At 35.6% G+C, this 72089-nt stretch overlaps 2 protein-coding genes across 2 annotated transcripts; one reads left to right on the forward strand and one right to left on the reverse strand.

The window, feature by feature from the left end:
• The first annotated feature begins 30859 nt into the window (after positions 1-30859).
• Positions 30860-42150, forward strand: LOC113874239 (putative UDP-glucuronate:xylan alpha-glucuronosyltransferase 3). Its single transcript, XM_027512470.1, has 4 exons — positions 30860-30918; positions 39412-39618; positions 39988-40625; positions 41120-42150. Exons 1-4 carry the CDS (start codon positions 30860-30862, stop codon positions 42148-42150), a joined length of 1935 nt encoding a protein of 644 aa, XP_027368271.1.
• Positions 42151-63862: 21712 nt separating this feature from the next.
• LOC113874240 lies at positions 63863-64614 on the reverse strand. Its single transcript, XM_027512471.1, has 2 exons — positions 64306-64614; positions 63863-64204 (listed from the first exon to the last, which is right to left on the reverse strand). Exons 1-2 carry the CDS (start codon positions 64612-64614, stop codon positions 63863-63865), a joined length of 651 nt encoding a protein of 216 aa, XP_027368272.1.
• Positions 64615-72089: the final 7475 nt, after the last annotated feature.

Here is a 72089-nt window from a genome sequence, read left to right on the forward strand (position 1 = left end):
CTCACATGATTGTCACACTTATCAATTTCAAAATGAGGTAGTCTTGCCATTCTGTGCATTCAATTATGAAAAAGTAGATTGTGAGCCTGATTGTTTAATATTTTCACTTTAATTCCTTGGTGAGACTTGAGCCTCATGCATGACATTTCTTGATGTGTGAAATGGATCTCATATTTTGCTGCACCTCTAGAACTTGCATTGTTCTTGATTGAATTTATAATATGTTACAGTCACATATATGATGGAGGCCTTCCTTGTGTATGCTTAGAGCCTAAATAAACCTCCCTTATGCTGAAAATCCTAGTTCACCCTTTTTGAGCCTTTAACCTGTCTTTTGATAAACTTCAATTCAAGCCCTACTGAAAAACCATGACACCTTTCCAAATAAGAAAGAGGCAATTTAAGTTTAACCAAAAATGATTTTCAGAATTAAGTTTGGGGTGGCATGTTGTGATATTGTATGACATTGCTTGAGGACAAGCAAAGTTTTAAGTTTGGGGTGAGTAACAGCAAAGTATGAGTCATTTAAAAAGAATGATTGAATGAAAAAGCAAAGTATTGAAAAGAAGAAATAGGAAAAGTGAAAAACAGAAAAGAAATTCATGCATAAATGCATAAACTGATATATGAAAAACACTTGAAATATTTCAAAAAATTCAAAAAATGCTGTGCAGAAATTTAATGGAAGAAAAGAGAATGCAATCTCATGCTAAATTCTGAATATCATCTACTTGAATTTCATCTTTTCTGTTTGGCATAACCTGTATTGTTTCCCAAATTGATTGAACACCTACCTATCCTTTAACCTTAATTTCACCTGAAAAGTCCTCTTGATATGTGATTTGTTACATTTTTTTAGAGGAGATTGAGAATTTATGCAAGCCTATGGTAGAGTGTAGTAAAAATGATGATTTTGAGAGCAAATACTGAGCCTAAACACTAATTGAGTGATGAGGGAAACACTACTTATGAGTTGTGAACATATTTTTCAATTTTGCTCATATGAAACTTTGCTGAATTGCATGAATTCAAATGGCATGTTTTTGTTGATTAGGTGGTTAAAACAGTGTAATGATCATGTTGATCAATGGATGAATAACTTGATTTGGATGAGAAATCAGAAAGATACAGAATTGGGAATTATAAGTGTTGAAAAATCAGTTTGATGATAGAATTCTTGTCAATTGGATTATTCTCTTTCCCTTTTGTTTGATTTGATTTGCTTGAGGACAAGCAAATAAGTTTGGGGTGGTGATAAATCTATATTTTACCATGATTTTAGCATAGTTTTTGGTTAATAATTAGGAAAATAGTTCTAAAATAAACTTGAAAAGATCACAAAAATACAACAATTAGTATAAATTGTTGTTTTGTTGAAATATTAAAAATTGTTTAGATTTTTGTAGGAGTTCATGCAAAAAGATGGAAAGTTGTTGAAAGTGCTTAAAGGAAGGAGTAAAAGCTGAAATTGAAGAAGAATATTCAAAGAATCAACCTTGAAGAAATCCTAAGAGCTGGGCGTTACAACTCCAAGTGATTGGCGTTTGAACATGGAAAGAACAAAATACAACACTGGGTCTTCGTGGCTACTCTGAGTGATGCACGTTAACACTCCAACAACTAAAACTGGATAACTGCCATTGCGTTGAAATGCACATCACCTGGCGCTTTTGCACGCAATAAAGCGTGGAAACGCATAGCAGATGGCATAGCAACGCAGAGCTAAACACATAGAAGAAGCATTCATTGAAGTGTTGTGCGTCGAAACGCACATCACTTGAAGCGTTGTGCGTCGAAACGCACATCACTTGAAGCGTTGGCACGCAAGAGCGCGTTGTAACTCATAGTGTAGGACGTGACAACGTACATCAGTTGAAGCCTTGGCACTAAGAGCGTGGGAACGCAAATCACATGTAGCCAAGGCACGCAATCGCGCACCTTCACTTTAGCTACTGCGCGTTTTGGCGCAAAATTCTGCAACTTTATAACTTCTTCTTGCTAATTTTTGGACGTTTGAAGCTTCTGTATCACTTTTAGAAGATTCCAGAACACCTGGGGATAACTAACTATCAGAATTTCAAGGGTTAAGTCGAAGAATTAGGGGAACTCTATAAATAGGAATTAGAAACTTAGAAAATAAGCTTTTTGTCATTTTTAGTTTTTGGTATTCATTTTGTAATGATGAATCCATATTTTATAGTATTTTACAATAGTTTTTAGTGCAATTAATAAAAATGTTGCATGTCACTTTTAAACATAGTTATTTTAAAATTCATTGATTTTCTATGTAAAAAGTGACATTTCAAGTATGCTTTTGTAGGGAATTCTGAGCTAAGTTCATGAGGATTGGATGATCAAAGGAAAAATAGAAGAAAAGTAGCAAAAATTGGACGAAAGAAGTTGATAATTGAAGAACAGCCTCTGAGTGATCACTTTCGCTGGTGAAAGTGATCACTCCAGAACCATAAAATGAAGAAGAGCTTCTGTGTAATCACTTTTGCTGGAAAAAGTGATCGTTCCAAAGAGGTTGCAATGAGAAGAGCTTCTATGTAATCTTTTTTTCTGGAAAAAGTGAGCGTTCCAGAGAGTCCTCCAAGAAGAGTAGCTGTGCATGTTCACTTTTATCCACAAAAGTGAACATGCGCAAGAAGGTAGCTTTTGTGTGTTCACTATTTCTAGCAAAAGTGAACACGCGCATGACATTAGTAAGGGAAGCTTCTGCGTGGCTACTATTTTCAACAAAAGTGAACACTTTGAAGTGCGCGTGGCTACTATCACCAGCAAAAGTGAACACGCGCAAGTGGAAATGAAGAATTAGCCTCTGCGTGATTACTATTGCTGGAAAAAGTGATCACGCCAACAAAGCGGGAATTCTATAAAAGGCAGTTAGCTTAGTAATTTAGAGAGTTTTTGTTCATTTTTCATTTTCCATTTGTTTTTTTTGTTGAGAGAGTCAGAGAGGGAGATTGAGGACGAATACAAAGCTTCATTTCTTGAGGGATCAGATTGGAGATGGGCTTGAAGATGTTTCTTCTTTGTTTATTCTCTTCTCCTCTTCTCTTCTCTTCTCTTTTTGTAATGTTTGCTTAAACTCTTTGTGGCTAGGAACTGTGAATCTGAAATGGAAATGTTGAATTGATTTTGGATCTGAACTTTGAGTTTTGGATTGGATTGGGTGATTGATTCTGCTGTTAAAGTAGTGATTGAATGGAAATTTGATCAACTAATCATAGAGGAACTCTTATCAATGAGAATTAAATTTGTTTCTCAGATATGAATTAATTGCCAAGGTTATTGGTTTCTTAGGGATAAGATATCTTAATCTTGCAATCTTTTGGTTTCTCAAACTTAATGCAACATTTGATTGGATTAGATCTAAGGGATTAGAGTGATTTGATTAGATGTTAGATTCATTAAGGCAAGGGATTGTCCTTTGATTAATATAACGTGAAACTGATTGTCATTCCATCTAAATGCTTGAAAGTTCAGAACTTTATTAATTCAATGTTGAAGTTTTGGTGAAACAATTTCCTAACTACTTTTTCTACATCTATTTACTATATACTTTTGTACTAACCGTTCTGTTTTACTTTCTAATTTTGTTTTTGATACATTCATACCAAATCCATCTAAAATTTGTAAAGCTCAACTAATTGTGATCTTGTGAAGTTGTAATTGAGAACTTTATTCCCTGAGGACGATACTTAGAACTCAATTTGATTCTAATATTTTTTATAACTTGCTACAACAATACTAGTACACTTGCTAGTTAGTTTACTTTCAGTACAACAGCAGTTGTAAAAGTAACATGTAACCATTTTAACTTCCAAGGGAAGTCAAAGGGAGAAGGGAGGGGCGACTTTTGTTCTTCTTTGCTAGAGGAATCTGGGGGAAGGCAAAGTTATGGAGATGGCTCTCTGCTTTTCATCTTCTTTTCTTTCGTCTTCTCTCCATTTCATTGTAATGTGTTTCTAACTCTTTTTGTTAGGGATTTATAGATCTAGAATTGACATATTGATTTCGTTTTGACTCTAAACTTTGAGTATTTGATTTGATTGAGGGATTAATTCTGTATTTAATTGATCTTTGAATGGAAATTCAATTGATTAATCAAAGAGTAACCTTCACTAATGGAAATTGGGTTTGTTGCTTGGATCTGAATTAATCACCAAAACTATTGATTTTTTTAGGGATAAGTAGTCTTAGTTTTGCAATCTTTTGGTTCTAATTCGTAATGCAATATTGAACTAAATTTGGCCTAAGGAATTAGGGAGATTTGGTTGAATATTCGGACCAATGAGTTGAGGAATCAATCTTTGGTTATTGTAAAGAGAAATCGATTATCAATCAATCAACTGCTTGAATGTTCAGAGGCAGAACTGAATTGATATTGATATTCTAGTGAAATAAATTCCTAACTTTCATCCATTCGTAATTTATTCTAATAGTACAAGTTAACATTCTGTTTTTAACAATTTCTCATTTCTTTAATTTTGAATTTGACTTTCTTGCATATTGAAATCTGTTCAATGAATTGTTTGGTGCAAATGGTTATTATCTTGTGAATTGATAATTAAAAATAAGTTCTTAGAGGATGACACTTGGGACTCAATCTGATCTCCACATTTTATAACGTGTATCACTTGCCTGGTTTCTTGATTGAATATGCAAATTATAGTTTTCACATATATGATGGAGGCCATGTTTGATTATGACTAATCAGCTTAAATGCCTTCCTTTATGATTGAATGTCTTAGTTCACCCCTTTGAACTTAATATCCCTTTTCTTGAAATTACCTCATTATAAGCCTTGCTGAAAAACCAATTTTACCATTCACATGAAATGAGGCATAGAGAGTTTAATCAAGGATGAGTTTTAAAACTAAGTTTGGGGTGACATCCACATTTTAATTGCTTAGGGACAAGAAATGTTCTAAGTTTGGGGTGGGAATAGCAAGCTATATAGTTTTTAAGTTCAAAAAGATAGGAAGAAATAGCAAAAAGCTGCAGAAAAATGAAAAATATGCAGCAAAGTCGTGAAAAGAGAAAAAGGTGAATTCAAAAGAAAGAATTACAATAAAATGCTGCAGAAAAAGAAAAAGAAATTTAATAAAAAGGAAAATAGTGAATGAAAGCAAGAAAAGAAAGAAAGGAAAAGTAGAATTACTGCACGAATGAATCTATGTGCTGCATAATTGAGAGAATTCGTGAGAAATAGTGCAGACCCATGCTAGTTTTAAAGTCATTCACTCAAAATGTCTCTGATCTTTTGAAAATGCATGAATTGTTTTCCATTTTGTTCTATACCTACCTTGACCTTAGCCCTGTTATAACCTGCAAAAAGTCCTTTGGTTGTGTGATTGACTATATTAAGCTGAGGAAATTGAGAATATGGGCAAGCATATAGTAGAGTGAAAGTGATCACTATTGTGGAATGCAAACTAGGTGTGATCACTATTGGGGCAAGAAGAGTAGCAATTCTGGACTCAAAGCACAAGAATTATGGAATGCAAACTGGGTGTGATCACTATTGTCAGTGAAAGTGATCACTCTAGACATCAAAGAGGAATAAACACTGGGCGTGATCACTATTGTCAGTAAAAGTGATAGTTCTAGAGCTTAAAAGAAGAAGGGAGTCTGGGCGTGGTCACTCTTACCAGCGAAAGTGAGTGTTCCAGAGAAGGTAAAATTTCAGCAAGCTCTGTGTTAACACTCTTGCTGGCGAAAGTGAGTGTTCCACAGAAGGCAAAATTTCAGCGAGCTCTGCGTTACCACACTTGCCAACGAAAGTGGATGTTCTAGAGAGGAGTGAATCAAGGCAAGTTGTGCGTGATCACTCTTGCTCTCAAAAGTGATCACGCGCAACCATTCGACCTCCTGCGTTGCAACTCTTAGCAGCGAAAGTGATAGTTCCAGTTTCTAGAAACTACATGAGCTTCTGCGTGGCCACCCTTATCAACAACAGTGATAACGCACAGAATCGGGATTTCTATAAATACCTATTTTAAGCTCAGAACTCAGGGTCTTTTGTGCATTTTCTGTTTTTTTTTTTTTTAGATTCTCGTTGGGAGAGAGTGAGATAGAGGATTGGGGTTGAACCTCGAAGCTTCAAGAAGAGGCATTGGATTGAAGCTCGTGGCTATGGCTTTTCTGAGTTTCTTCTCTTCTTCTCCTTCTTTCTCTTTCCCCGTTACAATGTCTGCTTAATTCTTCGTAGTTAGGAGTTTATGGAACTTGAATTGATGTATTGATTCAACGTTTGCTTCTGAAATTTGTGTTCTTGGATTAATTGAATAGTTAATTCTACTATTATTGCACTCTGTGAATGGAAATTCGTATGGTTAATCAAAGAGGAACATTTACTAATAGAAGATGGATTTGCTTCTTTGATATGAGTTAGCAATCAGAATTGGGGATTTCTTAGGGATAAGGAGACCTAATACTGCAATCTTATGGTTCTAAGTCTTAATGCAACTTGAAATTGAACTTCACCTAAGGGATTAGGGGGGTTTAGTTGCTTGTTAGGGTCAATGATTTAAGGAATTAAACTTTGACTATTAATAAGAGAAACTGATTGGCAATTAACCAATTTCTTGAATGTTTAGAGGCATAATTGAATTGATATTGACATTCTTGTGAAATAAATTCCTAACCATTCTTTATTCATTTTTAGTCACAACTTTCATACTCTGTTTTTACTGCAAGTTTCTTATCTTTTGATTGTTCATGTTCTTGACTTCTGATTGTTACAAATCTTCCAATTTCGTATGGCTCAAATGGTTATAGTTTTGTGAAGTGATAATTGATTTCCTAATTCCTTGTGGAGACGATATTCTGATCTTAAAATATACTCATTACTTGCTGCAATTCCTAGTGCACTTGCTAGTGTTTAGAATTGTCGACAACAGGGCACACTGCTAATGTGTGCTGGACTGCTAAGAAGTGTGACAGTGCGAGTACAGCCTAGGGGCCTGAGTCGAGAGGAAGCACGGGACCGAAGCCGAGCATCCCTGGAAGGGTGTTCACTATGAGCAGAGCAGAGGCTTCAATATTTGAGGAGTTGATAAGAGGTAAATGTATTATTAAAGGTAGACTGCTGAATGTGTTGTTTGACTTGGGTGCTCGTACTTTTTCATTTCTATGGACTATGTGAAGTGTTTGTGTCTGCATGTGACTGAATTACCTTGCAATGTTGTGGTTACTACCCCTACGGGTAAACCGGTTGTGACGTCGTGGGTGTGTTTAGGATGTGCAATAATGGTGCATGGTAGGGACTTCGAAGTGGACTTGATCTGTTTGCCTTTTTCCTAATTGGACGTGATTTTGGGAATGGATTGACTAGCTGCCAACTATATTCTACTGGACTGCAGAGAGAAAATGTTAATTTTTGGTGCGTCAATGTGATACACAATTTGAGAACTAACTAGCAAGTATACTAGGTAGTTGTAGCAAGTAATAAAATTTGGAAATCAATGTGAGTCCCAAGTATCGTCCTCAGGGATTAAGTCTATCAATTACCACTTCACAAATCAATAACTAGTTGAGCCAAACGAATTTGGAGTGTTTTGAATCATTTAACAAACAAGAACAATAAAGTGCAGAAATCTGAAAAATACAACAAAATAAAGGTACAAATTTAGAAATGAAATGATATATAAATGAAGTTAGGATTGATTTCATCTCTTTATCAATTGCCAAACTGAAGTAGATCTGAACTCTAAGTTCCTTAATTGATTGATAATCAATTTCACTAGATTAATCAAAGGACAATTCCTTGCTTCATTGATCCTAATATCTAACTAAACTACCCTAATTCCTTAGGTGTAATTCAATCAAACATTGCATTAGACATTAGAAATTAAGAGATCACAAGATCACAAATTCTTATCCCTAAGATATCCATAACCTTGACATTTAATTCAGATATGAGAAATAAACTCAATTTCCATTGATGAAGATTTCTCTAAGTTCAATTGAATGAAGGATTAATTCACAATTGCATTAAGAACAGAATTAAACGTTCAATACAATCAAGATCTTAAAATCCAGATCCACAATCAATTTACAATATCAAAATCGGATCCATCAATCCATAACAAAAAGAAATCAGAACAAGTTCCTAAAAGAAAAAGAGAAAGAAAGAGTAGGAGAAGAGGAGCAGTAGAATTTCTTCATAAATCCAATCCCCAGCCTGATTTCTCAAGGTCCAGAGCTTGGAAGTTTTCCCCCCTCCAATCTCCCTCTCTAACTCTCCTAAGGTGTGGAAATGAAAAGAAACCAAAAAAATGGCAAAAGACCCCTTTTCTAAGTTCCTAATTCCTATTTATAAAGCTCCTCTAATTCTTTGACTTGACCCTTGAAATTCTGATAGTTAGTTGTTCTCAGGTGTTTTGGAATCTTCTAAAAGTGATATAGAAGCTCCAAAAACATCCAGAATTGTCAGAAAGAAGAAGTTGCAAAGTTGCAAAAATTTGCGCCAAAATGCACAGTGGCTGGAGTGAAGGCGCGCAGTTGCGCGCCGAGGCTTCAAGTGATGTGAGTTGCAACTCTCTATTGTGCGCCAAGGCTTCAAGTGATGTGCATTTCAACGCAATGATAGTTATCCAGTTACAGTTGTTGGAGTGTTAACGCACATCACTCAGAGTAGCCACGCAGACCCAATGCTGTATTTTCTTCTTTCCATGTTCAAACACCAATCACTTGAAGTTGTAACACCCAGCTCTTAGGATTTCTTCAAGCTTGATTCTTTGACTTTTCTTCTTTAAATTTAGCTTTTAATCCTTCCTTTAAGCACTTTCAACAACTTTCTATCTTTTGCATGAACTCCTACAAAAAATCTAAACAATTTTTAATATTTCAACAAAACAACAATTTATACTAATTATTTAATTTTTTGATCTTTTCAAGTTTATTTTAGAAATATTTTCCTAATTATTAACCAAAAACTATGCTAAAAACATGGTAAAATATGGATTTATCACAATGTCAGAAATTTCAAGGATTTTGAGTCAAGGTGCGTGGGAGAACACAGTGAATACTAAAGCCTATATGGTCTGTTCTCGCTAGAGGTTGAAAGTATAGTGGACCCAGAGTACATCCCAGTGATGAGAGACTTCTTAGAAGTATTTCCTGAGGACATTTCAGAATTGCCGCCTGAAAGGGAGATAGAGCTCGCTATTGACCTCATTTCGAGAGCAAGTCCAATTTCTATGGTATCATATAGGATGTCACTAGTGGAGTAGGCAAAGGTCAAGAAGCAAGTGGAGAATTTGTTGCAGAAACGGTTTGTAAGGCCAAGTGTGTCACCAAGGGGAGCACCAGTTGTAACATCCTCGTTTTTCCTAAACAGTTAATTTGTTAATATAGTTATAATTTAGATTATAATTCTTCAATTTTTGGAAAAAAAAAATGCTCGTTTATACCGGTTAAAATTGCTCTATGAGGATAAAAATAGCATTTTAATCTAGAAGAATTATTTTAAATAATAAAAATTTATATTTTAATTAGAAATAATATTTGGAGTGTAAAAATAATTATTTTGGTAATTATTGCTTATTTTTGAATTTTTGGTTAATACTGTTTTATGTGTTCACAGGAACTGTGTGATTATTTTTTTTTCCTTTCCTTTTTATTTTTAAGTGATAACCAAAGAGATATTGATGTCAAAAATTATGTTATAATTATTTTAATTGTTTGGCATAAATTATTTTTATTTTTGAGTTTTATTCATAATTATTTTATTTAATTACATTAAAATAGTAAAATAATTGATTATTATATTATTATTTCTTTATCTATTTGACTAAATTGACCATTTTCTTACGTAAATCTTCTTCTTCTCCAAGTCCATAACCCCTTCTTCTCCCTTTCACCATTTTCATTTTCTTCCACTCATTTAAGCTTGTTTTAAGGTATGTTTTTAATATATATCCTTAATTAAGCTTAATTAGTTGTTAATTATCATTTCATCCGATTAAAATTTTAAATTTTTTCTATTTTTGGTTGTCATGAACAGTAAAAATGGGTCTTACTTTACTTCAAAATTATTGGTTTTTAAACTTACTTTCTTTTGTACTATATGTAGACTATGCATGGCTTATATTGTTTACATAATTAGTTTTTCAAAAATGTGATTAAAAAGCACTAAACCCTCACAAGGGTTGGCTGCCATGTAGTTTTAGAGAAGGTGAAGTAAGTGTTTTTCAATTCCATTTTATTCTTTTATATTAGTTAGATCATAGAAACTAATTTTGTGTTAATCGGACTTTTATAGCAAAAGTTAGAAAATTTCAATTTTTACATATACATATAAGAGTATAAAATTAGCATCTCCTTAGTATTAATTATGTTTAGGCATGATTAATTGATTAGGTTGATCGTTTCGAAGATTGGATTGTTCGAGTTTTCTAAAGAATCAGAAAAAAAAATTCATCCATATCTTCATCAAAGAATATCCGTAAGGTAAGGGGTGGGATAATTTTATTTCAATAGGTGGCATTAAGAACATAAGGGAATGATTCTCTATTGTTCTAATCAAATAAAATGAATTTGGGTTGTTTTAGAGCTATCCCATAATTTTTAGAAGATTTTGTTATAGCACTTGACATGTGTGAAAGGTTGCCTTAGACCAGGAAATTGATTGAGCAAGGACTCTCCCTTATATGTAAGGTCTTTTGTGTATTTAAATTAATGTATTGGAATGATTTATGGTTGAAGTGCTGTATTGAAATATTTCTTTATAATTGGTTGAATTCTCATTATGTGCTTGTGTAGATATTCTTGTTGGTAGGAATGCCATATAATAGTAAAGATTGGAAGTAATATAGTTTCATGTGGTGTGAGCATATAGATTGATATAATCTAAATGTCCATTAAGACTTGTTGGAAAGAAGAAAATATGTTTTTAAGGTATATATATATATATATATATAATTAAGTATTTTATATATAGTACAAGTATCTTTTGACTTCTTTTGAAAATAGATTTAATAAAAATAAATAAATAAATTATATTACTGAGAAAGTAGTATTGGATATTTGGAAGGCTTGAGTCATTTTTAAAAATGATTAAGTTTTAAATTTTTAAGCATAAAAACCAATTTAAAGAAAGAGGGGAAGATACGATTTCCACGGATTTTGAGATGATGGAGGTGGAATTTAATGAATTAGAAGTATTCTGGATTTTTCTGGTTGTTTTACAGGAAGAAGAAAATTTTGGAATATCTGATTTACAGAGGAGACTCTGTCGAATTTTATTGAGAAAAGAAAAAGTTAAGGATTGTACTTAACAGAAAAGAAAAATTAAAGTTTTTCTCTAATTACATTAATTAGGAGTGAAGACATGCATCATGAACATGTGATAGTGTGATGAGTAGACAGGGAAGTATAAGAAATCTAGGGGCGGCTCCAGGGTAGTCTTGGGGATAGTGACGTGTGATTGAATCTGACAGTGGCCAAGGCTCGCCATCTTGTGCTGTAGACTCTCACTGCAAAACTTTACTATCCTGACTGGTCCCGAGAGATTCTTGTATTAGTAGAGCTGTTACTGTATTATGAGATGAACAAAGTTGGCAGATAAGTAACAGTGAAACTCCTGATCCTTCCCTGAGTAAAAGAAACATATTGATGGTTTTGGGCCCACATGCATGTGTCAAAATGTACTAAGTTATAATAATGGACTTGCATCACTTCTCATTCATGGCATATGCATTTGCTTGGTAGATTATGGGTGTTGATAATTAATTGTGTGATTGAAACCATTATATGTCTTTTGCTGCTGGAGATTGAATTAAATTGTCTCACCCTTTTATTGCTATGTGTGTTCTGTGTGAATATGTTTATTAGGTGAGAACATTGATGGCTCGACCACCGTACCAATTCAGCGTCTCGATCAGATATGATCCTGAGGGAACATGGGTGCACGACTGGGAGCAACAACGATTCACCCACACTGGCTCTATTACCTTTTTGTTAGATAGAAATGGCCCAGGCCCACGAGCTTACCCTATCCCCATCCGATTACCCATGAGACTTACTTTTCCATTTCCTCCAGATGTACAATTTGTGAGACCCCCTACCCCACCTCCTGTTCTTGTATTATCACCCCCGGTATTACCCCCAGGTTTTCTTAGACCTTTACGTCCTTCTATACCATATTTACCACCTGTGCAACGGACTAATTTAGTTGACACACTTTTAGCAAGACCTATCTCTATCTCATCCACTTCCTCTTCGTCTTTCTCTAGTTCTTCAGACTCTCCTGATTCTTCTCACTGTTCAAACACCTCTACTGCTATCGGAAGGAAGAGGACTGCTTCTCAAGCAGGACTCCTTCCTAATTTTGCCCCCTCTGAGTAGAAATCTAGTGAAAAATGAGAGTAGGTTAGAGTCGAGTAAGGGATAATCTATATATATACGTAGGTGTAAGTACTTTTGACTGAAAAGAAAAAAGGGTATATAGGAAGCCTAACCTTACCGTTGTTGAATTTTGGAAGGAAATGGGCACTTTGGTGATCAGGGATCCAGGGGAAAGCTCGTGAGGTCTTCGTTTTGGGTTGTCGTCTCTGATATCGTGACCCCACTTTAGTTTGTATGTAATTCAGTTATGTATATATTTAGATAACTAGATGATTGTATAAATTAACAGATGATGTGTATATATGAAATGAATACTTCTAGTAATGGTAGTGTATTTAATTTCACTATATCTGAATAGATATAGACCCATGCATGTGATGTTCTTACTGCTTGGTTATTTTATGATTGTATTTATATTTATTGCTTAGTAAGTAGTAAGGGTGTCACACCAGTGCTCCTGGTGAAGAAGAAAGACGGGAGTATGAGGATGTATGTGAACTACAAGCAATTGAATAAAGTAACAGTAAAGAACAAGTATCCACTTCCCAGAATCAACAACTTGATGGACCATGCACTATTATTGCACATCCTAAACTTGAGATCGGGGTACCATCAGATCAGAGTGAAGGATGAGGATGTACCTAAGACGACATTCAGGACGCGTTATGGTCACTATGAGTATTTGGTGATGCCGTTTGGAGTGACCAATGCGCCTGCTATGTTCATGGACTATATGAACTGGATCTTCCATGAGTTTTTGGATAAATTCGTGGTGGTATTCATTGATGACATCCTAATTTATTCGAAGACTCAGGAAGAGCATGCAGAGCACTTAAAGATAGTTTTGCAGATTTTAAGGGAGAGGCAATTGTATGCCAAATTCTCCAAGTGTGAGTTTTGACTATCACAGATTCAGTTTTTGGGGCATGTGGTGTCTAAAGATAAAATTATGGTGGATCATGCGAAGGTGGAAGCGGTGGCCCGATAGCCGAGACTGACGAATGTAACGGAGATCCGTAGTTTTCTAGGACTAGCAAGCTATTATAGAAAGTTCATTGAAGGATTTTCTAAGGTAGATTTACCCATAACAAAGCTGACTCGCAAAGAGAAGGAATTTAAATGGACCAGAGGGTGTGAAGCTAGTTTCCTAGAGCTGAAGGTGAAGTTGACTTTAGCACCTGTGTTGGTTTTTCCTGACCTGTGGAAGTTTGATGTGTATTGTGATGTGTTTGGGCATGGACTTGGGTGTGTTTTGATGCAAGATGGGCGCGTGGTCACCTATGTCTCGAGGCAATTGCGTCCTTATGAAGTGAACTACCTGACACATGATTTGGAGTTAGCTACGGTGGTTTTTTCTCTTAAGGTGTGGAGGCACTACCTTTATGGAGCAAGGTTTGAAGTATTCAGTGATCACAAGAGTTTGAAGTACTTGTTCGATCAGAGGAAACTAAACATGCGGCAGAGGAGGCGGATGAAATTCCTCAAAAATTATGATTTCACATTGTCTTACCATCCTGGCAAGGCAAATGTAGTGGTCGACGCTTTGAGCAGAAAGTCATTACATGTGGCAGCAATAATGGTAAAAGAAATGGAGCTGATTGAGGAGTTTCGGGACATGAATCTGGCTATGGAGGTAAAGCTTGGGAGATTGTATCTCGGGACGATGATGATTCACAACAACATCTTGGTATACATCTGAGATGCTTAGCAGGGAGATGCTTTCCTCCAAGATATAATGAGGCAAAAGAGTGAGGGAAAAGGCTTAAAGTTTCATTGTGATGAGAACAGGGTGATCAAGTTTCAAGAACGAGTGTGTATTTCCCAAGTGGATGAGTTGAAGCAAATGATACTTGAGGAAGCATATAAGAATGATGCTTTCCTCCATTCTTATTTTGAATCACTTCATTGAACTATGTATTGGGAACTGTTGAATGAAAAATTTTATTATTCCCAATTTTATGAAATTTATTTATTTAAAAATTAAATTAAGGTGTTACATCCCACTCCAACTCATTCTTGGGATATTGCATTTTACTAAACTTGTCTCCCATTTGAATTGGAACCACCCCTGATGAGCACTTTTCCATTTTGAATCTCTCTAAGACTTTGTTTATATAGCCTTTTTGAGACAATCCCAATAATCCTTGTGATCTATTACAAAATATTTCTGTTTTAATCACATAAGAGGCCTCACTCATATCTTTCATCTCAAAGTTCTTAGAAATAAATTTTTTTACATCATGTAACAACCCAACATCATTAGTAGCAAGAAGAATGTAATCAATATACAAGACTAAAATGATGAACTTGCTCCCACTAACTTTCATGTAGATACACTGGTCAACGGTGTTCTCTACAAAACTATATGACGTGATGGTATTATTAAACTTAAGATACCATTGTCTGGAAGCCTGTTTCAACCCATATATTTATTTCTTTAACTTACACACCAAACTTTCTTTACCTGTGGTTAAGAAGCTATTTGGCTAATCCATTTAAACTTCCTCTTCTAAGTCACCATTCAGAAAAATGGTCTTTACATCCATTTGTTGAAGCTTTAAGTCATAATAAGCCACCAAAGCCATAACAATTCTTAAAGAGTCCTTCTTAGAAACTGGAGAGAAAGTCTCTTTATAGTCTATGGCATCCTTTTGAGTGTATCCTTTGGCAACAAGTTTCACCTTGTATGTCTCAACGTTGCCTTTTGAGTCACGTTTGGTCTTAAAGACACATTTGCAATCGACTCGTTTTGAACCTTTAGGAAACTTGACTAGATCCCATATCTTGTTGTCACTCATTGATTTTAACTATTCTTTCATTGCATTCAACCATTTTCAGAATTGTTACATTTCATGGGTTGCTTAAATAAGACTAGATCCTCATCAATACTCAAGTCATATTTATGCTCAAGTGAGTAAACCACATAATTATTTGAAATAGCAGGTCTTTTCTGTCTTGCAGATTGTCACAAAGCTAAGATAACACTAACTAGCAAGTGTACTAGGTAGTTGTAGTAAGTAATAAAATTTGGAATTCAGTTTGAGTCTCAAGTATCGTCTTTAGGGATTAGTTCTATCAATTACCACTTCACAAATCAATAACTAGTTGAGACGAACGAATATTGGAGATGTTTTGAGCATTTGTAAATAAAAGCAATAAAGTGTAGAAATAAGAAATCACAACAAAACAGAGCTATGAATTTTAGTAATAAAATTATATGTGAATGAAGTTATGACTGATTTCACTTCTTTATCAATTGCAAAACTAAATGAGATATGAACTCTAAGTTCCTTAATTGATTAATGATCAATTTCACTTATTTAATTAAAGGATAATCCCTTGCCTCAATGATCCTAATATTCAATTAACTATCCTAATTCATTAGGTGTAAATCAATCAAACATTGCATTAAGTATGAGAAATTAAGAGATCACAAGATCACGAATTTTTATCCCTAGGATATCCATAACCTTGACATTCAATTCAGATATGAGAAATTAACTCAACTTCCATTGATGAAAATCCTCTAGGTTCAATTTAATTGAATAGCTAATTCAAGAATTCCATTAAGGAAAGAATTAAACATTCAATACAATCAAAGTCTTAAAATCTAAATCCACAATCAATTTACAATAAAATTGGATCCATAAATCTATAACAAAAAGAAATCAGAACATGTTCCTAAAAGAAAAAGAGAGAGAAAGAGTAGAAGAAGAGGACCTACAGAATTTCTTCATAAATCCAATCCCCAGCTTAATTCCTCAAGGTCCAGAGCTTAAAAGTCGCCCCCAATCTCCCTCTTTAACTCTCCTAAGGTGTGAAAATGAAAAAAATGAGAAAAAGATCCCTAGTTTCTGAGCTAATCTCATATCTATAGATTTCCTGCTTTTCTGGCGTGGTTACTTCTATAACATAAAGTAATAACGCAGAAGGCTTTCTGGTAGTCTTCACATCTGGAACAACCACTTTTGTTGACAATAGTAGCAATGCGCAGCTTGTTTTGCTATTTGATTATGCGCGTGATCACTTTTATTCACAATAGGAGTAACGCACAACTTATTTTGTTGGAAAGTTATCTGGAACAATCACTATTATTTGAAATAGTGATAACGCGCAGCTTGTTTTGCCTTTAGATTATGCACGTGATCACTTTACTCAGAAATAGTGATCACGCCGAACTTATTGCCTCTATTTAGACTTGCGCGTGTTCCCTTTACTTAAAATAATGATCATGCGCAACTTGTTCCTCTCACCCTAGCTCTGGAACAATCACTATTATTAGAAATAGTGATAACACATAATCTCTCTTCATGGGCATGGTTACTATTGTTGGTAAAAGTGTTAACGCACAAGTTAACTTCTGAACTTAAGTTCTGGAGTGATCACTTTCCTCAGAAATAGTGATAACGCACAGGTTAGCTTCCGGACTTAAGCTATAGAATGATCACTTTCCTCAGAAATAGTGATAACGCCCAACACTTAGCTTCATTATTCTTTGCTTTTGTCTCCAAAATTACTACTTTCTTCTACTTTCTTTTCTTCAATCCTTATCCTCAAGACTCTTAGCTTAGAATCTCCTGCAAAACTAACAAAATTACATCAGAATTCTATCAAATTCACATAATTTGAATTACTAAAGACAATAATTTACTTTATTGAACATTTATATATTTTTGTGCAGTTTTCACTTTCCAAATTACATTCTCTATAAAAAAAAACCTAGAAAACTACATAAAAACCTAGTAAAATCTACATTCATCACAAACCTCCTTAATGTTATCTCTTATGGTTCACCTTCCTCCTGTTCATTTGTGACTGGTGCATTGTTAGCTGGTTCATCCTCTATATGTTGTTCTTGTGAGTGTGGAACATTAACTTGTTGTCTCCTTATGTTGTGTGATTGTGATACAACAAGTGAGACAACAACTTGAGAAGAGACACCAACTACAGGAGTTTTCGCATATGTCTCTTTAATTTTCACCTTCCGTGTTTCATCACTCCCACTAAACTGACCATTTTCAATGAACTTTACATTTCCAGACTCAACTATTCTCATACTATGATTAGGACAGTAGAATCTATACCCCTTTGATTTCTTAGGATAGTCGACGAAATAACCACTGATGGTTCTAGTATCAGGCTTCTTTTTATGTGGATTATACACTCTTACTTCTGTTGGACAACCCTAGACATGAAGATTTCTTAAACTGGATTTCTTTCCTGTCTACAGTTCATAAGGAGTCTTTGGAACTGCCTTATTTGGAACTCTATTAAGCAGATATGTAGCTGTCTTTAATGCATACATCCACATACTCCTAACCATTTCTATGATAGTATGATTCTACCTTTCAGTCACATCATTTTGTTGTGATGTATCAGGCATAGTATACTGTGCATATATGCCTCGACTCTCCAGAAGTTTTGTAAATGGACCTGGACATTGTCCACTTTCATCAGATTTTCCATAATATTCATCACCCTTATCTGACCTTACAACCTTTAACTTTCTATCTAGTTGCCTTTCCACCTCATTAATGAACATCTCTAAGACATCTACTGATTGAGACTTTTTATGCAACACATATAGATAACAATAACATGAGTAGTCATCAATAAAGGTAATGAAATATCTTTCACCACCCCAAGATGCGATGTTAAATGGATTATAAATATCAATTAGTATAAACTCTAAGAGTTGACTACTTCTTATAATTGGATTCTTTGATGTGCGTTTGACTTATTTTCCTTTTATACAATCTACACATACATCCTAGTCATCAAAATCTAACTGAGGTAAAATTTCACTTTTCATTAACCTCATCATCCTTTCTTTGGATATCTGACCTAACCTTTGATGCCACAAGAAAGTAAAGCATTTTAACAACATTCTCAACATGAAATAGAGATTCAACAAATTTAACATTAAGATTGAAACAATATAAACCATCAATTAAGGTACCAGAACCAAAATAGTATGAATGTTTCTACAAAAAAATGTATCATTTCCAATCTTAAAATTAAAACCAAATTTGTCTAACTTTGCAAAAGAAACTAAATTTCTATCACATTCAAGAACATATAGACACTTTTCTAGATCTATGCAACAACCAGTATTCAAGATTAATCTGTAAGTTCATATTCCTTCTATCTGTGCCTTTATTTTGTTCCCTATGTACAAGAACTTTTCAGTTCTACTTATGGGCTGTATTGAAAGAAATCCCTGCATTCATGTGACACATAAGTAGTTGCACCAGAATCTAACTATCAGGTGTTTTTAGGTACCTCAATAAGATTTGATTTAAAGCATACTGAAACATAATATATACCTTTCTTTTTGAACCAAACCTTTCTCTTCAGAAAATCTTTCTTGAAATGGCCGGCCTTCTTGCAGAAGAAACATCTCTTGCCTATCTGGATTCGGTCTTCACGAACCTTTACTAAGATCTTATCCTTCTTGTCCTTGTTGTCCTTCTTACCTGGCTTAACCTTGCTGCTACTAGCCCTTTCATGAAATGTGAGATGGATAGAGTGTTCTTTCACCTTTTTCAGCCTCTCTTCCCCCTAAACTAGCATGACCTTAATTTCATGTATGTTCCATTTATCTTTGATGGTGTTATAATTCACTTGGAACTGACCAAACTCAGGAGGGATGAAACTGTGCTAGAATGAATTCCTTTTACCTCAATGCCCATTGAGTTCAACTTTGCTGCTTGATTGATCATGTCAGTCACATGGTCATGAATAGGCCATGACCAATCAAACTTCTTAGTAGTCAGCTCAATCAACAAGGTACCTGAAGTGGACTTGTTAGTAATGTCTTATTGTGCATACTCTTTTACTTTTGCCATAAATTCCTTAGCATTTTCAGTCTTTGGCATTGATGGCTTCACATTTTCAGCCATTATCATTTTTAGCAAGCTTAAGCTCAACCTGTTAGACCTTTCCCAAGCCTCACGAAGAGTCTTTCCTCTTTAGTACTGGTCTTTATCATGGCTGCAGGCTCTTGTTCCATAATGATTGCTAAGTCCAACTCGATAACACCTAGCTGGAATTGAACTTGCTCAGCCCAATCATCATAGTTGAGCCCATTGAACTTGACTATTGCATTGGCCATGCCATACGTACTCATAGGGACTAAAATATTTGACACATGCTTAAACATTTATGCTTTGAGTAAACTTAATGGATTCAAACAATCAACCATCATCAATTATGCATCTAAGTTTACCTTTGGGTAATGCCTAAATACACAATTTATCTATAATAATGCTAAATAAACAACTTTAATAGACAATCAGTCACTTAAACCAATATGCAAGTCATCTTTGGATATACAAACATATTTTGAAGTGCTTACATGTCTCCTTAATGTCATTAATCATATGCAATGATCTTCATTTAGGTGATCTCTTACCATTATAATTAGTGAGTTAAATTGTTCATCCTTTATGTTACCATATAGCACCAAATAATTTTGAGTAATTTGCAACACGCAATTAAATGCTTAAACAAACTTTTAAAGTTTGGCCACTTTGGTGATTAACAAGCTACGCATACAATTAAGTATTAAATTGTTAAGCTCTCATTATGATCATATAATTTATAATTAATTAACCTAAGAATTTTAATCACTTGGGTGAGTAAAATATTCTTTGATGTAATTCTAAAATTATCTATAAATTTTATGAATTCTGCCTCTTATTTTGTCGTGAAGTCACTATACACGGCCATGCTTTTACTTGATGCATGGCCGTGCTTCGTTGAAGCACGACCATGCTTATTTCTAATGCATGGCCTTGCTTCCTGATGCATGTTTATTATATTCTTTTCTAATTAAATCAAAAGCAGTAAACATTAAAAGGTAAATAATGATTTAGTGGAGCTCAAGTACCTCTGGAATCTCAACATATGCAATTGGTGTACAATTGCTTCTATGGCTGTTAGAAGGTGCATTTGCAGGCATTTGGGGACCTACCTCTGCCATTGGTTGCATTTAGGGAGCAATATTGAAAGGGGGTAGCATACATGGTGGTGGGGAGGTAGTAGGGTTGAACAACATCTAACATGACATGAATGGGGGCAGTCCTTAACCCCCTGTCAATTGTGTCACTACATTGGTCAAATGCGCTGCCCAATGCTTCATATTTTGCCACTCAGTAGATGATGGGTGTGGATATGATGGTGTTGGCCCAAATACAAATTTTTGGATCACCCCAAAACATACAGCTCTTACACGACTTGGATGCTCTCTTACACCAAGTGCTTGAGAGAGTATGTCGTTTTGGGTTATTGATTCAGTCTCAGCCTCTGGAGTGACCTGTTCCTACAATAAACACAACATAAACTCAAAAGTCTTTAAAAAAGAGTTCAAATACAAGGATATGTCAAGGTACAGATGTCAAATTAGACCTAGGTGCAGCAATCTTCATAAACATGTAGATTAAATGCAAATGTTAAATAAAACATATCCTATGGAAACGATAATATTCACCTCTACTTGCTCCCATATGTGTTCTTTAAGATTACTAGGTACATTTGTCCAATAAGAATAACTAATTGGCACTGTACTCCTTGTAACAAATCTAATAAAATGTACAAATTTGGATCTACTAGGGTCAATAGATTGCCTTTTTGAATTCCATCTGATTTATATGTAGTTATAAGTGATGAAACATACAAGTGTTAATAATATTAGCATAAAAGAGATGCACATTGATCTATTAGAGGTTTCAAATTACTTGTAGCTTTTGTCCTAACTTCCTTGATTTGCTAATAGACTTCATTTTGGTAATTCCTTGAGTCTTTTTCTTTTTCAATTCAGCAGAGTGATGAGGGAAACTGATAAATCCACATTTTACTATATTTTTAGCCTAGTTTTTGTTAATAAATAAGTAGTAAAGTGCTAAGCAAACTTGAAAATATCATAAAAATTGCATTAATACTAATAGTTGTGTAAATAGTTTTGATTTTTAGATTTTTAGTCCAATTCTGAACAATTTGACTTAAAAGTGACTTAATCCTTGTGCAGAAGCTTGAGCTGAGAATTTGAGTTGAATATTGAAGTGAACAACGTAGAGGAATTGAGCCTAAAAGATGAAGAATCAAGTATTTTATGAAGGGCGTAATCACTCTGAGTACATAGAGTGAACACTTTGAAGAAGAAATTTCATGAAGATCAAGAGAGTAGCTACTTCAAGTGTTCAAAGTAGCTACGCAATTAAGCGCGTAGCCACTTCAAGCGTTCAAAGTAGCTATGCCCAAGGCTAATTCAGAATTGCACAGTGCGCGTAACTACTTCAAGTGATCAGAGTAGCTACGTAATTGAGCGCGTAGCTACTTCAAGTGCCTAGAGTAGCTATGCAAAAATAACAGAATTTTAAATATCACTTCTAAGTGTCAACTTTGGACGATTTGAGTTCTTAAATCAGTTTTAGAAGCTTCTAGAAGACCTTTGATGCTAGAATTTTTGGAGATTAACATGTAGAAAGGCAAAAGGCGGGAAAAACCATATAAATATAAGTTAGAGGTTCAGAAAAAGGGACTTTGGTTCAATTTTGTTATTTTTCACTTTGTAACTGTTTTAACTTCCAAGGGAAGTCAGAGAGAGATTGGGAGCAACTTTCAAGCTTCATTTCTAGAGGAATCAGAGTGAAGATTGGGTCTTTGAAGATGTTCTTCTGCTTCTTGTCTTCTTCTTCTCTTACTTCTCCTTTCTCCATTGTAATGTTGTTATAAACCATTTTGGTTAGGGATCTATGGATCCATATTTGATGTTGTGATGTAATTATGGATTGAATTTTGAGATTTTAATTGAATTGAGTATGTGATTCTGTTCTTAATGCAGTTGTGAACTAATCCTTCATTCAATTGAAATTGAGTTTATTTCTCATATCTGAATCATATGCCTAGGTTATTGAGATCTTAGGAATAAGTATCATGATCTAGTAATCCTGTAATTTTCAGAACTTAATGCAGTATTTGATTAAATTTTACCTAAGGGATTAGGGAGATTTAATTAGATATTAGGATCAATGAGGCAAGAAATTGTCCTTTGGTTAAAGAAGTGAAATTGATTATCAATCAATTAAAATTCTCAAGAGTTCAGAACATGATTACATTGCAATTGAAAATTTGGTGAAGTAATTCCTAACTATTTTCCATATAGCATTCTTAATACAATATTCGTATTCTGTTTTTACAGCAAGTTTATTACCTTTTATTGTCTTTATTTCTTACTTTCACATGTTACAAACCTCTCAATGAATTGTTTTGCTCAACTAATTGTTAAATTGTGAAGTGGTAATTGAAATAAGATCTTTATGGACGATCCTTGGGGCTCATATTGAATTCCAAATTTTATTACTTGCTACAATTACCTAGTACACTTGCTAGTTAGTTATCCAATTTGTGTGATAGAAACCTTCTTCCATGTTATCTGAAGAAGTCATCTCTGCAAGAATAAACATAAAGGTTAACATTAAATAATTACATTCAAGTAAAGTAAAATTATAAAAACATAATATAATCAATTCAAATTTACTAATAGATGCACCTTTTTCTTTTTTTAGGACCCTTACTAAGTTTCCTATGACATTTTATTGAATAAAATGATGGATTTAACTAAATACCTTCTTTATGATCTTGTCTTGTATAAAAATCCCCGTCATCTGTCAATATATCTGTAATTGACATGTGTTCAACACTTCTTAAAAGATCGTCCTCCACATTGACTTTTTCCTTCTGTGAAAGCATTTAATTTATTAGACAGCAAGACAATCGACCATGACTGGTCAGTAGGATCTGAGATGTAGAACACTTGTTGAGCCTATGATGCAAGGATAAATAAATCATCTTGGTAACCCACCTTCTTAAAATCGACTTTTATTGTCCACCCCCTTGCATCTAAACACTACTACTCAAAACAGTGTAATCCAACTCCTATACGTGTTCAATGACTCCAAAGTATGACATATTCGTATATATTGAGTTTCTATCCTTTGCACTGGAGATATGTAATGATTCAGTAACAAGGGTTACTCCACTATTTTGCATTGTGCTTTGGTCATTATGCTCCTTTGTGTAAAATGTGAACCCATTCATTAGGTAAGAAGTGTATGAAAAAGTGTCAATACAAGGACCTTTTGATAACCATCAAATCATTTTTGTAACATAATTATTACTCTCTATCAACTGTTCACCGACATATTCTTGTAGCCATTTAATGAATCTCTGGTTATGTTCTTTTGTTATCTAATTCTCACATCTGTTAGGATTTCTATACTTTAGAATTTCTTTGTGCATGCTTATATAAGGTTCTATTTTAGGGGTGTTTTGTAATACATACAAGTGTGCTTGATCCCATTACAATCTAGGAACCTCTATTTCTTGACAACCACTACTACCTTCCCCTAAAGTCCTTCTTGTGTGATACGATTTTGGAAGACCACATGATTCAACATTTGACAGGTATTCATTACAAAATTCAATTGTTTCTTCCACTATATATCGTTCAAAAATACATCTCTCTGATTTGCTTCTATTCTTAACATGCCATTTTAAAATCTTCATATATCTTTCAACGGGATACATCCATCTCATATATATAGGGCCACACAATTTTGTCTCTTCCACCAAGTGAATGGTCAAATGAACCATGATATCAAAGAATGAAGGTAAAAAATACATTTCAAGCTCATATAAAGTTTCAGATATTTGGTTTTGCAAAGCTGGTAATCTCGCAAGATCAATCACTTTGCTACATATATTGCCTTGAAAAATAAACACAACTTTGTGATTGCCACGCGAACCTTTTTGGGTAGAATAGACTGTATAGCAATAAGAATCAAATTCGCCATTAAGATATGACAATCATGAGACTTCAATTCTTTTAACTTTAGGTCCTTAAATGATAGAAGACTTTTAATGTTTGATGAATACCCCTTTAGAACCTTAACTGAATAAAGAGCCTCACATAAAGCATGTTTCTTATTTCTAGACAGGGTATATGCTATTGGTGGTAAAAAGGTCCGCTTTCCCTTTTTGACTAGAAATTTTTTTTTCAATATGCATAACATCAACAAAGTGTCTTACGTATAAAGATTTCCAGTAGGATAACTGAAAGATAATTGACATCTTCCAACCTGCTATTGGAATTTGTTGGCAAAAGGTTTTTTGAAAGTTGTTCTTATATGCTTAACCTCTTGAAAGATTTGTTCTCCACTTCTCAAATAAGGACATCGTTGTTCTTGATTTTGTGCTAACTACCTACGATGCCCCATGAAAAAATTCTTGTGACAGTGCTTGAGTCTTATATAATCTGTCTTTTTAGAACACATTGGACATGTATATTGACCTTTTATGCTGTAACAAGAAAGATTTTCATATGCAGAAACATCATTAATTGTTCCATACAACATTGCCTTGAGTGTGAAAGATTCATCTCTAAACCTGTTATATACTTCTATGCCAATTTCCCACAACAACTTCAAATCTTCAATTAAAAGATATAAGTACACATCAATGTCATTTCCAAGTTGTTTAGGACCAAAGATTAACAAAGAAAGCACCATATATTTCTACTTCATGCAAAGCCATAGAGGTAAGTTATACATTATTAAATTCACAGGCCATGTACTATGGGTGCTACTTTGCATGCCATAGGGATTCATTCCATCGATAGCCAATGCAAAACTATACTCCTTGTTTCAGCTGCAAAGTCTTCATATTCGTCATCAAATTTTTTCTACTACAAAGAATCTGCTAGATGCCTAAGCTTCCAATCTCTAATTCTTCCTTCAGCATGCCAAGTCATCTGCTTTCCATTTTCTGCACTACAAAATAGGTGCCTTAATCTGGGTATTTACTGGAAAATACTGCACAACCTTCACGGGTGTTGATTCTTTCTTTAGGTATTGAGTCATTACACTTTGGACATTGACTTAGTGATGCATACTCATTTTGAAACAAAATATAGTCATTAACACAAACATGTATCTTCTCATGGTCAATCCAATGGAAGTAAGTACTTGTTTAGCATCATATGTTCTTGTAGATAGCACATTATCCTCTGGTAGCATCTCATGTAATAAATTTAGCAAGTTTGTGAAGCTCTTATCAGTCTATCCTTTCGAGGCTTTTAAGTTATAAAGCTTTAACACAAAACTCAATCTTGTGAACTTTGTGCATCCATTGTACAATGGTGCTTTTGCATTATCTTTAAGCCTCTCAAACATCTTTGGACAATCTCTAAGATCTTCTTTAACAACATTTGGAATGTCTTCAGCATGATCACTCACATCTGTTCTAAATGTCTCTGAGTAATAGACATTTGATTCCATGTTAATTGATGTACTTTCACCTTCTATCTCACCGTGCTTTGTCCAACAATTATATTTTTCATCTATCCCATTGCACATTAGATGTTTTTCCAATTGTTCCATATTTACTTGCAGCATATTCAAACAACACCAACAAGGATAGGGAATAAGGTTGACATCAGTTGCATGCTTAATTGCAAATCTAATAAACTCCTTCATTCCGTCTGCATATTCTTCACTCAAATGATCAGCTACCATCCAACTTCGATCCATATTTACTCCAACTACGGTTACGATAATTGCAAATATGAATGTCTTATTAACTCTCACATGGTAGGGCTCTATCCTATTTGAGAACAAACTTTTTCATACCTTAATTAACAATTGTTGCTTAAATGTTGTATTTTTTACTTGACAAAATTTTGGCAGCATTTTGCATTAGTCTCCTACTACATAACTTGAATATGAGATGATTTACCTTAATCTAGCATGCACTAAGAGACAATGAGAAATGCTCCAAACTCAAATTTTGTCAAGTATTAAATTCAATATTATGAGAAGCAATGCTAACCAATGAATGAATAATTTTGTTCACAAATTGTCCAACTTGGACAATTTGAGATTGAAAATAATGATTAATAAATCATTATTTGCAATATCAAATGGGAAACTAAGGTTTCACTCAATTTTAGATTTCAAATCATACTCTACAAAGTTTAATCACTAACAATAATCATGCATTCACAACATTCTATAAGGCAGAACATCAATTTCATTCATACACGGAGCAAATTTACATAATGGGGGTAGACAACACAACAATATCATGTTCAATAGATAAACTTTAACAATATCACAAGTTGCATTTTCACATAAATCTCCTGCATTACAGTCAACCAGTGTCCTACTATCATGTTCAGAAAATCCTAAATAACTATTCCAATAATATTTCAAAGGTTAACTAACCTAAAGTTCAACCTTTTGAAATCAACTTTTACTAAATAAAAACTAATTTCACGCTCTCTATCACGCAACAATGGTAAACATTTGAATATAATCAATTTAACACAAATACAAACACAAGAGCACTAACCTAGAAGCAATGTAGTTCGAATAATTTGTCGCAGTTTACCTAAAGCCAAGGATGGAGGAGGGACGTTTATAACTATTCAATGTAAAAAAAATAAGTGTGTATCAGTGAACCGACACAAAGTTGGAGTGCTAATGTCCAAATGAAGGCAGAAAACAAAGAAATAATTATGAATATACTTTAAAATTGCGAATGTGTTGTCAACGGCGCTTGTTCTTTTGCAAAAACTTAAAAAATACTGAACAAAGACAAATTTGAAGGTACAGACTAGGCTGGGGACAGGGATAACTATATTTAGGGCTTAGGGTTTAATTTGAAATACTATATTTGAGAGAGGTTAAGAAATAACCACTCTCTAATCTACACCTTTCAGAGCAGTTCCACGTGTCAACCGCTTTGTAAAGTTCTAAGTTCTAAAATATAGCACTTCTGAAAGCGGTTATTTAACAACCGCTCTCCAAAATACACTTACGAGAACGGTTCCAGATGAGCTGCTCTCAAAAGTGTATATTAGAAAAAGGTTCTTATAGAATCGCTCTAATAAGGCTACATTGGATACCGGTTCAACGCTAACCGCTCTCTTAGTGTGTTATACAAAGCAATTTTTACTAATTGCTATCCAAAGTTGAGCTTCAAAATCCCATTTTTGGCATAGTGTCAAAATAACGACAATCCATCATATAAAATACCTAGGGTTCATGTAATTTGGGAAAAACATTAACGGAGAACCAATATTTTACGGAGAATCATGAAATTCACAACCTAAACTCTGATACCAACTATTAGATTTTAGTCCATCATGTAATTTTTATCTTTGATTATGAAATTACTATTCCCATTAATCTTGAATTACATGGTTCTTGTAACAATATATATGGTTTTCACACAGTCAAGAATTTAGAGAGCATTAACCTGAATCTATTGTTTCTTGATGTTACTTTTCTTTTTGATGCTGTTGAGCTTTGGGTATTTTTTCCTACTCCTCCTTCCTCTTTTAGCTCCTCTTCGATGGTTGAAAGAAAGTTTCTTTCTTTCGATTACCATGAGATCGTAAAAGTGATAGTCTGAGTAGTAGAGAATACCGTAATCTTTATTTGATAACCGCTCTCTTATTTTTATCTGAAGAGAGAGGGGAGAGTTTTCTTATAATTGTATTTGTAATTATACCCTCAATAACTTTATATTTTATATTTAATATTTAACCACCATTATATTAAATCATTAATTAGAGTCATATTTTAAGTTATATATACCACTATAATAAGATTATTAAAATAATCTAATATGAAATTGCTCAATTTAGTGCCTTTACTAGTAGAGAGTGACAACATATAATATCAGAGTTTTAGTAGGTGGTGTTCTATTGGTTATAAAACAACAAGGTAGAAGAATATGGCCACACGGAACCAATGCAGTACAAACATGAAAGATTTTAGGTGCCCTGTGATCACGTGATCCTTGAATGTGATCTCCTACGTTAAGTATGCATTGAGTGCTGAGTTTACATGCATAAGTTGCTTATTGTGCTGCAAAACAAACTTCGGACCAGTTTAAATAATGGATTATTAGCAAGCTTTTAGTGTTAATGTAAAGTATTAAGCCTTTCTTGGTTTTCTCACAATAATAATAATAATAATAATAATAATAATAATAAATTATTTAAAAATATATTACAAAAGGATAAATTTAAAACAATAAAAATGCAGTAATTATATTATTATTTAATAATTCAGCTGTTTAGTATTTTTTTTAAAGTTATTTGTTGTTTGATTCATTATTATTATGATTAGCAAACAGTGAATTTATGCAAACGGAGCTGTATTGAACTCTTTGTTACGTGGACTAATTAAATTAAACTTAACAGGCTTAAATTTATTTAAATTTAAGATTTGATAATCTTGATCTTATATTTTTACAAATATATTTGAATATTTTATTATATAAATTTTAAAGAAAGGAAACAGTCAAGAAGATGCCAAACCTTACTTCACTCCACTTGACTAACCTTTAAGTTTCGATCCGCTTATAATAAGCTCTAATTTGAATTCGCATCCAAATTGGTTATTAACTACAATTTACGCTGGCCTGGACCACAACAATTATGAAAGAGAAAAACCATTACGCAACTGCAGTACATAATTTGGAGAATTGACAAATCCGTAAGTAAAAGTAAAACCCATTTGCAGCTTAGCTTAGCAGAAATAGCTCGTGCCCGAAAGCGGAAATAAATAACTTCGAAGGGGAAGAAAAAAATTACCACAAATAATATGAAGTAAAGCATTGCATTCCGTACTTAACTTATAGTGTGTTTGATTTTGCGTCATTATACTCTAAACACACGTTTATTTAACACTGCTCAAAGTAGCTTATTAAAAGAAGACGTACATATATAGGATATTTTATGCCTATCCAAACATACATTTAATGATATAATGAGTTTGCAAAACATTTTGGAAGGAAAAGAAAACGTTGGTGCCAAAATTATAGCACGAAAGGAGGAAAACAAGAATTTCACTTGAAACACACCACTTTATCTCTGAATTAAAGACAAAAAAAATTGTACATAATAAAATGCAGTTCTTATTTTAGGATAATGATATCTTTTATTTTAATTAATTTTTTGACACACATTTTATCAGTATCATTATCATATTTTAATACTTATTTCTATGTTTTAATAAGATAAATAATAAAAAATTGACTTTGATTTTTATTTCAAGTATCATCATTTTTATATGGTTTTATTTAAAGGCAGAGTTCATGATGTGTGTTTAAGGTTAAAGTGTCTTAAACTAATCCTTACTTGTAATTCTTTATATATTTTTTCTCTAAAGTGAGAGATATATGATGTTTTCAAGTATAAAAGGCTTAAGATTGATCTTTGTGTCCGGTTCTTAGTCGTCATTAGCTCAAAAAATTTACACGTAATAAAATTCGAATACATGACCTTATAGTAAATAAATTGACTCCGTACATATAAATATAATGAAGCCTTATAAAATTCTACTAACCCTTCAAGTTTTATTATTTATATATTAAAAATAAATTTTTATTTTTAAAAATTTCCCTTTTTAATCTTAAATTTAAATTACTAATATTTATATATTTGAATTAATTATGTATTATATGTAAAAATAATAATAATAGAAGCATTCACAAATTTTCTGTTTTTATTTTCTTATTATTTTTTACTGAGTAACTATATTTTTATGTTTACTTTTTCTTGTATTTGTTTTTCATCTTTTAATTCTCTTTATCTTTTTTTAATCATATCGTCCATTACAATTTTTAAAAAAATATTTTCGCTTTCTTTTTATTGTTTTTCTCTTATCTCTCTCTTTTTTTTTTTTTACCCACATTTCACACTTTATCTTAGGAGTATCAGCAAAACATTTTCCTAATTCGCTTCTCGCTTGTAAGTTAGCACATCCGCAGTATACTTTTCTTTTGAAGGTTTAAAGTAAGATGCAACCCTCACATATCCTCCAGAAATGACTAATGAGAACACATTTATGACGACAAGGGTTTGATATATCTTGCAAATTATGTAACAATGTCAACAACAAAAAGATGATCAATTTCCAATTCAAGATAACAAAACGAACTATATGAGGAATAGCTTTTTTGAGAAGTGATTAAGAACACAAAGGTTATTCAGTGGCTATACGGAAACCATTGACCCAAGCGTAACCCAGATCCATTCATTGTATCAATTCCTAGTTTCAATTTATATGTTTAGTATTTGGTGAAAAATTAGGTATGATAAAGCTTTCTTGGCTACAACAAATTATTGGATAACTAAAAAACCCGACATCATTGTTCAGCTATCGCTTCTAAATCGTTTGAAAGCGAAAATGTTTTGTGAAGTGGTGAAGTATGTTGTCCAATCCAGTTTTGGAATTGATTCCAAACAGAACGGTGGCTAGAATTTGAATCCCAATCCCACTATAACTGGGTCTTTTTAGTTACAAAGCAAATCCACCTACTAAGAGTTCTTTCTTACAAGACTCTCGTCAAAAGCTCACAACACTTGGCTTCAACTTTATTTTCTTCCAAACAAAACCCTCTTTTGATGCTGCTTTGAATTGAATCGGAGATGAGGGGACCCTCCCCAAGCACCTTCGAGCCGCGCCACCGCTCCTCCTCTTCATTTAGGTTCGTGTCTTTCTCCTTCGCTACTTAGTTTCTGCTTCGGAATCTCCACCATAGTTGACCATATTCGCCTTAGATGCGCGATGCCTTTCTAATTACTTCAATTAATTACATCATTTTGTTAGTTAGAGTTCGTAGTTCGTTATGCGTGTCACATCTATTTTAGGAACTTTAATTATAGCGCATGTTGAAGTCGTAGATATCGTCAATTTGAAGTGCTGAATATTTGAGTCTAGCATTTATGTACCGTTGAAGTTTGTGCAAACTGCCATGTCAAAAACTGTCGCCATATCAGGGGATACGTGATTTGTCTGTTTTGGAGATTTTTTATTTTTTCCATTTTCTGTTGCTGCTTTGTTTTTAATTTGTTTGTTATAAATGAATAACCATAATATGTATGTAATAAGAGTTTTTAGATTTTTTTTTTACACGAGAGATATAGAGAATTTATCAAACTATTTAACAACTCAATTGATCCATTCATAAATTTAAAGTCATCAAAATATTTTATAATTTCAACAAAGGGGCTAAAAAAAAATTCAATAATCAAAGTAAACAACTAGTTGTATTTCTTTCTCAAATATGTTGAAGGTCGAGAAAAATAATCCTATTATACCTCTGTTATAAGTCAAGTTCTAGAGCATAAATCTCAAGAGTACAATCACATAAAACAATGAAGAAAGAGGTATTATAATAAAAGTCCCCATAAAAGCTCAAAACTCACATTTATGGGTTAAAATTTAATGTGGAGCAAAAAATTAGAGAACTTGAGAAATTTTTAGTTTCTTAATGAATTCGTAACTAAATAGAAATCACACAACATGCTCTTTAATTTTCAAGAAAAATTGGATTCCTTAGGATAAAATTTTCAAATTATTCAAAGAAATGGGAGCATAGGAAACTACTTGGGAACAAGTAATAATGGGAACCCCCTCTTACTTAAAGCTCAACATTGTCCTTAATGTTTAAGAAAAAGAGAAAGTAAGTGTAGGCAAAGAGAGCAAAAGAAAAAAAAATAAAGAGGAAAGGGACTCCTTGGGTGTGAGAAAACTGCCAAGATGGCCACAAACAAGATACCACAGCCATGTTGCTAAGGATGCACAACCTTACTTTGTTGAAGAAAACCTAGAATTCAAACACAACCGCTAGCATGGTCGTGCACCTTATGAGCATGGGTGTGCATGTGTAATGAGCATGGGCTTGCCTATGGTTTAAGTATAGGCATGCATGTGTATGCAGAGCCAAATCATCTAGAAAAGTTACCCTGTTGAGTTCCATAAGGATGGTCCCCCTTTTTGAAAAAATAAAAATAAAAAAATACGAAATTAAAGAACGAAAAAAAAATATGCAGGTTACCTTCTGAAAGCGCTTGTTTAACGTTGCAAGCCTAACGTTTTGTTGGGCTATTGTAGAAACATAGCCTGTGTGGTGGAGGTTACTCCATTCATATATAGTTTAGCCCTCTGACCATTGACTTGAAGTGTCTTTTCCCAGCTTTAGAAATCTCTAGGACTCCATAAGGAAAGATCTTGGTTACTGTATAAGGGTCAGTCCACCTGGACATTAGTTTTATAGGGAATAATTGTAGTCGTGAGTTATAAATCAACACTTTATCTCCTTCATGGAACTCACGATGTAGAATATGCTTGTCATGCCACTTTTTGGTGCACTCCTTGTATAGCTTGACATTCTCGTATGCTGTAAGGCACATCTCATCTAACTCATTAAGCTCCAATAGTCTTTTCTCACCTGCAGGCTCTAAATCAAAATTAAGTAACTTCAAAGCCCAATAATCCTTGTGTTCAAGTTCAACACGTAAGTAACAAGTTCTTCCAAAAACCAAACGACAAGGAGATATGTTAATAGGAGTTTTAAAAGCAAATCCAATTTTAAAGACTAGTCTTTTCTAGAACTATTAACTGTATGCCCTAAAATCTTTTTCAACTCTCTATTAGATATCTCAACTTGCCTACTAGTTTGCGGGTGGTAGGGAATAGCAACCTTGTGAATGACACTACATTTTGCCAAAAAATTATCAAAAAGTTTATTGTAAAAAAATGAGTACCTCCATCACTGATAATTGCTTTAGGGATTCCAAACCATGTAAAAATATTTTCTTAGGAAATTTGGTAGCCACCCTAACATCATTAGTAGGTCCATTGCTTCCACCCACCTAGAGACTTAATCCACAACAACCAACATATATTCATTATTGAAAGACTTAGGAAATGGTCCCATAAAATCTATACCTGAAACATCAAACAATTCACAAACCAAAAATTATTAAAGGTATGTCGTACCTTTTAGAAATATTACCACTCATTTGACATTTATCGCAAGATTTAACAAAGCCATAAGCATTTTTAAAAAGTGTAGGCCAATAAAAGTCACTTTGCAAAACCTTATGAGAAGTTTTAGTGGGTTCAAAGTGGCTGCCCACCTCTCTAAAATGGTAGTGCCTGAGAATCACAGTAAATTCACTCTTAGGGACGCAACTCCTAATCAAATTATCCCCACAAACTTCAAACAAATAAGGCTTTTCCCATAAATAATACTTAACATCAGATAAAAAATTCCTTTTCTGTGAGGACGAAAAGTCTAGGGGGAAAGATATTACCAACTAGGAAGTTCACCATATTGACATACCAAGGTGCCTCAGAAATAGTAAAAATTGTCTCATCAGGAAAGGTCTCCTTAATTTCTTCCTTGGTATTCTCCCTCATCAAGGGGTCTAGTTTGGATAGGTAGTCAGCAATCAAGTTCTCACTCCCCTTCTTATCCTAAATCTCCACATCGAATTCTTGCAGGAGGAGAATCCAACGTATAATCCTTGGCTTAGCATCCTGTTTAGCCATAAAATATCTAAGAGCAAAATGGTCAGTGAAAATAAATACTTTAGACATAATTAAATAAATGGCTTGAAAAATCTTGACCTTCCTTTGGCCCAAAACTACTCCAATAGCTGTATCACTAGCATCATACAGAAGCTCAAAAGGCAAAGACTAGTTAGGAGATATAACCATAGGGGCATCAATTAACTTATTTTTCATGGCATTGAAAGCAGATAAGCAGGCATTATCAAATTTAAATTATACATCCTTAGCCATTAAAACAGAAAGATGTGTTGTTATTTTTGAAAAATCTTTTATGAACCTCCTATAATACATCGCATGTCCCAAAAAGTCCTATCACACATATAAGAGGGGGAAGTTTAGCAATAACCTCTACCTTAGCAGGGTCTACTTCTATACCTCTGCTAGAACTTTATGCTCCAAAACAATGCATTCATCCACCATGAACTGACACTTTTCCCAATTTAAACCATGTTAGCCTTTTCACATCTTTGTAAAACAAAATCAAGGCTATGTAAACAATTATCAAAAGTGTCACCATAAACAGAAAAATCATCAGTGAAAATTTAAATACAATTCTCCAATAAATCAGAATAGGGCCATCATGCATCTCTGAAATGTAGTGGGAACGTTACACAAATCAAACGACATCTATTTATACGCAAAAGTACCATAAGGACATGTAAAATTAGTTTTCTCTTGGTCCTCTAATGCTGTAGGTATTTGCATATAACCTAAATATCCATCCAAACAACAATAATAATCACGCTAAGCTATTTTTTCTAACATCTAATTAATAAAAGGGAGGAGAAGTGATCTTTTCGAGTGGCCTCATTATGTTTCCCGTAGTCTATATATGCATACGGCACCCAGTTACCTTCCTTACAACAATAAGTTTTTATTGCTCATTCTCCATAATTATGGTTCCTCCTTTATTTGGTGCAACCTACATAGGGCTCACCTAAGGGCTATTAGAAATAAGAAAAATAACACCAACATCTAGTAACTTTGTTACCTCTTTTTCACCACTTCCTTTAAACCGGGCTTAAGCCTTCTTTGAGGTTGAACCTTGGGTTTGAATTCTTTCTCCAAGTGAATCTGATGGGTGCATATGAAAGGGCTAAGACTCTTGATGTCATAAATGCTTCTCCCAAAGGCTTCCTTTTTTTTCCCCAAGAGTCTCATCAACTTCTTCTCCATAACACCTGTCAATTTAGAAGAAATTATTATAGAAAGAGAAGAAGAAGGAGATAGAAAAGCATATTTAGGAGTAGAAGGAAGAGGTTTCAGCTCTAATTCTGGGGGTTTTTCAATAGATGGTTTGCAAATCTGAGTGTCACCTGCTCCCAAGCTTTCAAAATGCCTAGGTGCTAACCACCTTCCTAGATTTTTGCTATCCAAGGCTAATCTGTTACGTCCTCTATTTCCAGTAGAGCATCTCTCCCAAAGGTGAGGATTTTCTCTAGAATATCATCCCTTAACCTATCTATTAACTACACAGAGTCTAACAAAGGAGAAACATTGTATATAAAAATAAAATTACAAGAGTCAAAGCTAAAAGGGTGTTTAAAAGAATCAAAAACTTTAAAAATAACTTCCTTATCGTTTAGCTTCAATGTGAGCTTCCTTTGTTGGACATCTATAATGGTCTTCCTTGTGGCCAAAAATGGTCTTCCCAAGATAATGGGAACCTCACTATCTTCCTCCATGTCCAATATGTAAACTTGTCTACTTTGACTAAGATGTCTTCTACTATACCCCTTAGGTAGGTGATAGACCAATCTACTAACTGCAAAGACACAAAGGTAGGTTTAGGTCCTTGCATGCCTAACATCCAAAAACAGAGAGAGACATTAGATTTATACTAGCCCCTAAATCACAGAGGCTTTATCAAAATGAAAGCTACCTATAGTACAAGGAATAGTAAAACTCCCTAGGTCATTGAGCTTTAGGGGTAGCTTTTTCAAAAAGATTGCTGAGCACTCCTCATTAAGCCTCACCGTTTTGAATTTCTCTAACTTCCTTTTGTTGCTCAATATCTCCTTGAGGAACTTAGCGTATTTGGGCATTTGAGAGATGGCCTCCACAAAGGGTACTTGAATGTCTAACTTCAACATTTTGAGGAATTTATTGAACTGTGGGTCTCTTTGATTATTTCTCAGCCTCTACAGACAAGGAATTTGAAGTTCTTGAGGCTTGGATGTCAAAATGGCTCTTCTTTATTTTTTGCCTAGTCTTTTTGTCTTCAGCACAGTTGTGCATATGAGCAAGCATGTGCGTGTTTGTGAACTAGGCATGCACATCAGTGAAGCACAGTTGTTGTTCTTGGAAATCATGGTCGTGCTTCTTAGTAAGCACGAGCATGCCTAGTGGTGCATGGTCGTTCTACTCTGTATGCACAAGCATGCTTGCAGCTCTGTTATGTGATTTTGGCATGTTTTCAGGTACCGCTTTCCTGTTTCTTAACATGATTGACTTGGCATGTTCTCTAGGGTTATGTTTCGGTTGGGTGGAAAGCATTCCTAATGTTCTTTGCATTAATAGATTGGTAAGTTGTTCAAGTTGAGACTTGATTTTTGATGACTAGGTTTTCATGTCAGACCTTATTTTAGAGAACTTTTTGTCCATTGTTAAACCCTGTTGTTCTAATCGAAGGTTTTGCTGTTCCATCTGGGATTTAAGCTTTGATATCCTTTGCTCTAATTGAAAGATTGAGGATTCTTTCCTTTCTAGCCTTGCTCCCTGAGGTTGCATATAGGGAGGGCGATAAACATTTAATTTTTTTTTGGCCTTCTTAGCCATTCTCCCATTAATTTGTAGGTTTATTAAGCCATCGCAAATTAAAATTTTTGCCCAAGAAGTTGGCCTCCTTAGTCTCTAAAGGTTTTGCTGATGGATCTTGTGCCCTCAATAAAAATTCCATTTATTTTGGCAGAGTCTCCAGCGTATTTGTTATTACGTCGCTACTTTCTGCCTGATAGAGGAGCGAATTCCTTCTTTTGGCCTTTGTGATGGTCTATATGCCATTAGAAATTGCTAGATGCCATCTTTTCTACCAATGTGTAGGCCTCGGATGGCCTTTTGCTTAGGAAGGCTTCTCCAGTTGCTGCATCAACTGTGGCTCTATTGGAAGGTGAAAGTCCAATATAAAAGATTTGCATCTGTTTTCACACAGAGAAACCATGATGTGAGTATCTCCTCAAGAGCTCTCCAAACAACTCTCACGTCTCAAATAGAGATTCAAACTCATTTTTGAAAATTAAAAATCTCTATCATAAGCTTCACAAAGAGTGATGGTGGGAAATATTTGGCCAAGAATTGCTGGGTTAGGTTGTCCCATGTTGTAATTGAGTTTGATGGAAGTGTGGAGAACTATGCATTCACCCTTTTTGTGACAGAGAATAGGAAGAGGCGAAGCCTTATAGTATCTTTGGTAACACCATTGTACTTTATGGTGTTTGTGAGTCGGAGGAACTTTTTCAGATAGAGGTGGAGGTCTTCATCAGGTCGCTCTGAAAATAGTGTAGAGTTTTGGACTAGACTAATCAAGGCCTACTTCAATTAAAATTTTTTGGCCTCTATATTAGAGGCTACAATGCTCCCAACATCACCTTCAGCAGTGGGTGTTATGTAATCTAGGATTGGTCGTTCTTTCGCCATCTTTTTCTTTCTACACTCCTTCCTTAGTCTATATGTTGTCTTCTCGATCTCTGGGTTAAAAATAAGTTTTGCAATAGGCTTAGAACAAGTGAGCATAAAACAAAACAAAAAATATATATTTAAATTAACTAGATACTCAATTTTCTTTGATATTGAAAATTAATCCCTAGCAATGGCGCCAAAAACTTATTCGTGGACAAGTGTACTTGTCAAAAAGTAATAAATGATTTTAAATTAAGTTCCAAAGTTATCGTCCCACAAAGATAAATTTCAAGTATCAAGAATACCTTGATTTAATTGTTTAAATTGAAAAGGTGCATAGTAAATTAAAAATAAGAGGAATCTAAATTCAAAGGACAATTGAAAAGATACTAAGGTAGTTTTTTTTATAGAAATTGGATCAGAAGAGCATAGAGCATATAGTTTCATCTATTACACCTTTCTATGTTTTCTTTATTTTAATTTCAATATTAGTTTCCTTAATGTTTACCAACCATTCATACTTATTCTATTAACACCCAATGATCATGCAAGGTAAAAGGTAATTAAAGAAAATATAAAGTGTTTATGGGTTTGTTAATTTAATAATGGTTGGAAGACAGAAATTAAGTTTGACCTACCTAACCCTTTATCTCGTTTTATCCTATAGTTCTATTAATTACATGTGGTACGGTCGCCTATGATGAGCTAATTATGAGATGTTAAGGGTGATCAGTTCTTCACATGCAAAATTTAATTCAATAGAATAAAAACCAAACATTAAAATGAAACCAACATCGTTATTAAACATAAAAATCACATAGAGTATGCAATAAGATTTACCATAGCCCTAGCTATGGATTTAGCTACCCATAACAAAACAAATAATGAAAAGCATGATAAATAAATCCATAAACTCAAAGGAGAACTCGAACTGAAAAGGCCCAAAAGGAAAAACAATGGAAGTAGCTCTCGATCTTCAAGGAATGCCTAATCACTTGCTCGGACTCTAAAGAGACACTTGTTGTCTTTACCAATGATCTCCAATACTCTCAATAGTTGATTATGTCAGAACTTAGAAAAAGAAGATGGTGTGTAGAAGATCTTTTCTGTTAGGAGCATAAAACCTCTTTTATATAGAGTGTGCACCAAGTTCTAAGATCCTTAAGCTTTATCTTTTTGAATGGAAATTAGTTTTGTCCGCCGTCAGAATTTCAACTAAAATCTTTATTCAAATTTTAAATCCGTATTTAAATAAAAAATCACACAAGGTTTAGATGTTAAATTTAAACATTGAATGCAAATCCATTCAGCATGGCCATACATTATTCTCCAGCACAACCATACTAGATAATGAACCATGCCTACAATGAGTGTGAAGCATCGGTAGTTATCTCATGCTTAAATGTGAAAATTAACAATAAAATTAGTGTAAAACACCCACAAAATAAGGTCCCAATGTATAAATTTATTTTTACTTTGTTTGTTATAAATGAATAACCATAGTATGTTGTAATAAGAGTTTTTTTTCTTACTTTTTGTTATCTTATTCTTCTGCATTTTAGCATCATGAATTTACCTGTGGCTTTGGTTTTTGCCTTGCCCTATCATGACATTTTCTCTTAGTTTCTTTTGCATGGTTGCTCTCCTAAAAGGAAAATTTTTACTCAGTTGGTGAGGTGTATCTTATGATTCATATTATCATTATCAATCATTATTGGTTAATTTGATTCATATGTACATTGGAAGGTACACAGATTCTAAATCAATTTTTAGAAAGACAGGCAGGACTATGATTATAAGTGGGCATGTCTTTTGTTGTCTAAGTCTTCCGTAATCTGTTTTCTTATTTCTATATATATTGATGATGAAATTAAAATTTGAAGTTCATCCAAAAGTTTAATTGTATGCTTCTTTCTGAAATATATAGCTACTTTCATTGTTGCTACTTTCTCTCTTCTCCTACATATATAAAGTACTTACTTTTTCTCTCTTCTTGATGCAGTGAAGATACTAACAAGAGAAGGCATCAAAGAAGTAAAGATTTTAAAGATGTAGAGAAGGCATTGCATATTCCATTCCAAGATAGAAGTATAAATTGCAAGCCAAATTGGAAATTAGTTTTGGTTATTGTTATATTGGGAACTTTAGTTACAATTTTCCACCCACCAGCTGTTTATAATACTGATCATCTATCACAGTCTATATCACGGTATACCTCTTTGTCTTTCACAATGTTTTAACATCCTTATATTTTGAGCTTTAGTAGTTTCTTGCTATCATTTTAGTTTTATTTTATAATTTTTGCTTGTCTAAAAATTAAGTCTGATCACAGATTCCTTTTTCAAAACTACAATATGCATTAATCCCTTCAAAGGATGGAGTCTTGGAGAATGAATTTACAATTATTAATTTGTATCTGTCCATGCATACTTCAAAGCATATATTCCTTCTAAGATTATGTTTTGTCTTCTCTTCTTGGAACACCATGGCATTTGATATGTCCAAATTGTAGACAATGATGTGTGTATGTTTACTTTTTTCTTATTTGGTTAAGGTTTTGTGTGTGTGTGTGTTGCAGGCCGACTTTCATTAGGAATTGGAAAGGAGCTATTAATGGCATTGATTCACGTTATGTATCGTTTCTAGATATTGAGTGGGACCAAATATCTAAGGTTCTTGAAAATTTGAAGTATAAGGACACTTATTGGGGTGTTGGCTTATTAAACTTCAACAACAGTGAGATTGACTTTTGGAAGCAGTTGATACCAGAAGCAAAGCATGTGGTCCTTCACTTGAACTATGCTTCAAATAATATTACATGGGAAGTCCTGTATCCAGAATGGATAGACGAAGAAGAAGAATATGAGTTCCCTACTTGTCCAACTCTACCTAGGGTTCAGGGACCAGGAAAACCACGAAATGATCTTATTGCTGTCAAGCTTCCCTGCAACAAGTCAGAGCGCTGGTCAAGAGATGTAGCTCGTTTGCACCTGCAGATTGAAGCTGCAAGACTTGCTGCCTCTTCCAAAGGATATCATCCAGTGCATGTGCTTTTGGTGACTGATTGCTTCCCAATCCCAAATCTCTTTACCTGTAAGCAACTTATAAAACGGGAAGGGAGTGCCTGGCTTTATGCACCCAACCTGAATACACTAAGGGAAAAGCTGCAGCTGCCAATTGGTTCTTGTGAACTAGCAGTTCCTTTGAAGGCTAAAGGTGAGGTTTCAATTAAACTTGTGTTTCTATGCTATGTTTTCTATTTTTCCTTGCACCTTTTTCTTTCTTCTTCTTACAAATCTTGTTTCTCTTTTGTTCTTTAAGTGACGTTCAACTTATGTTTATATATGTAAGTGCAGTACTTCATTGTCTTTTATTGAAAAACAAAACAAAAATAAATAGTGAACCAAGGTGGTTGATGGACCCATACTTTTTTGTTTAATGTCAAGTTACTCTTGCCATTCTTAAAATAAATATCAAAGATACAAGTCACGGTGTCACAACAGTTTAGATACTTAATGTCAGAGAAAGCATGAACTTTTAAATTAATTGAATCATGTCATCTTATAATTAACCATAAAATCCATGTTTTAGGTTATTATACTTTTAATCTTGTTTATATATTCTAGAAAGCTAACATGGATTTCAAAAGTATGTTATTCCATTACCTTTGATCTATAGAGTTATTAGAGACTAACTAATGCTTTAAACAGAAAATTTTTACTCAAGAAGGCCACGCCGAGAAGCTTATGCAACCATCTTACATTCTGCACACAAGTATGTTTGCGGAGCCATTATTGCAGCTCAGAGTATTCGGATGGCCGGATCAACACGAGATCTAGTGATTCTCATTGATGAAACAATTAGTAACTATCATAGGGGTGGCTTGGAGGCTGCTGGATGGAGGATCCATACAATCCAAAGAATTAGGAATCCAAAAGCAGAACCAGAGGCATATAATGAGTGGAATTACAGCAAATTCCGTCTCTGGCAACTAACAGATTATGACAAAATCATTTTTATTGATGCTGACCTTCTTATATTGAGAAATATTGATTTCCTTTTTGAGATGCCTGAAATATCAGCCATAGGAAACAATGCTACGTTGTTCAACTCTGGTGTAATGGTAGTTGAACCATCAAATTGTACGTTTCAACTGCTTATGGATCACATCAACGAGATTGTCTCTTACAATGGTGGAGACCAAGGGTATTTGAATGAAATTTTTACGTGGTGGCATCGGATTCCAAAACATATGAATTTCTTAAAGCACTTCTGGGAAGGTGACGACGAAGAGAAAAAAGTTATGAAAACTCACCTCTTCGGAGCTGATCCACCAATACTTTATGTGATCCACTATCTGGGTTACAAACCATGGCAATGCTTTCGAGACTATGACTGCAACTGGAATGTGGACATTCTACAGGAGTTTGCGAGTAACGTAGCTCATGCAAGGTGGTGGAAGGTACATGATGCCATGCAAGAAAACTTACAGAAGTTTTGTTTGCTTAGGTCCAAGCAGAAGGCTGCACGAGAGTGGGATCGTAGACAAGCAGAAAAAGGAAACTACAGTGATGGTCATTGGAAAATTAAGATAAAAGACCCACGTTCGAAAATATGCTTTGAGGATTTCTGCTTCTGGGAGAGCATGTTATTGCATTGGGGTGAAAAAAATTGGACAGATAATTCTACCGTTAACAATTTGCCTCCTACTGTTAAAACCAAATCTCTCTCTTCTTTATGAGTTCACTTCTCCTTTTGCTTCCATGTTTACTATAGACTTTATATGTTTACACATTCTGTTCTCTCATTACTCACATCTGTAAGCATAATGATGGCTAAATCTTTTTACATTTTAGGCCAAAAGCATTGCATATACAAATTTGAGTACCTTTTTATTTTCTTGTATGTTTGTAACTAGTGAATGTCTTCGTTAGTAATTATTAATTCAATGTTCTTTTTGATACGTTTCCAAAAAAAACTCCTTGGATCTATTCATAACATTATTTTAATTAAATTATACAGATTAGAAAAGAGTTATTAAAAATAGTTAATGTTAGTTTTTTGAAAAATGGATTACATTATTTTATGCTTATTCCTATTTAAAATCAGTTTATTATCTTATCAATGAGAAGTAAGAAAAGTTTAAATTTATGAAGGTATGAACTTTTGGAGTGCAAATTTGGGTAGCAGTTAGTAAAAATTGTTTTGTATAAAATGCTAAGAGAGTGGGTAGCATTGAACCCGTCTCCAATGTACCTTTCTGATAGCGATTCATCTCGAACTGCTTTGTAATATACACTTTTGAGAGGGTTCAAAATGAACCGCTCTCTAATATGTACTTATGAGAGCAGTTCATTTGGAATTTCTCTTTAGAGTTAACTTGGAGAGTGGTTATTAAATAACAGCTCTCAGAAGGTTGATATTTTAGAGAACAGTTGACATGTGAAACCACTCTTAGAACTTTAAAGAGTGGGTCACACGTGGAATCATCCTTGTCCTTCCATCCACTCTATACTCCTAAATTTCTCTCTGTTCACTATGCTCTCAGGCTTATTTGTACCACCATCTACACCTTTGACATCGCATTCACACTCCCAAGGTATATTCACCATAGTGTCTGTGTTGTGTAAAGTGTCATTATTGAGATGCACCTTTTTTTTTTACATTGAATAGTTCAAACATCCCCTCATCAATCCTTCAATTAGCTTTAGGTGAACTGCGACGAAATTAGTGGAACTGCATTGCTGACAACCACGTCGTTATGGTTTCAAACAAAACTAGATTCCTCAAATAATTTTGCAACATAGGAAGCAAACGTAGGTCATCTCACAATGAGACAAATTCATTCTATTTCCAATTTTAAACATGCAATAGTGGTTAGATTGGGGGGTCTTGTAGTTTTTAAGAATTTAAACAGAAACGTAAATTGGAATTGAAGAGCATTAATATGAATCAACGACAATGAATTTAAAACCTAGAAAAATGAAAACAAAAACAAAGAAAGAATGCAAGGAAGAACGAATGCGAATTAAGAGAACGAATGTGAATTAAAAGAACAAATGCAAATTAAAAGAATGAATGTAAATTAAAAGAATGAAGACAATTAAAATGAAACACGAACTAGGATTAAAATTGAAAACCACAAACACGAACCAGGATTCCTATACTGAATTTTCCTAAACCTTGAATGCAAAAGAAATCAATTAATTAACTGATCAATCTTACAGTCAAGAATAAAAATCAAATTCAATCGAATTAAGCATGCACAAATCTTAATCAAGAATTGCAAGAAAGAGAAGGTGAAAAGATGAACTCGGAGCGATCAATCTGTCTTGCAGTCTGTGCTCGAGATGAAATGATTCGAGAATTCAGCCATGTAGTCCCGAATCAAAATACAAACAAAATCAAATTGAAAGTCGCAGCAAAATCAAAAATCAAATTGTGCAGAATCCGGAAAGGAGGCAAGTAACAATAACAAAAATGGTTTCTTTTCAAAAGTAGGAAAAAGTCCTACAGAAAACAAAATTATGAAAATGAGAAGAGCAAAGTCAAACTTTTGACCCCTATATATACTTGTCTTAAATGAAACAAAAAATAAATCAGCCAAGGCTACCACAAGTAATTATAATAAAAGCCCTAAATAAAAACCCTAAATATAAAAGGTATGTTTTAAGTTTGAGCTTCAAAATAAAAAAAAAAAATCTCCAAACTCCAAATAGCAAGATCCATATGTCCAAATTGAAGCCTAGAAAGTCAGGAATCCATTGGAAAAGAATCATCCAAAAAGGAAATCTACAAAAAAAGTTATGTCTGAAATAGTGGACAAAGGTCAAAATAGAGAAAATATAAAATATAAAGTAAAGATAATAAGTATTTATAAAAACTCTAATTTAATGCAAGAAATGTGAAAACATGCTAAATGAAAGGATTAAAGAAGGAAAAGGCATTTTGGAAGATGCAATAAAACTATAAATGTGAGTACAAAATATGAGTCATCAAATACTCCCACACTTAAGCTTTTGCACTCCCAAGCAAAAGAAAATAAAAGAAAGCAAAACAAAGCAAAGGAAAATTTTTCAATGGATCCTATGGGTAAGTAATGTGAGCATGAAAGAAAATGAATTCATCAATCAAAGTATGAAAGAATAAAAAACAATCAAGAATATGTTCCAAACATAAAAGTAAAGGAGAACTTCAATCTAATTAAATTATGGATTATCACACTTTAGAAGAGAAGTTAATTTGACTAGCAAGTGTACTAGTGATGATGTAGCAAGTTATAAAAATGATAAAACTATGTTAGAATTCCAAGTATTGTCCTCAGGGAATAAAAGTGCTTAATTATCACTTCACAGGGCTACAATTAGTTGAGCTTCATGAATTTCATATGGAATTTGGAATTAAAAGTAACAAATATTAAATTCAGAAAGGAAACAGAACATTGAACATGCAAATGTGTGATTAACAGATGTGGAAGACATATCTAGGGAATTGTTTCACCAAAACTTCAATGTTGAATCAATAAGGTTTTGAACTTTCAAGTAATTAGAAGGAATGACAATCAGTTTCACGTTATATTATTCAAAGGTTAATTCCTTAACTCAATGAACCTAGCATTTAATCAAATCACTCTAATTCCTTAGATCTGGTTCAATTAAATGTTGCATTAGGTGTTGGAAACCAGAATATTGCAGAATCAAGTTATCTTATCCCTAAGACATCTATAATCCTGGTAATTGATTCAGATCTGAAGAACAAATTCAATTTTCATTGACAAGAATTCCTATGTAATTAGTTAATCAAATTTCCATTCAATCACTACGTGAATCTGCAGAATCAATCACTCAATTCATTCAAATACTTGAAAGTTAGATCCAGAATCAATTCAACACATTCGTTTTGGATCCACAATCCCTAACTATGAAGAATTTACGCAACCATTACAGCAGAGAAAGAAAAAGAAAGAGAAGAGGAGAGTGAACGCAGAAGAGTCATCTTCAATCGATCTTCAATCTAATCCCTGTAGGTTGGAGCTCGATGTTCGTCCCTAATCTCTCTCTCAGACTCTCTCCACTCCAGAAAACTAAATGGAAGTGAAAAATGAACAAAAGATTCCAAAGATCTTAGCATTTCTTCAATTTATAGATTTCCCGCCATGAGCGCACTACTACTCTTCTTCACAAGAGTAGCCACGCAGAGGCTTATATGGTGTTCTCTGATACTGGAACGATCACTTTCTTGAATAAAAGTGGCACCGCTGGAAGTCAATTTGTGTGCGTGTTCACTTTCATGAGTAAAAGTGGCCACATGCAACTTGCCTTGCTACATGCCTCTCTAGAACAATCACTCTTGTTGGCGAGAGTGATAATGCGCTACTCGCAAAGACTGAGGCTTCTCTAGAACATCCACTTTCACCAGCGAAAGTAATAACGGACTATTCTGCTGTGATTGAAGTTCCTCTAGAATGCTCACTTTCATCAGTGAAAGTGACAACACACTCTTTGTTGAGTTTGGAGCTTGTCTGGAACGTTCACTTTCACCAGTGAAAGTGACAACGCACACTTGTAACACTCACTCTTGTGGATAAGAGTGATTACACACAGATTCCACTTCTCATTTAAGCTCTGGAACAATCATTTTCACCAGAAATAGTGATCAAGCCCAGCTCAAACTCCATTAAACTTTGTTCCTTGCATCTAGTTTTGCTACTTTTCTTCTATCTTTCCATTGATCTTCCATCTTTATGAACTTTGCTCAGATTTTCGTACAAAAACATTATTGAATTATTAACTTCTACACAGAAAATTCATAAATGCTAAAATAACAATGAATCTAAAAGAAAACCTTAACCATTCTATTTTTATGAGTTTTTTTGCTTTTTTTAACATATTTTCTTTATCAAATGAATTAAAGCTATAGTAAAATACTAGTCAAAATGTGGATTCATCATGGATCACAATTGGCAAAACTTCTCTCAAGGATATGTGTATCGCTCATTCTCTCAAGTGTATAGGTTAACATTTTCACTCAAAGCACATCATGAAAGTAAGCACAACCATAGGCTTGAAGAGCCTCTATTTTCCACTATTTGAAACACATGCATCAGAAGATCAATAGGAATTTTATACAAGGCTAGGGAAAAGGTGTAATAAAAGAAAGTATACAAGGCTAAAACCAAGAGAAAGAAGAACAATGGGGAATAAGTTGAAAACAAGTAGAAAGGTACCTAAAATTTAACACTAAAATTATTCTTTTTTTATTTTCATTTTTTTTAGCTTTTTTTTTTCAAGCTACTATTCCAGTGATTGATAATGCATCAAAATTTTCCCAAATAAAGCACAATGTAACACAATACCCCCACACTTATGTTTCTTGCATTTGAGTTTAGTTACTTTTTCATGATAAAGCAAAGGAATCTAATGAAATACCCAAATCTATCATGTAATGAAAATCTCAACTAAGAATGACAAATAAAAAGTTGCTCACACAAATGAAATATAAAAGCAAAGGAATCTAATGGAATATTTTGCTAAGGAACACTCCTCCCACACTTAAACCAAACATTGTCTGCAACGTGGGAATGAATAGAAAATGAAAAACTCATGAAAATAGTTCCAATAAAGTAAAAAGTCATGCATGTAAAACTAAAGGAAAGTATAACGAAAAGAAACAAGAGTAAGAGAAAAGAATGCTCCAAGTGCATATGTAGACACTTCCTCCATCAGAATAGGTGATGAACGATACTTTTCTTCATGTTGTGTTTAAAAGATTTGTCGCAAATTCTCATCAAAATTTAAACAAATTAATGTAGTACTAGGGTTACCCTAGATTATCTCCCGTGAACATTGGCTATTAATCTTCATTAAACATGTTGAAGGCAATAATTGAACAAGCAATTAAAATGGGATTTTTGCGGTTTCAAATCAATGTAAAGAGCAACAAGTAAACAAGTTTAATTAATTCAAACAATAGAAAGCAACAATCCTTAGTTCATCCACAAAGATTCTATCCTCATTCCACTTAAGATTTAACATTCATCCTCTCTCCCACGAATTAGGTTAATTTAACAAGTGAAAATCAACCTTATGGTCCTAACGAAATTACACAATTTGCTAGGCTCTAATACCTCATCCCAAAGTTATGCAACCTTAGAATTAAACCTAGGATTAAGCAACCCCTAGTTTAGAATCTCCTTAAAATGAATTAGGGTTAATTAAGCAATATCCCCCTCATTCATCATTAATTCAATTCAAGAGACATGAGAAGAAAGGAATTATATTGTCATTAAAATCAAGGAACTCAAGAATCCATGTGAACTTACCAAGGATTACACAAAATTTAGCCCTCCATAGAAATGGGGGTCAAAACTGCAAGTTGAAAATGCAGAAAACTCATTGACATTAATATAAAAGCAAGGAAAATGAGAAACCAAACCCTAGGTTGGACCCTTGGCTGTCACCCAAGGTTGCCCTAAGCTCTGGAAAATCATCCTAATTAAGTAAGGAAGAGAAAAGGTACAAAAAATGTAAGAAGTCTTGCCCTAATTTGGTAAAAAATCTATTTATACTAAGGTAGGCATCCTCCAAAGTGATCACTATGAATCTTCAGAGTAAACACGCGCAGCATCAATGAATTCTGGGCTCTCTGGGGTGTTCACTATGAACTTTCATAGTGAACACGTGTATTCTACACCCTCTGGAGTGATCACTTTGAACTTAGAAAGTGTTTACGCGCAGCTCCTGAAATTTTGCACTCTCTGGAGTGATCACTTTCAACTTTGAAAGTGATTATGCGCAGCTTAGTGGATTCTGGGCTCTCTGGAGTGATTACTTTTAACTTTGAAAGTTATCACTTTGGTCCCTTTGCTGAAAGTAGCTTGCTGTAGTGGTTACTATCAATCTTGAAAGTAGTTACTTTCACCTCAAATTCCTCAAAATTCAATAATTCTTCAAAATAGGCTTGGTGATTCCTGTCACATTATTCAAATGATTAAAAGATGTAAAATAAACTATCTAAATCAATGTAAATTAACGAAAAACTAAGAAACCTATATTATTTAACCTAATTGGAATGTTCATCTTATTTACACTATCTAAGTCTATTCTTTTCTATAAAAAGTAATAAATGATGTATAAAAATTTAGTAAAAAGTGGATTCATCAATAGGCTCCAGTAAAGATCTATGTTTTGAACCTTCTCCATAGGTTTACTTTCCTAGAATAGTTTTAGCTGGTGACCATTAACTTTAAAAACTATGTCGGTAGCTTCATCCTTAATTTCAACTACACCATGGGAAAAACATTAGTAATCACAAAAGGTCCATTCCATCTAGATTGAAGCTTACTTGCAATCAGTTTCAAACAAGAGTTAAACAATAACACTTTTTGTCTCACAGAGAAGTCTTTCCTCAGAATTTTTGTATCATGAAATTTTCTGACTTTTTCTTTCTACATCTTAGAGTTCTCATAGGCTTGCAAGCATAGCTCATCAAGCTCCTGAAGTTGAAGCTTCCTTTCTTTTACAGCCTGCTCAAGTGTCATGTTATTACTCTTCACTGCCCAATATAATATTTGCTCAATTTCCACTAGAAGGTGGGATGCTTTATCAAACACCACACGAAATGGAGACATGCCTAGTGGTGTTCAATAAGTTGTTCTCTGAGCTCAAAGAGTGTCATCCAACAACTTACTCCAGTCTTTCCTGTTAAGGTGAACCAACCTTTGCAACAAATGATTGACTTGTCTGTTAAATACCTCAGCTTGCCCATTAGTTTGGGGGTGATATGGTGTAGCAATTTTGTGTGTCACCCCATACTTCTGAAATAACGCTGTTGTGGCCCTGTTACAAAAGTGGCTTCCCTAATCACTTATGATAGCCTTAGGCATACCAAACCTACAAAATATGTTAATTTGGAGAAAATTTGAAACAACCCTAGAATCATTAGTCCTGGTGGCCTTTGCCTCCACCCATCTAGACACATAATCAACAGCAAGTAAACTGTAAGAATATCCATAAGAAACATGAAAAGGAATCCTGAAATCCATACCCCAAACATCAAAAATCTCACAGAATATGATAGGTTACTGAGGCATCTCATTTCTCCGGGTGATGGTTCCTCCTGCTTTCTGACATATCTCACAGCTCTCAGAAAACCTGATTGCATCCTTAAAGATGGTGGGCCAATAAAATTCGCTGTCCAATACCCTCCTAGCTGTTCTTTGTGGTCCATGATGGCCTTCTACAAATGTGTTATGACAGAAATGCAGAATATCCTGAAACTCATGGTCAGGAACAAACTTATGGATAACCTGGTCACTACAAAATTTCCACAGATATTTTTGTTCATTTTATTGTATAATGCATTTCAATTCTTTTTGTGCACTACAAGATATTTGTGTGAAACTTACTTGCATGGGACAAATAAGGCAAGTAGATTCTCATTTATATCTCCGTATGAAATGGACGAAAAGCTCAATCCGAACCCACATCAGCATATAGCTAAAATGTTGAAGCGTCATATGGGTGAAGATTACTTGATTTTTGCACCTTACAATGTTGGGTAAGTCAATCTGATTGAGCATTTCTTTATGTTTTATAATTTAGCATATAACTTTTAATTATGGAAATATTAAACTCTTGGTAGGCAACAATGGGTCTTGGTTGCTGATGAATCCATATTTTTACTCATATTTTAGTGTACTTCTAACCCATTTGATAAGAAAAACATGTAAGAAACAGCAAAAAAACTAGAAAAATAGAATGATTGAAGGTTTTCTTTTATTATGTAGTTAGCTTAACATTAGTGAAATTTATGCTTGATTTTGTAGGAATAATCTGAGCAAGGTTCATGAAAATGGAATATCAGTGGAAAGGAAGAGGAAGAATAACAGTTCTGGACTCCAAAACACAAGAATAATGGAATGCAGGCTGGGCGTGATCACTATTATCAATGAAAGTGATCACCCTAGAGCTCAAGGAAGAAGTGAAGTCTGGGCGTAACCACTTTTACCAGCAAAAGTGAGCATTCCAGAGAAGCCTCAGACTCAGCATGCTCTGTGTAACCACTTTTATTAGCAAAAGTGAGCTTTCCAGAGAAGGCAAAATTTTAGAGTATTTTGCGTAACCACTTTTATCATTGAAAGTGGATGTTCCAGAGAGTCCTCAACTTGGCAAGTTGTGCGTGACCACTTCTACTCATAAAAGTGATAACGCACAACATCTCGACCATCTGCATTGCAACTCTTAGCAGCGAAAATGATAGTTCTAGTTTCCAGAAACCACATGAGCTTCTGCGTGGCCACTCTTACCAACAAGAGTGATAACGCATGAAATTAGGATTTCTATAAATACATGTTTTAAGCTCAAAACTCGGGTTCTCTGGTTCATTTTCTGTTTTCTCTGTTAGATTTTAGTTGGGAGAGAGTGAGAGAGAGGACTGGGGTTGAACCTCAAAGCTTCAAAAAGAGGCATTGGATTGGAGCTCGTGGCTATGGCTTTTCTGAGTTTCTTCTCCTCTTCTCCTTCTTTCTCTTTCCTTGTTACAATGTTTTCTTAATTCTTCGTAGTTAGGAGTTTATGGACCTTGAATTGATGTATTGATTTGATTCTTGCTTCTGAAATTTGAGTTTTTGGATTAATTGAGTTATTAATTCTGCACTTTACGCAATCTTTGAATGGGAATTCATTTGATTAATCAAAGAGGAACGTTTGCCAATAGGAATTGGATTTGATTCTCTGATTTGATTTAACAACCAAAATTAGGGGTTTCTTAGGGATAAGTACACTTAATTCTGCATTCCTACGGTTCTAAGTCTTAATGCAACATGAAATTGAACTTCACCTAAGGGATTAGGAGGGTTTAGTGGATTGTTAGGGTCAATGAGTTAAGGGATTAACCTTTGACTAGTTATATGTGAAACTTATAGTCAATTAACCAATTGCTTGAATGATCATAAGTATAATTGAATCAATATTGACATTCTTATGAAGTAAATTCCTAACTATCATTCATTCATTCCTAATCTCAACATCAAATTCTGTACTCTATTTTCTGCAAGATCTTTACCTTTTAATTGTTCTTGTTTCTTGATTTCTGAATGTTACAACTCTTACAAATTCTTATAGCTCAACTAGTTATTGTTCTGTGAATTGATAATTGAATTCCTAATTCCCTGTGGAGATGATACTTGGATCTTAAATTTACTCATTACTTCCTACAATTCCTAGTGCACTTGCTAGTTGTTGTTTGCAATCTAACACTAGCAAGTGCACTAGGATTGCAGCAAGTGATGAGTAAATTTAAGATCAGAATATCGTCTCCACAGGGAATTTAGGTTTCAAGTACCACTTCACAGAATTATAACCATTTGAGCCATACGAATTTTTGAAGGAGATTTGTAACATATAACAGCAATAAACCAAAGCAATTAAAGCAAAGAACTTGCAGAGAAACAGAGTATAAGATTTGTGATGAAATGAAATAGCAATGAAGGATAGTTAGGAATTTACTTCACAAGAATATCAATATCAATCCAATTAAATTCTCTGAACATTCAAGCAATTGAATAATTGACAATCAGTTTCACATATATCTAGCCAAAGGTTAATTCCTTAACTCATTGACCCTAACAATCCACTAAACCTCCCTAATCCCTTAGGTGAGATTCAATTTCAGGTTGCATTAAGAATTAGAACTATAAGATTGCAGAATTAGGTCTCCTTGTCCCTAAGAAATCCCTAAACTCTGGTTGCCAATTCAGATCGGAGCAAACAATCCAATTCCCATTGGTAAAGATTCCTCTTGATTAATCAAATGAATTTCCATTCAGAGATTGCATGAAAAGCAGAATTAACAACTCAATTAATCCAAAAACTTAAAGTTCAGAAGATAAAGTCGAATCAATACATCAATTCGAGTTCCATAAACCCCTAACTATGGGAAATTAAGCACACATTGCAACAAAAACAGAGAAAGAAGAAGAAGATGATGAAGAAGAATGCAGAGCAGCCATGGCCACGAGCTCCAATCCGATCCCTCTTCTTGGAGCTTCAAGCTTCGACCCCAATCTTCTCTCCACTCTCTCTCAACGAGACTCTAACTAACAAAACAGAAAATGAGCAAAAAGATCCCAGTTTCGCGCTTCAATCATGTATTTATAGAAACCCAGTTCTGCGCGTTGTCACTTTTCTTCACAAGAGTAACCACGCAGAAGCTTTATGTAGTGTGCGTGTTCACTTTCAAGAGCAAGAGTAACCACGTGTAACTTGCAGAGTTGAAGGCTCCTCTGGAACATTCACTTTTATTCATAATAGTGGCAACGCAGGAGGTCAAGGGCTGCGCGTAATCACTTTCGAGATCAAGAGTAACCACGCGCAAGCTGTCCTGATACAAATCCCTCTGGAACGCTCACTTTCATTGGCGAAAGTGACAACGCGCAGCTCCTCAGGAATGGAGTCTTCTCTGGAACGTTCACTTTCGCCAGCGAAAGTGATAACGCACACTGGCAACGCTCACTCTTGTAAATAAAAGTGATTACGCAAGGCTCTTCTTCTCCTTTAGGCTCTGGAATGATCACTTTCACTAACAATAGTGATCACGCCCAAGCTGCAACCCTTAATTCTTGTATTTTGGAGTCCAACATTGCCATTCTTTCTCTTCCTTTCCATTGATTCTCCATTTCCATGACTTTTGCTCAGCTTATTCCTTGAAAACAAGATAAATTCCTTAAGAACTAAGCATAAATTCTACAAATGCGAAAATAACTACAAATTGAAATAAAACTTTCAATCATTCTCTTTTTCTGAGTTTTTCTGCTTTCTTCATATATTTTCCTTATTAAATGAGCTAGAATTATGCTAAAATATCAGTAAAAATATGGATTCATCACTAGTGTTTGGAAATTGTAACAACAGTTGCCATCAATACCTCTAATGAGACTATGTATTATATGGATCCTCTACGCAAGCAACTGAAGACCAAAAACCATATGCAGAACCTGTTTAATAAGTAAACATACATTTATGTCAAGTAACTATGATTAATGTTAAGTCCTTCAAATGTATCTAACTTTTATCATGCACCGTTGTTAGTGCTCTTGTCACGTATCGAGTAGAGGAAAGTGTAGCCCTCTAGGACAAAGATGCATCAAACAAGATGGGTCACTGTAACGCCCCAAATTTTGTAATAGTAATTATTGATAATTATATAAATCTAAATGTATATTCATGTGTGTACTTTTAGATATATGTTGTGAATATGTATGTGTATATATATGTGTGTATGCATGGCTGGTTAGGCTAAAATGGGTTAAGTGCCTAAATGCAGAGCATAACACTAGGCTGTTCTCGCTGCAGCGAGAGAGCCCTGGGAGGAAGAACCAGAACTGTCACCTTCTCGCTGAAGCGAGAGACGTTTCGCTATAGCGATAGAGCGACAGTTTAGGGTGCAGTCTCGCTGTAGTGAGATTCTACAGAAACTAGAGTGCAGTTTTCTCTTGTTTTTTTTCTGTAGCGAAAGGGCGTGTCACTGCAGCGAGATAATATCTCACTGTAGCGAGAGTGTCGCGACCAGAAAAGGATTTAAAGGGGGTTAGGGTTCGGGGAGAGTTATTTCTCCCTCTCCCTTCGATCCTCTTGTGCCCAAAGCCCTTTCCACTGATTAAATTGCCTCCAAAGCTATTCAGGAGCTTGATTGAAGGTTGAATTCGTGTGGCAACGCTTGGAGGTGAGTTTTAATGGTTAGAGTTTCAGTTTTACATCCCCTTTCTCTATTTTCGTGGTTTCCCTGAGTTCTGATGGAGTTTCTCCATGTGTTTAGGATGAAATCCGTGAGGGGGAGTACTTTTTGGTGGATTTAGCGTGTGGGACGTCAATTCAAGGTAACAGGGGACTCTACCCTACTCTTTGTATGCGATTTACCGTTATTTTGTTGAATATTGTGATGTGGCTGACTAGAGGATAGGAAATTACTGTGAAATATTATGTGGGCCATGTGCCGTGATATATGAATATTATGTGTATGGATGAGAGAATATGTGGTTGATGGAATTTTGCTATGTATTGCGGTGTATGAACAAATGTGGGCACGAGGGCCGTGTAATATAGATGAATGTTGGCTATGTGCTGTGTAATGTGAAATGAATGTGGGCCTAGTGTCGTGTATTTAAGTGCAATGTGGGCTATGTGCCGTGTGTAAGCATGATTATTGCATGCGTGAATGGAATATGTGTGAATGGGCGTGTTAGCGCCGTTGTAATGTGTTGTGAATTGTTCAGCAATACACTGGGGGTGTGGGAGATGAGGACGATAGAAATACCTTGGGGAAGAGGGAGTGGTGGTGACACCGACTGCGGAACGGGTGCACCACGGGCCACACACTCTCTTCCTGACTAGACCTCTGGCCATTACCTTTGCTGAGCGACCCGTGACTGCCCACGTGGTATCCCTTAGGCGGGGGTAACCGACGACCATTCATGGTGTAAATCTATGATCACAGTGCTCCAGTGAATGTGGCTGGCGTGCATATACATTGGGTTTATGAATTATACTTATGGATGTGAAATGCTGCTTGTGTTTGTGCTTGGTTAATGTATTGGAAATATTCTGGAGGTGAGATTCTACGTTTATTGTGTGTTTTTGGGGTAGTGTAGAGTACTCATCCTTACTTCATTTTTCAGGTAATCAAGACGATCAGCATCGGGCTCAGTGAAGGGGTGGATGGAACTGCTATAAGACTTAGAATATTATTTTGGAAAACTGTTGTATTAGAATAAGTCCTGTAGCAACTATTTGATATAATTCGTAACCCCTTTCTTTATTAGAAATGGTTGATGAAACTTGAATTAAAATAGAAATTTTATTATTTCAAAAATTTGTGAAATTTCTTATTTATTGGAAAATTAAATTTAAGGTGTTACAGTCACTGTACAGGTATCACTTGTGACGCCTAAAAATAGCAGGATTTTTTTTTTTTGCACGAACATAAGCTCTCTCTTCATAGAGAGTTTTAATGACACAATTAATATTCTGTATTCCATAGACAATCATCATTTCACTTCCCAATTTCAACCACACAGTGGGATAAAGATAAACATAACTCATGACGTAAAGGTACCTCAAGGTATTTAAACAGCAGTTTGGCAGAAATAGTAAAATATTCAGATAGTGTCGAGAGCAACAAACATTAATCCAATCCATCAAACAGAATAGCAACAAAAGTAAACCAAACGCCCTAAGAGCAGTCCCACTAGGACAAAAACAAACAGAAAACATCACTCATAAGGTGAATAATCCTCAATGGGATCAGACTCCTCAGAAGATGTCGGGGAAGCAGAGCTAGAAGAAGCAGCGTCCTCAGTGTCCTCTTCAATCCATCCAGCAGTGTGAGATGGCGAATGGTCTGTTGTGAAGGGCAAATAGGTGTTTGGGTAGGTAGGGAGCATGTGGGGCAGTACATCATCATTCCTTACTGAGGGTTCTGCCATATGAACATCTCTCTCAGTGGCCACAGGGGTGGAGTAGGATCCTCAGTAGGGAATGGTACAGGTGCAGGTACTGGTCTAGAACTGAAGTACGGGGATCAATAGACATAGGAGAAGGAGTAGCTGCAAGGGCAGGATAAGGTAGGTGAGAATCTCCAGGTGGGGTGGAGAAAACAAGCTCGATGGGGTGTCAACCATAAAGTGGGTGGTCCATGAGTGTCCGACATCCTATCCATTAATAACTCGTGCCATTCCATGGAAGATGCTTTGCTGTGCTGCCGCGTCGAACACCCAAACGTCCTCCTCAGATGGCAGGATCTATACCTTCACTCGGAAGCTGGTCATCTGTGTAAGGCATATACAAAAGTACAACAACACACACAAACAGGGGTGAGTTCTCCAAACACAAACAAACATCCAATAGCCGTACCCCAAGGAAGGTGGCTTTTCACACCATCACCCAAACCACATCATTATCCAATCTCAAAACAAACATCGATACAATATAAGTCGGTTCATACTTCTCATAGAAAATTCCTAGGTTCATCAAACTAATAATGCACATGATGCATGAATGAAAATTTCTTTCCTCGCTATCCATCCCTCGAATTTCTGTTTTAATGCATATGGTATGCATGGGGATCCCTTACTCTACTGCCAGCGACTTACCTAGCATTTAGTGTAGAGTTAACAATTTCATATCCAAGTCGTGTGGCGATCGGAGGACTCCATTCCCTGCATCACAATTGCACAGAAAAGAATTTGTATCATTATTCAAAAACACCCAAACTGTTGCTGGCCCCAAACTGGGTCTCTTCGGGAATGGACTTCAACGACCCTAGGATGTGGAGTTCTTGTCGGGCTTGGCTAAGGCTTGCAAGTAGGGTCACGACCTGGCCACAGAGAGCTCTGCTGTGCCATCTAGGTCGACTGTTCCCCCTTTTGCCACCCCCGTAGGTCTACTCGGGACTGAACCTCCAATACCTACTACAGCTGTGCCTCTGTTATGCCATCAAGTCGTTCCAAAGAAATGTTATGATGCATGGAACATGATTTTCTTTTCCTTCCCTAATGTTTTCTCAATCTTGGATCACATGGAATTCAAGCACAGAATCAAAGCCCTCACAAGGCCTGCTCAATCATTATTCACTTTCTCATCCAGCATAAATTTGTTAAACAACAAGGTTTAGGAATTACATACAAGCTTTCAATCCCATCAATACACATCCACTATTTCTCAACACATAAATTTAAGTAATTTTGACATAACCCACTCAGATTTTCCTCATCCAATTCCATTACAATAATTTACTATATTACCATTGCTCATTTTATCATTTCCCTCTATTAACTATACTACTTCCTATTTAGATATAACGTGTTTCCATCTTCCTTTTTCCCTCTGGTTTTTCCATTTAGTTATTTTCTAATTACTTGTATTGATTCCCGATTACCTATTCAATTCAAGGTTACTTAGTTTAGTTCTAGCTCTCTTTAGGTTTATTAGTATTAAGTCCTCACGCGATGGGTTCTATTAAGTAGTTAATAGTGAGATCTTTCCAAAAATGACTTTTATCAATTAACTTCTATGTCCAGACCCTTAATTACCATATCCATACCTTTAATTACTACCTTTTTAGTTTGGGTAAACTTTCCATCAAAAAGGGCTGCACTTGACTCTCTTTCTTTTCTTTTTTTTTCCTTTATTCCTTATATGGTGCAATGAACATGATGCATGATTCATCTTAATACTCACGGATCCAGGTGCAAACAGCAAACACACACTATTATTATACAATCCTTATCACCCATAATTCATCAAAATTAACACAATTTCAAGCACAACTTTTAGGATTCCTTATCATCAAAACCGAGAGTGAATAGTTTTCACTTTCTTGTCCACCACAAATTCCCAAAGCACCACATGCATGAAACTTTTAAACCAAGTGGAAACATACATCACAATCAATTCAATCATCCATCATCCAAACTAGCAAGCAACCATTTTCATGCAAATCACACAAAGTCTAGCACGGTTTTCAAATTCTAAAGTGTAGTTCAATATGCTAGTCTTTTTCATGAAAGGTCAAATTTGTCCAGCCTTTCCACTAGATTTCCGTCAAGCTAAAAATAGGTAACACAAAGGAAATTAACATGCAATGACATAGTTTCATCGTCCAAGTGCAGGGGCAACATTTCCAAGTGACATTCAAACTTCCAAGGGAAAACCGAAACACTTAGGGGCTGAAATTAACATGCAATGGCTTCCATTTCACATGCAATCCAAGGTTTATTGATTACAAGAGTAGATCGACATTTTAAACAAAGAATCCAGCCAAACAAAAGTGGAATCAAGGCATGCACAAAGGGATCCAAAGCATTTCATGGTTAAAATTCAACATGCAAATGAAAGGATATGTTAATCAAGTTCACGGTTCATGGTTTCAAGGAAGAAATATCATTAATTCAAAGATTTCTCCAAGGAGACATAAATATCGAAACATGCACAAGGGAAAATCCACATCCACACATCAAAGTTTCAAGCTTTTAAGGAACAAAGTTGATTAAAAGTGGAATCAAGCTCTTTAGGATGTAACCGAGGCATGCAAACAAGGAAATCCACACACTTTTTGGATAAAATTTAACATGCAAGTTCAGATTTGAAGTTCTTCAAACATGCAGTCCAATATACACTATTTTTCAAAGGGAAAATGAGCAAAAACAACCAAGAAATGGACATGCAAACACATCAATGGTGAGAACTCCCCCTTGCCTTGAATGTGTCAAAAATTTGTGAGTAAAAGGAGTTGATCTTGGCTGGTTCTTTAAAAGAAAGGTGTTGGACCGAGAGGATGAGTTTCAAACTTCAATCTTTCTCTTCTGGGCTAGGTTGTCTTCCTCAGTTCTTTGAAGAGAAAAGGGGAAAAGCTTCAAAATGGTTAAGATCAAGTGAAAAAGGAAGTTTTAGGAGCTTTTGGTGTTAGGCTTCCAAGGTTCTTCAAATCAAAAAAGGAAAAAGAGTGAGAAAACTTACCTCCTTGAAGGAATGGTCACGGTTTTGAAGAATCAAGCAAGAGAATGCAAGGGTGAAAGCTTGGAGCTCCTTGGCTTGTCTTGAGAGGTTGAGAAGATGAGAAATTTTGAAGGGATTTAGGGAGAGAGGGTCTCGATTTCTTTGAAGAAAATGGAGAGAATAGGACTTGAAATAATTTTGAGAGAAAGAGTGGGAGACTCACGGTTTTTAGAGTGAAAAAAGAGAGGAAATAAGGTAGCTTGACCTATTTATATGAAGTGTTCAATTTTCCTTTCCCAAATGTAACTTAATGCTCACGGTTTGGGCTTGTGGGACAAGATTCAAATGCCAAAACTGCACAAAATTGATTTGAAGCAATTTGGAAGTGAATTTTGGTGAAAAACTTGAATAATAAGGGTGCCACAGTTTTTGTGCATGAATAGTGAATTCTTTTTGCAAACTTGCAAGTTAAGTAAATACAATTTGGCAAGCAAAATGCATGGAGGAATGTGGAGGCTACATGCACACGGTTTTGGAGTAGAACATTCCAAGAATTGCACAAAATTCCAAAGGCTAGATTCAAGGCAGCAAATGCATGCAATGCGATTGGCCGACGAGGAATTTTGATGTGACGAGATTGACTTTCGAAGGGACATTTGACATGGTGCAAATTTCAAGGAAAGCATTTAATTAAAGTAATCACGATGCTGGCCTTTTAGAAGACAAGACAAGAAAGTTTCGGAATAATTATGTTTACAAATCGGGAGGCAAGAATCTTTTGCATGAAATTCTAGTGGCCGATACTAGATTTGGAAATCTTTACAATAATGATTACTAGATTTCGTGAGATTCTGTGCAGAATTTTGACGGCTAAGGAATGATTACAAAATCTTAGTAATGATTACAAAATCTCACATTTTTCAAGGCAGATAATTTTGATTTAACAATTTAAATAAGATAAAATTTAACTTTTCCGGATAAAATTATCAGAGGTATTGCAGACAGTACAGCTGAACATACTCAAAGAAATCCTTGGACGATATTGAAACCATATATTGCATGCAGTTATCCTAAAATGCTGAATCTTAGAAATAAATCAATATTCTATCAAAATAAAATAATTTAGCCTCTATCTAATTATTCCGATACTAAAGAACCAGAATAAGCAAGTAAGTACGTTTCAAGGGTCGCTAGCTAAATCAGGAGAATCGGGCGTTACAAAACTACTCCTCTTAGAAAAATTTCGTCCTCAAAATTTCTAACCTGAGTTGAATAGATGCGGATAAGCACTCTTCATGTCAGTCTCTCTTTCCCACGTGGCATCTTCCACATCATCAAAATTCCAATGCACCTTTACTAAAGGGATTTCCTTATTCCTGAGCTGCTTGACCTTTCGATCACTGATCCAAAAAGGTCTAACCTTAAAGGTTAGGTTTTCTTTCAAAGAAATCTGGTCAGGTACTACCACATGTGAGGGATCAGGAATGTATTTACGAAGTTGGGAGACATGAAAGACATTGTGAAGATTGGATAACTTTATAGGTAAGGCAATTTGATAAGCTGATTTTCCAATCCTCTTCAATATTTGGTAGGGACCAATGAATTTAGGGTGGAGTTTTCGAGACTTTAAAGCTCTACCTATTCCAGTGACAGGGTTCACTCTCAAGAATACGTGGTCTCCTTCCTCAAATTCTAAGGGTCTCCTCAGCTTATCGTGATAACTTTTCTGTCGGTCCTGAGCTGTCTTCATTTTCCTTCGGATCTCTTGGATTTTCTTAGAAGTTTCTTGAATTACATCGGGACCAACTAGTAAATGTTCTCCTGTCTCAAACCAATATAGAGGCGTTCTGCATCGACGTCCATACAGTGCTTCGTAAGGTGCCATGCCGATGCTTGAGTGAAAGCTATTGTTATACGTGAATTCAATCAGAGGGAGATGTTGTTCCCATTGACCTCATTGTTCCAGTACACAGGCTCTCAAAAGATCTTCCAAAGTCTGGATAGTTCTTTCTGATTGTCCGTCAGTCTGAGGATGGTATGCAGAGCTAAGCTTCAATTTCGTTCCGAGAGCTTGATGAAGGCTCTGCCAAAATCTTGAAGTGAAGCGGGGGTCTTTGTTCGACACTATACTTTCTGGTATTCCATGGAGTCGTACAACCTCCTTGATATAAATTTGAGTCAATCGTTCTAGAGAATGCTTCATGTTTACAGGCAGGAAATGGGCTGATTTGGTGAGACGGTCGACTATGACCCAGATAGCATCATTCCCATTTCTGGTTCTTGGGAATCCAGAAACAAAATCCATAGCAATGTCGCTCCATTTCCACTCCGGAATGCTCAATGGTTGGAGTTGTCCCGCTGGTTTATGATGTTCCACCTTTACTTTTTGGCACGTTAGGCACGAGGCAACATATTCCGCTACTGCTCTCTTCATTCTGGGCCACTAGAAACTCTTCTTCAAGTCTTGATACATCTTCGTGGATCCGGGATGAATACTCAGAGAGCTTTTGTGAGCTTCCTCTAAGATCATTCTTCTTAAATCTTCCTTGTCAGGAACACAAATTCGCTCTTTGTACCTAATCAATCTTTCCTCATCTTGGTAAATATGGGATTTTTTTCCTTTCTTCCTTGCTTCGAGTCTTTCTAGTAGATACTTGTCATCTCCTTGAGCCGATCTTAATTGTTCCAAGAACTCATTAGTGATCTTGAGATTTCCCAATATTACGCTAGAAGGAGTAAATTGAGTTGCCAAGTTCAAATCCCTAAACGATTCTAGCATTTCCAGCTCTTTAATCATCAAAGTTGACACATGTAGTGACTTACGACTTAGAGCATCCGCTACAACGTTCGCTTTGCCAGGGTGATATCGCAACTCAAAGTTGTAATCCTTAAGAAACTCCATCCATCTCCTTTGGCGCATGTTCAGTTCTTTCTGGTCAAACAGATACTTCAGACTCTTATGGTCACTGAACACCTCAAATTTTGCTCCATACAAGTAATGTCGCCATATCTTGAGTGCAAAAACTACGGCTGCTAACTCAAGATCATGGGTTGGGTAGTTTTTCTCGTGTGGTCTTAATTGTCGAGAAGCATAGGCCACAACCTTCTTATTTTGCATCAACACGCACCCAAGTCCTTGGTACGAAGCATCAGAGTATACATCAAACTTTTGTTGTGGATCAGGAAGTACCAAGATAGGTGCAGAGGTCAAACGAGTCTTTAATTCTTGAAAACTATCTTCACATTTGCTGTCCCATTGAAAAGGTTGGTCCTTGCGAGTCAATCGAGTCATAGGTGTAGCTATCTTGGAAAATCCTTCGATGAAACGCCAATAGTATCCAGCAAGTCCTAAGAAACTCTTGATCTCCGTCACTGACTTAGGCGGTTCCCACTTCAATACGGCTTCTACTTTTGATGGATCTACCGCAATTCCTTCCTTCAAAATTACATGTCCTAAAAATTGAACTTCTTTCAGCCAAAACTCACATTTAGAAAGTTTCGCATAGAGCTGTTTTTCACGTAATATTCCAAGAACAATCATTAGATGTTCTGAGTGCTCTTCGGGAGTGCGAGAATATACCAGAATATCGTCGATAAAAACCACCACAAATTGGTCCAAGAAGGGATGAAAAACTCGATTCATATAGTCCATGAATACCGCAGGTACGTTTGTCACTCCAAAAGGCATCACTTGATACCCGTAGTGTCCATACCGAGTCCTGAAAGCTGTCTTCGGAATGTCTTCTTCTTTGACTCGAATTTGATGATAACCTGACCTCAAGTCTATTTTGGAGAACACTGCGGCTCCTTTTAATTGATCCATGAGGTCATCGATTCGTGGTAGCGGGTATCTGTTCTTAATGGTGACCTTATTCAATTGGCGATAATCAACGTACAATCTCATGCTTCCATCCTTTTTCTTCACAAGTAAGACTGGGGCTCCCCAGGGTGAAACACTAGGTCTAACTAGTTGCTTAGCGAGTAATTCTTCCAATTGATTCTTCAGTTCTGACAATTCCGCAGGTGCCATTCTATAAGGTGCAATAGATATGGTATCAGTGCCAGGCATTAAATCTATGGAAAACTCGGTCTCTCTAACTGGGAGTAAGCCAGGAATATCATCAGGAAATACTTCAGGGAATTCACAAACCACTGGAATATTTTCCAACTTCTCTTCTCCTTTGGCTCCAACAGTGGCCAAAATAACATAGGCTTGAGCTGGTTCTACCAAGACGCCTACCTGGTTTATAGTACGAGACTCTGGATGACTCAATTCAGTATGTTTGGGAAGATCAAAAACTAAGGTCTTCTCTTGACAATCTAAAAGGACATGATTGGCAGAAAGCCAATCCATTCCCAAGATAACATCCAGGTCGGAAAGAGGCAAGCATATCAAATTAACAAGAAAGCTTTTGCCCTCTATTTGAATTGGACAATGTAAGCAAACATGGGATGCGGTTACGGGATTATTAGTAGGGGTAGAAACAACAATATCACATTTCATGATAAGAACAGGTAATTTCAATCGCCTCACACAAGATTCAGAGATAAAGGAATGTGTGGCGCCTGAATCAAACAACACATTAAGGGATGTCCCGTTTAGAATGCATGTACCTTGGATTAGGTTTTCAGATTGAGCAGCTTCAGCACCACTCATTGTAAATACTCTTCCTCTTGTACTAGGTCTTCCTACCGATGTTCGAGATACGTTGATGGGGTTTTGACTTCTCACCTCACTTTGATTATTGGGATTCCTTTGGCCTTGACTTGGGTTCCTCCGGTTTGTTCCCACAGAGATAGTGTCATTGCTGCGGGTAGGTTGTCTACAGAAGCGACCAAGATGGCCCGTCCTTGACATTTAGGACAAGGGTTAGGGTGTTGACGGCATTGAGATTTGAAATGAGGACCCCCACAGTTGTAGCACATCAAGGGTGGTCGACTTACACTTCCACTACTTGACCTCTAGCTTTTTATAGGTTCACTCCAATAACTCCTCGTTGGCGTAAAATACGGCTTACGTCTCTCCTGAACTTCGTTACCTTTTGAACCGAAACTATGAGCGGGGCGATGAGGACCAGATTGCTTTAATAGTGTTTGGCAAGCTTTGGTGTCATTCTCATATATTCGACATCTGTCCACTAGGGTTGGGAAATGTTGGACTTGTTGACAGCTAATAGCTTGCTTGATATCAGGTCGAAGCTCGCTTTCAAACTTAGAACACCTAGATCGATCATCAGCTTGAGCAAAATATGGGCAGTATTTTGACAGTTCATCAAACTTAGCTGCATATTCTCCGACACTCATCTGTCCTTGAGTCAGAGTTAAAAACTCTTGCTCCCTCCTCCTACGGATGTCCTCTGGAAAATATTTTTGAGGAACCGGCGGCGAAAGATGGTCCACTCTACCATGATTCCTTCAGTCTCTAATTGTTGGCGAGTAATCCGCCACCAATATTCAGCCTCTCCTACTAGCATGAAAGCTGCATAGGTTACCTTTTCCTCCTCGGTGCAAACCATTGCCTCATATATTTTCTCCAATTCTTCTATCCAAAGTTGAGCACCATCAGGGTTAAACACGCCTCGGAACTGCGAGGGTTTATTCTTGCAAAATTCAGACAATCCACGATTCAGAACTGGTTCATTCTGCCTTTCTAAGATATCTACTACTCTCCCCAATAAAGTTTCCATGACATCATCCCTAACTCTCCTAGCCATAACTTTCTGAAATACAAGTAAGCGCGTTATTTCTAAAGAATCGTTACTATTATAGCAGAGTCACAACATACTACCACACAAGTCAGAAGGACTTTCAAACAATTCAAAGATTCACACATAAGTTAGGCAGTTAGGCCATGCCCAAGGCCTTAATAGACCGAACTGCTCTGATACCACTTAATTGTGACGCCTAAAAATAGCAAGATTTTTTTTTTTTTTTGCACGAACATAAGCTCTCTCTTCATAGAGAGTTTTAATCACACAATTAATTGTTCTTTTTTCTTGATTTCTGAATGTTACAACTCTTGCAAATTCTTATAGCTCAACTAGTTATTGTTCTGTGAATTGATAATTGAATTCCTAATTCCCTGTGGAGACGATACTTGGATCTTAAATTTACTCATTACTTGCTACAATTTCTAGTGCACTTGCTAGTGTTTGGAAATTGTAACAACAGTTGCCATCAATACCTCTAATGAGACTATGTATTATATGGATCCTCTACGCAAGCAACTGAAGACCAAAAAACATATGCAGAACCTGTTTAATAAGTAAGCACACATTTATGTCAAATAACTATGATTAATGTTAAGTCCTTCAAATGTATCTAACTTTTATCATGCACCGTTGTTAGTGCTCTTGTCACGTATCGAGTAGAGGAAAGTGTAGCCCTCTAGGACAAAGATGCATCAAACAAGATGGGTCACTGTAACGCCCCGAATTTTGTAATAGTAATTATTGATAATTATATAAATCTAAATGTATATTCATGTGTGTATTTTTAGATATATGTTGTGAATATGTATGTGTATATATATGTGTGTATGCATGGCTGGTTAGGCTAAAATAGGCTGAGTGCCTAAATGCAGAGCATAACACTAGGTTGTTCTCGCTGCAGCGAGAGAGCCCTGGGAGGAAGAACCAGAACTGTCGCCTTCTCGCTGAAGCGAGAGACGTTTTGCTATAGCGATAGAGCGACAGTTTAGGGTGCAGTCTCGCTGTAGTGAGATTCTACAGAAACTAGAGTGCAGTTTTCTCTTGTTTTTTTTCTGTAGCGAAAGGGCGTGTCACTGCAGCGAGATAATATCTCACTGTAGCGAGAGTGTCGCGACCAGAAAAGGATTTAAAGGGGGTTAGGGTTCGGTGAGAGTTATTTCTCCCTCTCCCTTTGATCCTCTTGTGCCCAAAGCCCTTTCCACTGATTAAATTGCCTCCAAAGCTATTCAGGAGCTTGATTGAAGGTTGAATCCGTGTGGCAACGCTTGGAGGTGAGTTTTAATGGTTAGAGTTTCAGTTTTACATCCCCTTTCTCTATTTTCGTGGTTTCCCTGGGTTCTCATGGAGTTTCTCCATGTGTTTAGGATGAAATCCGTGAGGGGGAGTACTTTTTGGTGGATTTAGCGTGTGGGACGTCAATTCGAGGTAACAGGGGACTCTACCCTACTCTTTGTATGCGATTTACCGTTATTTTGTTGAATATTGTGATGTGGCTGACTAGAGGATAGGAAATTACTGTGAAATATGATGTGGGCCATGTGCCGTGATATATGAATATTATGTGTATGGATGAGAGAATATGTGGTTGATGGAATTTTGCTATGTATTGCGGTGTATGAACAAATGTGGGCCCGAGGGCCGTGTAATATAGATAAATGTTGGCTATGTGCTGTGTAATGTGAAATGAATGTGGGCTATGTGCCGTGTGTAAGCATGATTATTGCATGCGTGAATGGAATATGTGTGAATGGGCGTGTTAGCGCCGTTGTAATGTGTTGTGAATGGTTCAGCGATACACTGGGGGTGTGGGAGATGAGGACGATAGAAATACCTTGGGGAAGAGGGAGTGGTGGTGACACCGACTGTAGAATGGGTGCACCACGGGCCACACACTCTCTTCCTGACTAGACCTCTGGCCATTACCTTTGCTGAGTGACCCGTGACTGCCCGCGTGGTATCCCTTAGGCAGGGGTAACCGACGACCATTCATGGTGTAAATCTATGATCACAGTGCTCCAGTGAATGTGGCTGGCGTGCATATACATTGGGTTTATGAATTATACTTATGGATGTGAAATGCTGCTTGTGTTTGTGCTTGGTTAATGTATTGGAAATATTCTGGAGGTGAGATTCTACGTTTATTGTGTGTTTTTGGGGTAGTGTAGAGTACTAACCTTTACTTCATTTTTCAGGTAATCAAGACGATCAGCATCGGGCTCAGTGAAGGGGTGGATGGAACTGCTATAAGACTTAGAATATTATTTTGGAAAACTGTTGTATTAGAATAAGTCCTGTAGCAACTATTTGATATAATTCGTAACCCCTTTCTTTATTAGAAATGGTTGATGAAACTTGAATTAAAATAGAAATTTTATTATTTCAAAAATTTGTGAAATTTCTTATTTATTGGAAAATTAATTTTAAGGTGTTACAGTCACTGTACAGGTATCACTTGTGACGCCTAAAAATAGCATGATTTTTTTTTTTGCACGAACATAAGCTCTCTCTTCATAGAGAGTTTTATCACACAATTAATATTTCGTATTCCACAGACAATCATCATTTCACTTCCCAATTTCAACCACACAGTGGGATAAAGATAAACATAACTCATGACATAAAGGTACCTCAAGGTATTTAAACAGCAGTTTGGCAGAAATAGTAAAATATTCAGATAGTGTCGAGAGCAACAAACATTAATCCAATCCATCAAACAGAATAGCAACAAAAGTAAACCAAACGCCCTAAGAGCAGTCCCACTAGGACAAAAAGAAACAGCAAACATCACTCATAAGGTGAATAATCCTCAATGAGATCAGACTCCTCAGAAGATGTCGAGGAAGCAGAGCTAGAAGAAGCAGCGTCCTCAGTGTCCTTTTCAATCCATCCAGCAGTGTGAGATGGCGAATGGTCTGTAGTGAAGGGCAAATAGGTGTTTGGGTAGGTAGGGAGCATGTGGGGCAGTACATCATCATTCCTCACTGAGGGTTCTGCCATATGAACATCTCTCTCAGTGGCCACAGGGGGTGGAGTAGGATCCTCAGTAGGGAATGGTACAGGTGCAGGTACTGGTCTAGAACTGGGAGTACAGGGATCAACAGACATGGGAGAAGGAGTAGCTGCAAGGGCAGGATAAGGTAGGTGAGAATCTCCAGGTGGGGTGGAGAAAACAAGCTCGATGGGGGTGTCAACCATAAAGTGGGTGGTCCATGAGTGTCCGACATCCTGTCCATGAATCACTCGTGCCATTCCATGGAAGATGCTTTGCTGTGCTGCCGCGTCGAACACCCAAATGTCCTCCTCAGATGGCAGGATCCATACCTTCACTCGGAAGCTGGTCATCTGTGTAAGGCATATACAAAAGTACAACAACACACACAAATAGGGGTGAGTTCTCCAAACACAAACAAACATCCAATAGCCATACCCCAAGGAAGGTGGCTTTTCACATCATTATCCAATCTCAAAACAAACATCGATACAATATAAGTCGGTTCATACTTCTCATTGAAAATTCCTAGGTTCATCAAACAAATAATGCACATGATGCATGAATGCAAATTTCTTTCCTCGCTATCCATCCCTCGAATTTCCGTTTTAATGCATATGGTATGCATGGGGATCCCTTACTCTACTGCCAGCGATTTGCCTAGCATTTAGTGTAGAGTTAACAATTTCATATCCAAGTCGTGTGGCGATCGGAGGACTCTATTCCCTGCATCACAATTGCACAGAAAAGAATTTGTATCATTATTCAAAAACACCCAAACTGCTGCTGGCCCCAAACTAGGTCTCTTCGGGAATGGACCTCAACGACCCAAGGATATGGAGTTCTTGTCGGGCTTGGCTAAGGCTTGCAAGTAGGGTCACGACCTGGCCACAGAGAGCTCTGCTGCGCCATCTAGGTCGACTGTTCCCCCTTTCACCACCCCCGTAGGTCTACTCGGGACCGAACCTCCAATACCTACTACAGCTGTGCCTCTGTTATGCCATCAAGTCGTTCCAAAGAAATGTTATGATGCATGGAACATGATTTTCTTTTCCTTCCCCAATGTTTTCTCAATCTTGGATCACATGGAATTCAAGCACAGAATCAAAGCCCTCACAAGGCCTGCTCAATCATTATTCACTTTCTCATCCAGCATAAATTTGTTAAACAACAAGGTTTAGGAATTACATACAAGCTTTCAATCCCATCAATACACATCCACTATTTCTCAACACATAAATTTCAGTAATTTTGACATAACCCACTCAGATTTTCCTCATCCAATTCCATTACAATAATTTACTATATTACCATTGCTCATTTTATCATTTCCCTCGCTATTAACTATACTACTTCCTATTTAGATATAACGTGTTTCCATCTTCCTTTTTCCCTCTGGTTTTTCCATTTAGTTATTTTCTAATTACTTGTATTGATTCCCGATTACCTATTCAATTCAAGGTTACTTAGTTTAGTTCTAGCTCTCTTTAGGTTTATTAGTATTAAGTCCTCACGCGATGGGTTCTATTAAGTAGTTAATAGTGAGATCTTTCCAAAAATGACTTTTATCAATTAACTTCTATGTCCAAACCCTTAATTACCATCTCCATACCTTTAATTACTACCTTTTTAGTTTGGGTAAACTTTCCATCAAAAAGGGCTGCACTTGACTCTCTTTCTTTTTTTTTTCCTTTATTCCTTATATGGTGCAATGAACATGATGCATGATTCATCTTAATACTCACGGATCCAGGTGCAAACAGCAAACACACCCTATTATTATACAATCCTTATCACCCATAATTCATCAAAATTAACACAATTTCAAGCACAACTTTTAGGATTCCTTATCATCAAAACCGAGAGTGAATAGTTTTCACTTTCTTGTCCACCACAAATTCCCAAAGCACCACATGCATGAAACTTTTAAACCAAGTGGAAACATACATCACAATCAATTCAATCATCCATCATCCAAACTAGCAAGCAACCATTTTCATGCAAATCACACAAAGTCTAGCACGGTTTTCAAATTCTAAAGTGTAGTTCAATATGCTAATCTTTTTCATGAAAGGTCAAATCTGTCCAGCCTTTCCACTAGATTTCCGTCAAGCTAAAAATAGGTAACACAAAGGAAATTAACATGCAATGACATAGTTTCATCGTCCAAGTGTAGGGGCAACATTTCCAAGTGACATTCAAACTTCCAAGGGAAAACCGAAACACTTAGGGGCTGAAATCAACATGCAATGGCTTCCATTTCACATGCAATCCAAGGTTTATTGATTACAAGAGTAGATCGACATTTTAAACAAAGAATCCAGCCAAACAAAAGTGGAATCGAGGCATGCACAAAGGGATCCAAAGCATTTCATGGTTAAAATTCAACATGCAAATGAAAGGATATGTTAATCAAGTTCACGGTTCATGGTTTCAAGGAAGAAATATCATTAATTCAAAGATTTCTCCAAGGAGACATAAAGATCGAAACATGCACAAGGGAAAATCCACATCCACACATCAAAGTTTCAAGCTTTTAAGGAACAAAGTTGATTAAAAGTGGAATCAAGCTCTTTAGGATGTAACCGAGGCATGCAAACAAGGAAATCAACACACTTTTTGGATAAAATTTAACATGCAAGTTCAGATTTGAAGTTCTTCAAACATGCAGTCCAATATACACTATTTTTCAAAGGGAAAATGAGCAAAAACAGCCAAGAAATGGACATGCAAACACATCAATGGTGAGAACTCCCCCTTGCCTTGAATGTGTAAAAAATTTGTGAGTAAAAGGAGTTGATCTTGGCTGATTGTTCAAAAGAAAGGTGCTGGACCGAGAGGATGAGTTTCAAACTTCAATCTTTCTCCTCTTGGCTAGGTTGTCTTCCTCGGTTCTTTGAAGAGAAAAGGGGAAAAGCTTCAAAATGGTTAAGATCAAGTGAAAAAGGAAGTTTTAGGAGCTTTTGGTGTTAGGCTTCCAACGTTCTTCAAATAAAAGAAGGAAAAAGGGTGAGAAAACTTACCTCCTTGAAGGAATGGTCACGGTTTTGAAGAATCAAGCAAGAGAATGCAAGGGTGAAAGCTTGGAGCTCCTTGGCTTGTCTTCAGAGGTTGAGAATATGAGAAATTTTGAAGGGATTTAGGGAGAGAGGGTCTCGGTTTCTTTGAAGAAAATGGAGAGAATATGACTTGAAATAATTTTGAGAGAAAGAGTGGGAGGCTCACGGTTTTTAGAGTGAAAAAAGAGAGGAAATAAGGTAGCTTGACCTATTTATATCAAGTGTTCAATTTTCCTTTGCCAAATGTAACTTAATGCTCACGGTTTGGGCTTGTGGGACAAGATTCAAATGCCAAAACTGCACAAAATTGATTTGAAGCAATTTGGAAATGAATTTTTGTGAAAAACTTGAATAATAAGGGTGCCACGGTTTTTGTGCATGAATAGTGAATTCTTTTTGCAAACTTGCAAGTTAAGTAAATACAATTTGACAAGCAAAATGCATGGAGGAATGTGGAGGCTACATGCACACGGTGTTGGAGTAGAACATTCCAAGTATTGCACAAAATTCCAAAGGCTAGAAAATTCTAGGCAGCAAATGCATGCAATGCGATTGGCCGACGAGGAATTTTGATGTGACGAGATTGACTTTCGAAGGGATATTTGACATGGTGCAAATTTCAAGGAAAGCATTTAATTAAAGTAATCACGATGCCGGCCTTTTAGAAGACAAGACAAGAAAGTTCCAGAATAATTATGTTTACAAATCGGGAGGCAAGAATCTTTTGCATGAAATTCTAGTGGCCGATACTAGATTTGGAAATCATTACAGTAATGATTACTAGATTTCGTGAGATTTTGTGTAGAATTTTGACGGCTAAGGAATGATTACAAAATCTTAGTAATGATTACAAAATCTCACGTTTTTCAAGGCAGATAATTTTGATTTGACAATTTAAATAAGATAAAATTTAACTTTTTCGGATAAAATTATCAAGGGTATTGCGGACAGTACAGCTGAACATACTCAAAGAAATCCTTGGACGATATTGAAACCATATATTGCATGCAGTTATCCTAAAATGCAGAATCTTAGAAATAAATCAATATTCTATCAAAATAAAATAATTTAGCCTCTATCTAATTATTCAGGTACTAAAGAACCAGAATAAGCAAGTAAGTACGTTTTAAGGGTCGCTAGCTAAATCAGGAGAATCGGGGCGTTACATCACTATGATACAATGTGTTTTTAATTTTCAGCTTAATATTAATTACATTGTACATCTCTCTGTGTTAATGCTGGTTTACTTGCTTTTATTTTCCACACAGTGTCCAAAGCAAACAAATAATGATGACTGTGCATATTATGTGTGTCTATTCATTAGGGATGCTTTGCACCATGGACAAACTATAATCCTAGTTAATGTAAGACCCTTACATATATGGTAAACTAGTATCACAGAACCTATTTCATCATGTTAATTGTCTACC

The sequence above is a fragment of the Abrus precatorius genome, unplaced genomic scaffold (genome assembly GCF_003935025.1).
Source record: "Abrus precatorius isolate BTA unplaced genomic scaffold, Abrus_2018 Scaffold8, whole genome shotgun sequence".
Taxonomy (NCBI): domain Eukaryota; kingdom Viridiplantae; phylum Streptophyta; class Magnoliopsida; order Fabales; family Fabaceae; genus Abrus; species Abrus precatorius.

Bases quoted from the DNA above. Each gene is read 5' to 3' on its own strand.
- LOC113874239 (XM_027512470.1), top strand. From the start codon at position 30,860: ATGAGGGGACCCTCCCCAAGCACCTTCGAGCCGCGCCACCGCTCCTCC. The intron at 30,919-39,411 runs GTTCGTGTCTTT...TTCTTGATGCAG, and splicing joins CGCTCCTCCTCTTCATTTAG to TGAAGATACTAACAAGAGAA. The intron at 39,619-39,987 runs GTATACCTCTTT...TGTGTGTTGCAG, and splicing joins CTATCACAGTCTATATCACG to GCCGACTTTCATTAGGAATT.
- LOC113874240 (XM_027512471.1), bottom strand. From the start codon at position 64,614: ATGGCTAGGAGAGTTAGGGATGATGTCATGGAAACTTTATTGGGGAGA. The intron at 64,205-64,305 runs GTAGAGTGGACC...ACTCAAGGACAG, and splicing joins TAGAGACTGAAGGAATCATG to ATGAGTGTCGGAGAATATGC.